Below are 60,948 nucleotides of genomic sequence, written 5' to 3'. Positions count from 1 at the left end.
TCTAGCCTGCTCTGTTTGGCGTTACTCTTCCTGAAAAGATCACATTCAGAACTTGACCAGTTTCCCTTTTGACAGTTCTAACTTCCCAGGAAGGGGCATGAGCAAAGAATGCTGAGATGGGGCAATATTTAACTTCCTGTGACTCATGGAGATCATCTGGTCCCAGAAAAGCAGCTCCCCCACAGCTCTGTGACTGACTGACTTCTTGTGTGGAGAAAGGAAAGAGGCTGGTTGGAGGCTAGAGCTTTTAAGAGAGAAAAAGGGGCAAGCCTGCCTGTGCCATTTCCCCTAAAGAGCTCCTGAGGCTCAGTGGTCTGTCACCTGGACCGCCTATCCACGCAGAAGAGTTGGATGCTGCAGAGACTGAATGTGTCAAAACTTAGAATGGGCATGAGAGAAATGTGCACCAATGTACCCCACTCCCCAATAAAGCCATGCCATTTGAGGATATTCCAGGAGAGGGGAAAGCCACCTTTGTTCCCTTCTACATTCCAGGACCCCTTCCGCCCCCCTCCCTGCTAAATAGCAATGAAGCCCTCTAGTTTGGGGCTGGTATCCTTAAACAAGGTCGTCGGAACAGAGCTTCTGTTCCAGGTTGGCTTGGCTGGATCTCTGAACAGGTGCGCTCTTGCCGCCTTGCCTTCTACCTTTCCACGACTTGAGCGCTGAGCGAAGAGTTGGGGGAGGCCGGCCGAAAGATGGTTGATTCTGGGTCTTGACCCATGTGCGAGTCGGGGGTGGGGGTGGGGGGCTGGCTTTGAAGCATCGGTGCACTGGCAGCTGCTGCAGCAAACGTGCTGCTGGGGTCTTGCTCGCCCAGGGAGGAGGAGGAGGGGGCCGTCCCTGGAGCGGCCAGTTCTGGCAGGATGCGCGCGCCTGGCGGAGAAAGGAGCCCCCCACCCCCCGCTTCCTCCCCATTCCCCTTCCCAGCCCGAGGCTCCTATAAATCTGTTTTTCCACCCAGGAATACCAGCCGCTGTAACCCGATCCCCGCGCCGTATATCCCATAATACGCGGGCGCGCACTTGCAGCGCGCTCGGTCCCTTCGCGGCTGGCCAGAGAGCAGCGCGCGCGTGTGGCTCCATCGACGTGGAGGAGCCGCTGGCCGGTGCTGCCACATCACGGCGTCGGCCACGCGCGAAGGGCCCCCCCCCGGCATGTGGCTCCCTCTGCTCGTGGGCGCGCTCGTGGGCGCCCTGCACCCCGCCGCCCCCGCCTGCCAGCCCGGCCAGGGGGCTCAAGGTAAGGCGATCAGCCACAAAGCGGCGCTTCGGGAGAGGGGGAGCGGGGGGGGGGGCGCGTTTGCCATTGAAGCGCCGGCTCGAGGGCTTCCTCCTGCAGAGCATAGCAGGATCGCCCCGTCCCTGCAGCGGCTGAAGCCTCGGAGGATGCGGAGAGACGTGAGATTTCCTCTTTCCAGGAACAGAGTCTTGGCCAGACTCACTAATCAAAGGGGACGGTCCCTCGCCTGTGATTGCGCGCGCGCGCTTTTGGTCTCCTGTGCATTTAACTTTGAGCGCGGCCCCCTTCAAGTCTGAAAGAGATAAGGAGCAAAGGGCTCCTTAAAACCAGTAAGTTTCATTCCCCGGTGCCTCCGCCTGCTGCGCGCTCCATCGGGCCCTGGGAAGCCATAAGGGGACTTCAGCTCCTGGCTGGAGGAAGCAGAAACAGGGGGCTAAAGGGGGGGGGGGGCGGCGGCTCTGCTCATCTTCTCATCTCCTACTCGCTGCCTTCAAGAACCAGGTTTTCAGAACCAGGCTGGCAAACTCTGTAAGATCATTCTTTTTCCTCCTGTATGATACTCATCTCCATTCTTTCTGTTTATTATTATAAATATTCGGAAGCATTTGTGGCGGCTCAAAAAGTTGTGGGGGAGGGAACTGGTTCCCTTCATTGTACCCAGTTCCACAACCTGCCCCTAGAAGGCAGCCAGGGAACGGATCCCAGCCTTGACATTTAATGCTGGTAGGCTTGGGCCAGCAGCGCAGGCAGCAGGGTCCCTCGTGGCATATTTTCGTGGCATCCCATGGGTCTTTCAGAGCCAAGGAACCTGCTCCAACCCTGAACTGGCCTCCTTGGGCAATCTGAGCCAGTGGGGAGGGTTGGCTTCCTAGCAAGAGTCAGGAGAGGAGCTTGGTGCAAGGATGGGCGTCTTATGAAGCATCAAGCTCTGTAAACCAGCACCTTGACTTGGAGCCAAAAATTGACTGGGAGCTGGTGAAGATGGCAAAACAATATGATGTGCTCAGTTAACAGTCTTTTAGCCATCATATAAACTAAGTGGAGTTTCTTCACTGTTTTCAAAGGCAGCTCTATGCCTACCGTATCCGGGTAGGGCTGTAGTTGGCATGGCAGTCTAACCTGGAAAAAGGTGCTCCGGCTCACAGTGGCCACTTGTCTCTCTAAGGCCGGGCTGGTCCATCCATAAGGCAAGGTGAGGTGATTGCCTCAGGCGGCAGGACCCACAGGGGCAAAAGATCAGACGTCCAAGGAATGCATTGCCCACTGCTGCCGTCACAGTGGTAGCAATGGCTACAGCACATTCATTGGAGGTCAGATCTACCTCCCTCCTCGGCAGCCCCCCCCCCAATGCTGCTTCTACAGCGGCCTCTTGGGGAAATAGGAGGTGCTGCTGGTCTCCTACCCCTAGGGAGAAAATGATGGGGGGCTGCCTGCTGGGTTCTCCTGGGCTCTGCGTCCATCCACCAGGATTCAGAGCAGGCCTCTTCCCTGCCCAGCCCTACCCCCCATGGCCTTTGATTCCCACAACTGTTGGATAAGGTTGATTTGATCCCCCATCCTGTTCCCGATGTAGATCTTTACTCCTCCCCCATGTTCCTGATGTAAATCTTCACTCACCCCTTCTTCCCTTGTGGTTCACCTCAGGCGCCAAAATGTCTCAGGCCAGCCTTGTTTCTGCAGGGTCAGCCTGACATGAAACAGGGCCTATCCTGGTGACATAAGGATAAGGTTCCTAAGGTAGGAGATGGTCCTTCCAGTATCCTAGTCCTAAGTCACCAGCACTTTGAAGTGGGCCTACAAACTGACTAGCAGGTCATGAAGATCCAGCAAAGAAGTCACATGTTCCTAGTATCTGGAATCAGTCAAAAGTCTGACTGCAGCATTTTGCAACCAGCTGAAGTTTCTGGACACTCTTCAAAGGTAGCTCCAAATGAAGAACATTATAGTACTCTTTGATATGACTCAGTTATGTGTGACCATGGTCAAATCTGCCTTCTTTACAAATTGCTGAAGCTGGTGTACCAGTCTCAGCTGGGCAAAGGCAGTCCTTGCCACAGCAGCTCCCTGAGCATTCAGGAGTAGACCTGGGTCCAGGAACACTACCTAGCTGCACACCTGATTCTTCAAGAAGAGTGCAACTCCACAGCAGTGGAGCAAGCCAAAGCAAATTGCATCTGCACTGACAGATCTAGAGGTCCTACTAAGCAAGGGCATTTGTCTAGATCAGTGTTTCCCAAACGTTTTTGGGCAACGGCACACCTGTTTACCGGAAAAAAATCTCGCGGCACACCACCATTAAAGCCCCGCCCCCGTGACGTCATTCGGGGAGCCGGCGGCCCGGGCCTGAGCTGGAGAAGGAGAGGCGGTGCTTTTCGGCACAAGGCAATCGGCCTGGAATTGTTTCCCGCGCGCTGCGAAAGGGAACAGCTGCGGTCGCGCGAACCCTCCGGCGCTGGGAGGGGAAAGGGCGGAGTCGCAGAGCACCAGCTGGCCGAGTGGTTGCGTGCAGCGTTGCGCTTTTGGAGAGCATGCGGCTGCTGCTAGGGGATCCGGGGACGTGAGCAGGCCTGGCCCGACCCGGGTTGAAGGAGGACAAGCCGGCAGCGCGCCAAGTGAGTTCGGTTGCGCGCGACGGCCCCCGCTCCCCCCACCCCCGCCGGATCCTCGCTGCCGCCGCCTCTCGCCCGCCTCCCTCCCACGGCACACCAGCCGATGTCTCACGGCACAGTAGTGTGCCGCGGAACACCGGTTGGGAAACACTGGTCTAGATGGATTTTCTCTCTCTCATTCATCCAGCCAGCCAGCCAATGACCTAGAGTGGCCACTTATGCACTGCCGCAAGGAGGATAAAGGTAAAGGTAAAGGACCCCGACAGTTAAGTCCCGTCGCAAATGACTCTGGGGTTGCGGCACTCATCTCGCTTTACTGGCTGAGGGAGGTGACGTTTGTCCACAGACAGTTTTTCTGGGTCAGGTGGCCAGCATGACTAAGCCACTTCTGGCGAACCAGAGCAGCGCACGGAAACGCCGTTTACCTTCCCGCCGGAGCGGTACCTGTTTATCTACTTGCACTTCGACATACTTTTGAACTGCTGGGTTGGCAGGAGCTGGGACTGAGCGATGGGAGCTCACCCCGTCGGTGATTCGAACTGCCGACCTTCCGATCGGCAAGCCCTAGGCTCTGTGGTTTAGACCACAGCGCCACCCACGTCCCACAATGAGGATAAACATCACCAAAAAGAAGAAACAAATTTGCATAAAACATACATGCTAATGTGTATATGGGTGCAAATTTCAAAATTAAAAACTGGAATTTAAATTTTGGTGGTACCTCCATCGCTTAAGACAAAAGACCTACACACATATCCATAGCACCCCCAGTTTATTCGTAGCTGTCTCCATATATCTCTGTAAACTGAGTTGCTATTTTAAGGCCCAGGAGCAACCGACCCAGAGTTGGCCCACCCACCCATGAGGCAACGTGAGGTGGGCTCTTCAGACAGCAGATGTGGGTCTGAGGAGTGTGGTGTGCTGCCTCTTCTTCTGCTGTGAGTGCACCCCACCACTGCCTCCTCTGGCACAGGTATGATCTGCCACTGCTGGTGGTGGTGGTGGCATAGCACAGCTGTGGAGGAGACAGTGGTGCTGCTATGGCATGCTTGCAGTGGTGGAGGAAAAAGAGGAGGCAGGGCATCCCAAGCAAAATGTCAAGGGGCAAGATGGCCCTAGAGCCAGCCCTGCTTCTCCCCATTACATGTGGGTCATCTGGGGCTGCCAGAGAGAAGAGGAGGGTGGCAGCCATGGCCAGAGCTCTCCACAACTAACTTGTGGTAGCCAAGGCCCCAGTTGTAGCTTGCAGGAGCAGTTAGAATAGCCCCATCTCTACTTCTAAGCGCTGGGTCAGCTCAGTGGCAGACACGGGCTCCAGTCCTGTTGCCAGGCATGGTGAGGCCCCATCAGGGGAAAAGGAGAGGAAGTTGGAAAACCTGCCTCCTTTTCTTTGTTTATTTTTCCTTTCTATCCAGCTGTAGCACTTACCATTGTGCATTATGTCCACCCATCATTTCTACTTTATTTTATTTTTAAATATTTTTATTGGATTTTTGTATAAGCAAGCTTATAAAAAACAAAACAAAAGAGAACTCTGGATCACAAACACAGGATATTGGATTCAGGTCAATAGTGCATATGTAAAGGGTACATGAAAGTTACAAATAATAATAATAGTAGTAGTAGTAATAATAATAATAATAATAACAACAACAACAACAACAACAACAACAACAACAACAACAACAACAACAACAACAACAACAATGTCAGTGCTTTTTTAAGGACCACATGCTCCATAGGTCCAGGGAAGCAGCAGGTAACATTTGATGCAACTGATAGGTATTTGCATAAAAGATGAATTCCTCCCATGCAGAATGAAAAGAGACCAGTTTTGCAGTGCCATTAATAGCCCTAAATGCCAAGTTATATTTTCTAGCAAAGCAAAGTTCCAAACATTATTCAGTCATGAGGAAATACAGAGGCCTGATAACCTTTTCTATTTTTGGACAATAGAAAGGCTTGCAGAATTTAAAGTTTGTTGGATTTCATGTCATTATTACTACCTTCAAACAAAGGCAAAAGGGAAAGCTGTGGGGCAAACTGAATAAATTCAATTTCTTTGAAAACTGCCAACCTAAATGATTGAACCAGGGGGCACTCCCACCAAAGGTGGAGGTATGTACCCCATATCCTGCAATCTCTTTAGCAATCTGAGCCACGTGGGTGGTGATGTGGTCTAAACCACTGAACCTGGGGCTTGCCGATCAGAAGGTCAGTGGTTTGAATCCCCGTGAAGGGGCAAGCTCCAGTTGCTCAGTCCCTGCTCCTGCCAACCTAGCAGTTCGAAAGCACGTCAAGTGCAAGTAGATAAATAGGTACCGCTCTGGTGGGAAGGTAAACGGTGTTTCCATGCGCTGCTCTGGTTCGCCAGAAGCAGCTTAGTCATGCTGGCCACATGACTTGGAAGCTGTACGCCGGCTCCCTCGGCCAATAAAGTGCCGCAACCCCAGAGTCATCGGCGACTGGACCTAACAGTCAGGGGTCCCTTTACTTTTTACAAGTCATATTGGAAAGTTAGATTGGTTAAGTTTAACCTATGGTTAAGTTTTAGAGAAAGTTTCCTTCCATGTGCAGAGATAAATTCTGTTGGTCTACTTGTCACCCATCCATCATTCCTTACAGGGTAAATTCCAGAAATACAAAGCTGGAGAAACTATTTATTTAACTATGCCGCATTGGAATGTACATCCCGTTTTTTTTAATGTGTGCAGTGGCCACAATATCTGCCTTGTATCTGCTGTGCTTTGAAACAGCTCCACCCGTTTTGAATCTGTGCTGTATCATTTTGATTCAGTATTTGGGTCCAACTCTGATATGTTAAATTTGAAGCTGCTTCACGCCCATTGACTATAATAATGGGAGATATAAAACTTGCTATTAATTCCCCCATTTCACATAAGTGGATGAAATTTGCAGTCAAAGGAGTGGTTTAAACCTGTTTGATCAGGCAGATCCATTCAGGGGTTTTTTTGCTTAGGGAATCTTTAGGGCTGTATCCAAGTGAACAGTTATGCTTGTGCAATAACGTTTAGCTGTGCAATGTAACTTCCCCACTCCCTGCACTCACCCCACAAAAAAAATCTGCTCCAGAAGGTTGGGGGAACCCCTGGACAAAATTTGGCACAAGAAGAGGAAAATACATTGTGCAGCTAAATGTTGTTACACTAGCATAGCTGCTTAGTTGGGTACTGCCCAAAGTCTCAACTTTTTTCTGAATTAGATGCAAACCAAAGACAATTTAAAACTGAAGACAAGGCCCCCTCTTCTGAGGGGATGAAGACTGCCAGATTTCAGGAGAAAAAATAGACACAGCAGTTCTCCTACAAGCTCACACTTTTGTTTTCCCACCCTAAACTGGCAATCAAGTTCTCTCCCTCAGTTTGTTATGGGCAAAATCAGTTTGAAAACTGGGGATATGAAGGTGGCAGTCCTGGGTAAGAAACTCAACAAAGTTCATACAAAAGGTCCAGGGACTTTTTTGCTAGGTGATTTTCTCATCTCTCTCTCTCTCATCTATCTATCTATCTATCTATCTATCTATCTATCTATCTATCTATCTATCTATCTATCTATCTATCTAATCTATCTATCTATCTATCTATCTATCTATCTATCTATCATCTATCTATCTATCATCTATATCTATCTATCTATCTATCATCTATCTATCTATCTATCTATCTATCTATCTATCTATCTATCTATCATCTATCTATCTATCTATCTATCTATCTATCTATCTATCTATATCTATGGAAATCATGCTTTTCAGTCCTTTCTGACAGTGCCCTTTGTGAAGAAGAGAAAGAGAAAGAAATGATTTTTAATTGTTTGGTAGGAGGAAGAATGATTGGGAAGGAAGCAAGCTATCCCAGTAGTCAACTCTAGCTGCTTGCTTTTCATAGCCAAATGGATTGTGTACAAGAATGACAACCCAACTGAAGAACAACTGTTTATTTACTTCAACATCTTTCCCCGCAAACACTGTGATTGCAGTGCACTGGGGAAATAATTAAACGTCTGTCGATCCCTTCTACCTCTCCACCCCCTCTGGAGTTCTGGGCGTTTCCCCAATCAGTCTGGTTTCATTTCTAAGAAAAGAAAAAGCGAAGTGGGGGCAGGGGGAAGGCTGCACATCTAACTTCTTTGAGGGGAAACAAGGCCACAGAGGGGCCTTGAGAAGCCTTGTTAATTCCATTTGGGCACATGAAAACCTGCCAGAATCACTCCAATTTGCCATGTTATTTGGGGCACACTCAGAGCATATCTCTACTAAGGTAAGGCAAGGCAAAGGACTCCTGGACGGTTAAGTCCAGTCGAAGGCAACTATGGGGTGCAGCATTCATCTCACTTTTCAGGCGGAGGGAGCTGATGTTTGTCCACAGACAGCTTTCTTGGTCATGTGGTTAACATGATTAAACCACTTCTGGTGCAACAGAACACCGTGATGGAAACCAGAGCGCATGGAAACACTGCTTACCTTCCCACCGCAGTGGTACCTATTTATCTACTTGCACTGGTGTGCTTTCAAACTGCTAGGTTGGCAGAAGCTGGGACAGAGCAACAGGAGCTCACCCCATCGCAGGGATTCGAACCGCCGACCTTCTGATCGGCAAGCCCAAGAGGCTTAGACCACAGCGTCACCCGCATCCCTTATCCCTAGTATGCATCACTCACAGAGGCCTGCAACAAGTAAGGCCACAATTTTACACTAAAACCCCAATATCAAGATAACATACTCAGCAGGGCAAAAGCTGGTGGCCATGCAAAGTGCAACATGACTTGCAGAACAGTAGGCAGGGAGGCGAGCAAGCAGCCCAGGCGAGCTGCAGAGGAACGGCCAGGACTATCCTACTCTGCTGACACACTCTCACCTACCCTGCCACTAAGGCCACAGCAGTGCTGGAGGCAGCAGAGCCCTGGTCTGCCCCACCTGTTATGGGCAGGTCTGTAAGGGGAGGGGAAGGGGCAAACAGAAGCAGGTGGGGTGGAAAGGGGGAGGCCCTATCAGTGCAGAGTGGCCTTTGCAAGCCTTCCTGTGGCTCTGCTGGCTGCAGGAGAAAGGCTACTGCTGTAGCCGCCAACTCTTAATTGATTGAGTTTACTTTAATGCCACTTTTCCACAATGAAATGTGCCCAAAGCGACTTAACAGCTAACATTAAAAGCATCAAAATACAGAACATAGGAAATACAAATGTACAAAATGTAGACCATGTCAGTACAGTGGTACCTCGTGTTACAGACACTTCAGGTTACAGACTCCGCTAACCCAGAAATAGTACCTCGGGTTAAGAACTTTGCTTCAGGATGAGAACAGAAATCATGCTCCGGCAGCAGGAGGCCCCATTAGCTAAAGTGGTGCTTCAGGTTAAGAATAGTTTCAGGTTAAGAACGGACCTCCGGAACAAATTAAGTTCTTAACCCGAGGTACCACTGTAAATTAAAACATGACAAATATCAACAACTTGGCCAACAAGGAATAAATTCCATATATATTTATAAGGCCACAATCTGGGCTTAAGTACGTAAATACAAAGCAAAATGAGAGTTATATGCCAATAAATCCTCTGGTAATGTATTTCCTGTACTCCAAGGAGCCTGGCTTACAAACAATGGGGTGGGGGGAGCATTTCCAAAAGGTGGTGCTTTAACTTGGATCTTAGGCAAGTCAATAAAAAAATGTGTTTTTATCGTTTTTGTAAAGAAAAGCTCAACAACAGTTTCGGTGGTTTCCTAAAAAGAAGCTCAACAATGTTGAGGTCTTCCTAAAACCTCAACAACTTTCAGGGTGTACTGGTTTTTACTTGGCAACCCTACTGGAACGACCAGCTGCTGCTGCAGGTGTTATTGTGCTTTGAATTATCTGGTCATGGCTTTGGCATCTGTGAAGGGTGGGTCAGGGTTTGGGTGACCTGTAAGGAGAAGGAATTGGGGCATGGGTAGCCGGGGGAGGCAGTTGCCCCCCTAGATCAAGTAAAGCAATAGAAATACTTAACTAACTGACCAATCACGTTGGTTCTGACCAAAGTCCCCCCCCCAAAGTCCTGCCTGCTCCTAACAAAAATCCTGGCAACCTCCATAGATTGGGGGAGGTGTAGAGGAAGGGGGTTGGCCAGGGAGGGGTTTTTTGTGGTGTTGGTAAGCAATGTGAGCACGGCCTCTAGCAGTTTTGTAAATTGCAGGCTGCAAAGGCTCCTTTAAAGATCTATGTCTATTACAGTGGTACCTCGGGTTACATACGCTTCAGGTTACAGACTCCGCTAACCCAGAAATAGTACCTCGGGTTAAGAACTTTGCTTCAGGATGAGAACAGAAATTGTGCTCTGGCGGCGTAGCGGCAGCAGGAGGCCCCATTAGCTAAAGTGATGCTTCAGGTTAAGAACAGTTTCAGGTTAAGAACGGACCTCCGGAACAAATTAAGTACTTAACCCAAGGTACCACTGTATATGTTTTCTGGTTCATCAATCGACTTTCCCTCCCCTTCCCTGGACTTTCTATGCATCATGTACTAATGATGAGATCCGAGAATGAATTTTGGAAATGTTTTAACTCTCTCTGCTGCTGTCTGTATTGCCACCTAGTGACTAAAGTGCAGATTTAACCTACAGTATTGAATCTTTAATACGGTATGTAAAGTTAAACGAACTGATGATGAGGCTTCTGCCTGAGCTAGTTACAGACCATAAGTTGTTTCTGCATTTTCATGGACATTCAGATTTGGCATCCAGTCACTGAACTCACCCTCAAAGCAGAAGTTATACATTTAATATTTTCGGGTAGGCAGATGGTTCCGATGTGTAAAAATGGTTTCGATGTGTAAAAATTCTATCTAATATGCTGCAATTTGAAGCAGTCATGTTTTAATTTATTTCATGACAACCTGTCCCACCACCCTCCACCTTTGTTTTCCAGCTCAGTGTCAAACCCCATCAGAAAATAAAGGTAAGATATCTGTTTTTGTTCCTTTTTTGAATTTAAATCTAATGTGCAAATACTGAAAAATCTTCCCAGATTTTCTCACACAAAGAGAGACAAAAATGCCCATATTTCACTCAGAGTAATTAATGCTACTAATTCACCCCATGTAGGAACTTGGCCAACATACCGTATTTTTCGCCCTATAGGACGTACTTTTCCCCCTCCAAAAATGAAGGGGAAATCTGGGTGCGTCCTATGGGGCGAATGCAGGCTTTCGCTGAAGCCTGGAGAGCGAGAGGGGTTGGTGCACACTGACCCCTCTCGCTCTCCAGGCTTCAGGAAGCTCCTCGCAACCCTCGGGAGACCGGCTCCGAGGGTTGCGCAGAGCTGCCTGCAGTCCCGGGACCAGCGCAGCTCTGCGTGGCCATCAGGAGCGGGGCGCTAAGTCCTGCCCCGCTCCGGATGGCGGCGCAGAGCTGCCTGCCGTGCCGGGACTGCAGGCAGATCTGCACCGCCATCCCGAGCGCGGCGCTAAGTCCCGCCCTGCTCCGGATGGCGGCGCAGAGCTGCCTGCCGTGCCGGGACTGCAGGCAGATCTGCACCGCCATCCCGAGCGCGGCGCTAAGTCCCGCCCTGCTCCGGATGGCGGCGCAGAGCTGCCTGCCGTGCCGGGACTGCAGGCAGATCTGCGCCGCCATCCCGAGTGGGGCGCTAAGTCCCGCCCCGCTCCGGATGGCGGTGCAGAGCTGCCTGCAGTCCCGGGATCAGCGCACTTCTCCCCATCGCCAGCCCCACAAGCTCGGGGGACAGCGGGGAGGCAGAGCATCCCTTCCCACTGTTCCCTGACCTGGTTCTTCCAGCCCCGCACCTGGGGGGGAAATAATTCTCCCCCTTTATTTCCCCCCCAAAAAACTAGGTGCGTCCTATGGGCCGGAGCATCCTATGGGGCGCAAAATACGGTATCTATGAACCTCTTCATATTTAACATAGGGTGTGCTTTGCCATATCACTATTTGCCTTCCTGAATAATAATAATAATAATAATAATGCTCATGGAACCCTTGTTTTAAAACAGCTGTCCTGGATGCCAGTTTGCTTCTGGGCCCAATTCCATGTGCCAACATGTTTAAAGCCCTAAACAACTTAGATGCCTCAGTCCTGTGAAGAGTTTCCAGACAAGCCACTAATTAATAAATTCAAGGAAAGTGCTATGTTTAATACTAGATTGTTTTAGGTAGAATACTTAACAAGAAACATTTGTTTACTTCTCTCCTGATTTCTTACAGCGACATGCGTGGACATCAGCTTGGGATCCTGCAATGATGTGTCCTATTCAAAAACAATTTTCCCTAATTTGCTGGATCAGAAGTCCAGAGGAGTGATTGAATACAGCTCCGAATATATCTTGATGAGTGTGCTCCATAACTTGCTGCAGGGAGAATGCAATCCTGATCTAAGGATTCTAGGCTGCTCCATTATGGCCCCAAAATGTGAAGAGGGGAAAATTGTTAAGCCTTGTCGTAAAGTTTGTGAAGCTCTGAGGAAAAATTGCCTTCCTGCCTTTGATGCGATTGACATGGCATGGCCATATTTCTTAGACTGCGATCGCTTTTTCGTCGATGAAGTAGAAGGATGCTTTGATCCATTAGCAAAGCTGCGAGGTAAGAACCGAAGCCATGTCTGCATGTTGTATATTATTCTGCGACGATCAGATCCAGTCAGCAGGCCTAGAAATTTGGCGTGTCCTTGTAAATAAAAGGACTAAAGGCCCTGGCCACAATCCAAAGTATTTATGTCTGTAGGCTACAGAATAATTCCTACCGATATAATTCCAATGTATTAGGGACTTTGACTAGAGGTCAACTGAATTACTCATTTTGTTACAATTGAATATTGGTTGCTGAAATCAACTTGTTTCAACTTGAGTTGAATCAGATGATGCATTTGTCATCTGGATTGCCAATCAGCCAGTCTTTTAAGAAGGAAAGCGGAGATGTCAGTCACATAATTAGATATGTAGCTGATAATTTATGCACAAATAAACTAACCAGATTACTGGCATAGCCTGTACAAAACCACCTTGGGTTGACATCTGTTTAGGTCCATGTAAATCAGTCCTGAATGAAATAAAGTATTTGGTGTCCAGTTGGCACAAAGGTTTTTATTGTACATCACCTTGAGGCAATTGCGTAGAAAGTGATCAATAAACTGATGATTTAACATATCCTGCACACAGATTGGTTAAATCTCAATGTGATTTTAATGCCAAAAGGGTCAGATTAAGATTAGTTGATGTCTTGGAGTTGCAATCATTTGATCAGGAGGGAGCAGAAAAACATGTCTCTTTATAGTACAAAGAGGTATCACTCTAGCTAAAGGAACCAAGATTTTATGTCTTCAAGCATGAAGATCTCTTTTGCAACCATTTTATTCTTCCTTCATACTTCACAACAGCCATGTGGGGCAGGCTAGCCTGAGAGCTGGTGATTGATCCAAGGCAGGAAGTGAGCAAAAACAATGATGAATTAAGTGGAAGTGTAAAACTGTATATGCTCAGATTATTTTCATTTTGGTTTTTAGGCTTGACAAAATGTTTTTTGCTTTGGTGTTTTGTTAAGATTTGTGAAACTCTACAGGCTCAGATTACTTTTTTGTAGTCCACAAAATCTTATGCCACAACAAACTTGTTAGTCTTTAAGATGCTACAAGACTTGTTTTATGATATTCCAAATGCGTCTGAGACGTTCACAAACAGAGCATGATGGGGAATAAGGTCTGCTGGACATAGTTCTCAGAGACATATTTTCTGCCTGCAACCCAGGGAACAGGATGACTTAACATGGGGTAAGTGTGATCCCAAAATAGAATATTAACCACCTACTTACAATTGGCTATCATGTTTGATTTACACATATCTTTTTATTTCTTTGAATTACATTTGTCCCAGTTGTGTTATGTCCTCAGATGTTGGGATAATCTTCTACGTGGGCATAACAATTAGTGAGCAAACCACAGCTACATCAATTTTCTTGCATTGCAGGGGAAACTGAGTTTGTAGAAGATGCTCCCAGGGAGGTTCCTACTTTCATTCAGTTCACCCACCACTCGTACTCACAAATGGTGAGAGAATTGAAAAAGGTAGCATCCAGATGTTCCCACATTGCTAAGTTGTACAGTATCGGCCGCAGCTTTGAAGGGAAAGACCTCTTTGTGATTGAGTTTTCTACTAGTCCTGGACACCATGAATTGCGTGAGTAATGGGCACTAGAGGTATATGAAATTTGTTCAGAGTATTGGCATTGCTTGAACCATGGCAAACTGGAAAGAATACTCCTGTCCCTTACTGTTAGCTACACTAGGGATTGAGACCTGCATCAGCGAATAACGACTAAATTAAATGTATTTATTTTGCTGTTTGGTAATAGCAATGTTCAACTGCTGTAATATTTATAGAATGAGCATGTCAAATAACCATAAATGAACTATTGACTTATTGCATGTTTATACCAGATCCTGTTTCCACCCTCCAGCAGTGGCTTAGTGTGGGTTGCCAGAACCAGGGCTGCACCTGCTCTGTCTGAAACAGAGCCTACCCACCCCAGGAAAGAACTCTTTGGTGGTGGCACACCTGTGCCTCTCACCTTGAGGCATGAAAATGTGGGATGTGAAACACAAGAGCAGTCAAGTACAACATTCCTAGAATGAACATGTTTACACATGGGGAGGAATGTTTGTCCAGCCAGCAGGTAAACTTCTTGTTTCCTTCTGGGCTGGGACAGATTTCCTCAAGTGACTAGAGGTGGGTGTGGCCTCACCTGTGCAGGTAACGACAAACGCACAGGGCAGGGCAGCCATCTCTCTCTCTTTCTCCACATGCATCGAAGAAGCAACATCTGCTTAGCCAAAGATGCCCTCTTGGCTTCCAGCCAAGAGAGGACAAAAGGACTGTCTCCTTATGGAATAGTTTCCAAGTATATGTTACTTTTCTAAGCTAAGTTTGCCTTCTGGGATCCGATTGTGAACAGAATGTGTGAGTAAACCTTTTTATACTTTTATAGAAGACTGTCATGTCTTATCCTTTATGAGGGAATAAGGGGAAAATACCAGAACAGTTATTATAGAGGCTTTAGAGAGCCTGAGCAAACACATCCGCTGTAAGTTTAAAAAGGGGAATGTTACTCTGCTAAATTGTGAACTTGTTAACACAAGTTGGGAAAGGATATAATCAGACAATATATCCTCTCCTGCATCCCTGAAGATTCCCACAGAAAAGGCCAGTCTGGGGCAGGGAGAGATCAAATGTCTCCCAGTGGTTCTTACTTTGGCAGTTTGTGACAGACACCTTGATGAGGGCAACACAAAACACAGTGACCGCTGAGCCAAGTCTCACGGTCTGATTCTTGAAAGTCATCTTGAAAGCCAGATAAAACATATCCTGGTTCATCTCTTCACAGTTAAGCCAGAGTTTAAATACATCGGCAACATGCATGGAAATGAAGTTGTGGGCAAAGAATTACTGATCTACCTTGCCCAGTATTTGTGCTCTGAATACCTTACTGGGAATTCCAGGATCCAGACGCTGATCAACAACACTCGAATTCATCTCCTTCCTTCCATGAATCCAGATGGATATGAACTCGCAGCAGAAGAGGTCAATACCTAGCAGGGGGTTGGGCAGAACTTTTGTTTTGTTTTGAAAAAATATAGTGCTAAAAAAAAATAGTGCCCAAGGTGTCTTAACAATGAATTCACAAAACAATATTTAAAAAACTAAAAAACCTCTTTTGCTTTTCTTTGGCAATAGTGTGTGATTTGCATTTTTTATCTGAGTCATCCAGAACAATTTATTTCTGCTTCTTGGTCAGGAGTTTGTGGTCAGCAGTTCCTTCAGCTCTGTAAGGCTGTAGCACCCAAGCTACAGTTCTTCTCTTTCCCCCTCCCCCCCATAATCCCAGGTAGAAGGAAATCCTGCAACGTTAATATGTTGTGTCTTCTCCAGTTATCAAAGACATGTGCAGGAAGATGAATCAAAGGAGATACTTTTGGAGTTGCCATCTCCTCCCCTCTGCTTCCCCCTAAGGTAAAATTCCTCCCCTTAGTGACCAGGGCAAAGTAGTACAGGTAGGAGGCCCCCTCAGACACCCCAATATCTGAACTGACCACTTGAGTTTTCTACTTCATTTTCACGGCAAGCAGGCCCACTTCTAGCTGTGACTATTTTGTTTAGATTACATGTTAGTTGCTGTTGTGGCTCTTCTGGATTTCCTCTGGTGCTTCAGTGCACCATCTCAAAGTAGCAACAGAGTTGTGGAGCTTATCCTTTTGTTCACTGCTTGACCAGGGGGCTGGCTACAATGGATGGACGAATGGGAGACAAACAGCGCAGAATCTGGATCTTAACAGGAACTTCCCAGATTTGACGTCTGAAGCTTACAGGCTATCAAGGATCCGAGGGGCTCGTACTGACCACCTCCCAGTTCCACAGTCTTACTGGTGGGGTAAGGTATGGATTGCAAAAGTTTATGAAACATGTTCTATTTTATAGGCCATTAACATAGTATCTAAAAAGGTAAAGGTACCCCTGACTGTTAGGTCCAGTTGCGGACGACTCTGGGGTTGCAGCGCTCATCTCACTTTATTGGCCGAGGGAGCCGGCGTACAGCTTCCGGGTCATGTGGCCAGCATGACTGAGCCGCTTCTGGCGAACCAGAGCAGCGCATGGAAACGCCGTTTACCTTCCTACCGGAGCAGTACCTATTTATCTACTTGCACTTTGACGTGCTTTTGAACTGCTAGGTTGGCAGGAGCAGGGACCGAGCAATGGGAGCTCACCCCATTGCAGGGATTCAAACCCCCGACCTTCTGATCGGCAAGTCCTAGGCTCAGTGGTTTAGACCACAGCACCACCCGAGTCCCCTAACATAGTATCTAATTGCACATTTAAAAAATCCTTAGATCATCGGGGCTAAAATACCCTTTGGTGCATAGTCTGCCTTATTTAATAATAATAATAATAATAATAATAATAATAATAATAATAATAATAATAATAATAATTTATTATTTATACCCCGCCCATCTGGCTGAGTTTCCCCAGCCACTCTGGGCGGCTCCCAATCAGTGTTAAAAACAGTACAGCGTTACATATTAAAAACTTCCCTGAACAGGGCTGCCTTTCAGTAATGCGTGTCAAAATGACCTCCGTTCTTAATTTCATGAGCTACGGTGATATCCTTCTTTACACAGAGCACTTTCATTAAAATGTTACAGCGGTAATCTTCAGGCTGTGTTTTCCATTCATAAGATCTCAATGAGGCCATATTAAATGCATCTTAATGTGGTCACTTTAAAATGTTCTTCAGGTTGCCCCTGAGACGAAAGCTGTGATGAAGTGGATCAAATCTATCCCGTTTGTCCTGTCTGCCAGTCTCCATGGGGGCGATCTGGTTGTTTCCTACCCTTACGATTACTCTGTACACCCCCTGGAAGAGAAAATGTTTTCCCCCACCCCCGATGAAAAGGTAATATTGCATGACAGACCCATTCGGAGTAATGCGAACCTGTGTGAATTTGCAAAATGGCTGACCAAAGAATTTGCTAAGAATTGCCTGACAAGAAAAGTGTGATAGTTCTACAAACAGCAATTGCTTGCATTTAAATGGCTCACCACGCACATCCATTGCAGTTTAGAACAAGAGTCATTATATTTAAGAAGAAAATGTCTGAATCCATTGTCCCAGGAAACCCAAGTCTTAGTCCCCCAGGATCAGCAGGAAACATTGAAAGAGCAGCTCTGAGTAAAATTAAAAGGCAACAGAAGGGGGCAGTAATGTCATTTTTATTTAGTCTGTCAGAAGAAGCCCTTTTACTCACTTTCTTTGGGGTTGCAACTCCCAAAGCATCTTTATTTAGAAGCCTATGGGATCTCCTTCCAAGTAAATTTGTCTAAGATTAGAGTGAGCTATTACCCTCTGAAGAACTTTAAAATGCACATTTCTCATTTTCCTCTTGTGCATTTTATTGCCTTAAATCGCTGAATTACAAGAGAAATATTTCACTTTTATCTCATAAAATGCTCCCCACCCCTTTTAAGGCAATCGTACATGTAGTATTATATATCTGGATTCATCACACCAAGCAGGTAAGATGTCTATAAGATGGAGCCCAATATATTTTGTGTGGATTCTCAGGGCCCAGGCATCATTTTGGGAAGGCCAGTATAGACTTGGAATATGGGTCTCTTTCCCACACATATATCATAATCCTATCCTATACATTCAATCTCATGAGTCATGGAAGAAAAGTGTTTCTCCAAATTCTGGAATGACATTTCTAACATTTCTGAAATTGCACCATGGGCAATGCCAGTGTTTGTCTACTAATCCCCAAAACACACACATTTTTTCTTTGCTATTATTTTGCTTTTTTGGGTTATTTTTGTAACTTTGTGTTCGTCTCAGTAAAGGAATTATACCACCAATGTTTTGAATACCACCCCCTCCTTAATGGATTCACAAGGCTGCAAACATTTTATAAAGCATGCCATTCCCTTCAAAGTTTTATTTTTATGGTCTTTTTTCATTGCAAAATCATGAATTATCTCCCAAAGGTCAATTTCTTCTGGCAAATATATACTTGATAGACAAAATAGCTAAGTGACTCACAGAGCAATCCTATGCATTAGAGATTAGGCTGACTTTGTTCAGTGGTGCTTACTTCCCTCCAGTGGTGTAGCGTGGGTTGTCAGCACCCAGGGCAAGGCAAGTAATTTGCGCCCCCTAACCCGTGGATGTGCGCCCCCTAACCCGTGGATTTGCACCCCCTAACCCCCAGATGTTGCGCCTGGTGCGGCCGGGCCCCCCCTGCACCCCCCACGCTATGCCACTGCTTCCCTCTAAGTCAGCATGGCATTGCAGCCTTATCCACTCTGGGGTTCTGGTCGAGCACGTGCAGTTTTTAATGAGTGGCCCTTTACACCATTCGCAAGGCTGGATCTTTGCCAAAACAAACAAACAAACAAACAAACAAACAAACAAACAAACAAGAATCAGACAGTACAGTTCTATTCTCTCCTGTTTCTTGTGAGCCTTTTCAACGTGGTGATGCTAATGGTGCTATTACCTGTCTTTTGAAAGCATTAGACTGGAGTCACGTGATGCTTGCGGCCCATTGTCTTCATCATTTGCCAAAGACAGTCTCGACACTGAAATCATCTTATTCATCAACTTCCCTAGTTAGTGTATTACCCGAGTCAGACTGCAAAATGGCTTGTTTTTCTGGGAAAAGGCTAGAGGATTGTTGGTGTCGTTTAGCTCCCCTTATTTAACTTCCTTGCATTTCTGACTCCTTGACTGATATGTATAACCAGTCCCAGAAACAGTGGTATGCCGTGTGAACGACACATTTACTCACATAGATTTTAGGCCTGTGATTCCTACCAGCATCACGGGCTATCACTCTCCCTGGTTATTATGGGTGCTTTGTCCCTTCCAGCGGCTGCATCCCTCTCCTGCTGTGCACAAGGAACCCAGGGACTTGCAGTTCTTGAGAACACAAGCACAAATCTTTCTGTCTCTAAAGCTACAAATGCTAGCTTTTCTGCAGAAACACACTCTCCCTGTCCTAGACAAGGGTCCAGATGCACAACTCATTGTTTGGAAAGTTAGTTCTTCTTTCCTAACACAGAACCTGATTGATTGACTCCAGCAGATCTCACAATAGGTATGTAGATGTAGGTGTGGTACGCTGGTTTGACATCAGCAGATAGGAAGTGCCTACAGAGGGTGGTGAATACAGCACAAGATATTATGGGCTGTCCCGTGAATCCGCTGGATGAAATAGCGGAAGAACGTTGCCTCAGGAGAGTGAGGAAAATTCTCAGGGATGATTCACACCCTGGCCAGCACTTTCTTGATCTCCTGCCCTCGGGCAGAAGATATAGAAACATGATTAGTCGCACCAACAGGGTAAATAACAGCTTCTATCTGTGGGCTGTTAGGCTGCTGAATGAAAAGATAACAACAGGGCAACTGACTTTTGGGTTTGGTGGGTGTGCGTCAGTAAATGAGGGGAATTAAGACTAAGAGAGCTGAGTGGGGGGTGCTCGTGTAATCTCACTGTATACAAGTTGTACAAGTGACAATAAAGTATTTCAATATTTCAATTTCAATAGATACAGGAAAAATAATTTCCCAGAAATATTCTGAAGCATGATCTGCAATTTAGTCAGTTTGGACCAGGCTCTGCTGGTTCACCTGGTGGGAGAGTCAAGGGCTCCCACAGTTTGATCAAGTGCTGGAGCCAATGCAAGACTGGATTCACCTAACCTGAATGTTCTGCTGCCTAATCCCAGATGTGTTGGATTGTGCTGTAGCCATTCAGTCAGGAGGAAAATGCACGCTGTCTTTCTCAGAGGCAACTTTTCCAGTTCTAGTGAGTCCTGGCATAGATGAAGACCTGATAGCCTCATTTCAGTGCATGGAGCAGACTGGGAGGCATTCTCTGACACCCTGCAGTGTTGGGTATTCAACTGAAAGGGGAGCTAGTCAGGCAAGAAGAGGTATTGAGGGGAGAGCTAAGGACACAGTGTCCCTCAGCCCAACAGGGGATAAAGGTGGGGTGGGAGATACATTGGGTGGGGGCCCCAGTCACAAAGAAAGCAAAAACCCCAACCCAAAAAGGGTGAGAGTCTCACCAGATAGCTCTGAACGTTAGAGACGTACTGGAGCTCTGAAGGCATTTGTGACCCACAAAGAAGTAAGATGGGAACCCTCAGGATCTGTTTGCCCATTGTCAGCCTTGGCTTTTGGAGCCCAGAAAAATCTAGCCTTGTTCCTTATCCACAGCTGCTTCACATACTGCCCAGAAGCAAAAACAAAGAGAGTGTGAGCTACCTGCTTCAGGTTGTTGTGCAAAGGCAAAAACAGTTGACAAGGTTTTAGTTTGGCTAAACACCCAACACCATCTTTACAGAAGAACTGCTGCCACTTCTGGGTTCTATGTGACGTGGACCTCAAAATATAAACAAGGGGAATCATAGAATCATAGAGTTGGAAGAGACCACAAGGGCCATCGAGTCCAGAAGCTTAATGCGTTTTAGTCAACGGCCTGCAGCCTGCTTTGTCTGTGGTTCCTGCTATTAGTTAACCTAGAACTCGGAGTGAAATGTGCTTCACCAAAGGAGGCTTGCCTCTTCTTGCTGCTGCAGCCTGTCTGCCCTTCCTCCAGAAGCTGCTCCTCAGCTGCAGCCCCTCTGCCGGCTGCCCGGTCACAAGTCCTTGGGCTTTGCTGTCTCCCCCTCTTAATCTCCACGGCACATGTGCTTCTTTGTGCCTCCATAGCATTTGCTGGTTTCTCTCCTCCAGACACTTCACCACCAGAATATTTTAGCTAGGCAAATGCACAGCTGAGTGCCTTTCTCTTGAGGTTTTTCAAAGGCTGTTAGCAGAATATCTGCAGTCTAATGCAACTGACATCAAACCAGGGCTGAAATAAGCCCTTTTAATTTATGCCTAGAGAACAGAGGTGCCCTGGAATGGGCATTTGTGACTTCGCTTGCCAGATCTAGTCAAAGAAATGCTGAGCATTTAACACCTTTGGAAACCTATAAGAGAGGTTTTTAAACTTTGTTTTATACCATCACTGCTCGTTGCCTAGAGAATATATTTTTATTAGGCGACTAATGAAAATAAGCATAACAACCCGAAGCATTTGCAGTTAGAAATTGTGCTGCAGTTTAAAACACACAAATTCTAAGTGGTGGTTGGACACAGATGTGGAATCATTATTAATAACAATATGGTAATAAAAAAAAATTAATGACCAAGAATCCTCACTCTGCTGATGTAAAATTAAAATAGCAACAAAAACTTCACACAGAACAGACAAGGATCCAGGAGGGAGACTGACAATCAAGGTTCCTTTGTTGCACCTACAAACGAATCTCATCGGGTTCAAAACTAGACTGCTTCCTCTCTTTTTTTCATTCATTAAAAGAAGAAGAAATGAAGTGAGCAACAGAAAGTAACATGATAGGAAATTATACAGGATCAGAAACTGTAAAATTTTCTCTTTTTTCTCTTTTTCTCTTTTTGTAAATGGCTTTGAGGATTCCCCCACCAACAATCAAACTCCGTCTAAATTCAAATAAAGAAACAAGCCAGCCAGCCAGCCAGCAAGCCAGCCAAAACATTATGCCAAACATTTTCAGCCCATTTAACTAGAATAGGCTGGGGGTGTTTCCCATAATATCCCAGTACTGGTGGGCTGCTGTGCAGGTCACAACCTGTTTGAAATGTCCAAATGCAAGTGGTAACATCAGGGATTTAATGGACATGTGCTTGCAACATGTGTGTTTCAACAACTGGAAGGCAAACAGCATTTGGAGTAAATAAAAATAATTTAACTCTCTCTTGTTTTTTTAGATGTTCAAATTGCTGTCTAAAGCCTACGCAGATGCACACCCTGGCATCTCGGACAAGTCAGAAATGCGTTGTGGTGGAAATTTTGTGAAGCGAGGAGGCATCATAAATGGTGCTGAGTGGTACAGCTTTGCAGGAGGTACATCTCTTTAGCATTTGATAACTCTGCAAGAAGTCTGAAATTTCTAATCTTAAATTCTCAAAGGAAATTTCAGTAAGGCTTTTGACAAAGTCCTCCATAATCATCTCAGGAGGAAGCTGGTAAAATGTGGGTTGAATGAGGAAGCTGTTAGGTGGATTTGTAGCTGGTTGACTGACTGAACCCAAAGAGTGTTCATTAATGGTTCCTCGTAATCCTGGAAGAAAGTGACAAGTGGGGTGCCACAGGGTTCTGTCCTGGGCCTGTTGTTGTTCAACTCTTTATAAATGACTTGGAAGAAGGAATTGAGGGGATGCTTATCAAATTTGTAGATGACACCAAACTGGGAGGGGTAGCTAATGCCACAGAAGACAGAATCATAATTCAAAATGACTTTGATAAATTGGAGAATTGGGTACAAGCCAACAAAATGAATTTCAATATGGACAACTATAAGGTTCTGTGCTTAGGCAGGAAGAACCAGGTGCACAAATCTAAGATGGGGAACACCTGGCTTACTAGTTGTACATGTGAAAATGACCTAGGGGGTCTTAGTGGACCACAAGCTTAACAGTGTGATGCAGCAGCAAGAAAAGCTAATGCTATTGTAGGCTGCATCAACAGAAGCATAGTGTCCAGATCAAGGGAAGTCATGGTCCCACTCTATTCTGCTTTGGTCAGACCACACCTGGGAATACTGTGTCCAATTCTGGGCACCACAATTTAAGAAGGATGTTGACAAGCTGGAATGTGTACAGAGGAGGGCAACCAAGATGATCAAGGCTCTGGCAACTAAGCCTTACAAGGAGCTGGGTATGTTTAGCTTGGAGAAGGGGAGACTGAGAGGAGATACGATAGCCACCTTCAGATATCTAAAGGGCTGTCACATGGAAAAGGGAGCATGCTTGCTTTCTCCTGCTCCAGAGGGTAGGATCTGAATCAATGGTTACAAGAAAGGAGATTCCGTCTAAACATCAGGAAGAACTTTCTGACAGTAAGAACTGTTCAGCAGTGAAACAGACTCCCACAAGAGGTGCTGGACTCTCCATCCTGGAAGGTTTTTATAGGTTGGATGGCTTTAGCTGAGATTCCTGCACTGCAAGGGGTTGGACTAGATCACCCTTGGATCCCTTCCAATCCTAAGATTCTATGAAATAGACTCTTGAAATGGACAAACCACACAATATTTTCACATATTATAGCAATTCCTAGAATTTCATGGGTCAGTGTCATCGTAGTGTGTCAATGAAGCTATTGCGAGTTGAGAAAGAGAAACTTTGGCTAAGTGTGCTGATATGTTATTTATTTCATTTCTATCCCACTTTCCCCTCCAAGGAGCTCAAGGTGACTCTCCTGCTCCTCATTTAATCCCCACAACAAGAACCCTGTGAGGTATAATAAAAAAATTCCTTCCAGTAGCACCTTAAAGACCAACTAAGTTAGTTCTTGGTAGTTCTGAAGTGTGCATGCACACGAAAGCTCATACCAAGAACTAACTTAGTTGGTCTTTAAGGTGCTACTGGAAGGAATTTTTTTATTTTGACTATGGCAGACCAACACGGCTACCTATCTGTACCTGTGAGGCAGTGGCGTAGCGTGGGGGGTGCAGGGGGGGCCGGCCGCACCGGGCGCAACATCTGGGGGTTAGGGTTAGGGGGTGCAAATCCACGGGTTAGGGGGCGCAAATTACTTGCCTTGCCCCGGGTGCTGACAACCCACGCTACGCCACTGCTGTGAGGTAGGCTAGGCTGAGAGGAAGTGACTGGCCCAGGTTACCCAGCGAGCCTCATGTGGAGATTTGAATCTAAGGCTGGATCAACACTGATAAAAAAAACGCTAAGAAAAAAAGTTATATCTGTCAATGCAATTTCCCATTGGCTGCTGGTGTCGCATTTTTATACCGCATTTATAATGTTATAGCTCACCAGTATAGATTAGTCCTAAGGACTAGCCTCCCAAGTCCTAGTCTAATACTCTTAACGGCTACACCACACTGGCTGTAATGTAGGCTTGACTAATTTGTGATCCATCAAACCAAATGTATTAAAAGGGAGAGAATGATATATCTGCCAGCATTTCACAGATGGAAACGGTGATGTGTTTTTATCTTACCAAGAATTACGTACTTTACACTGTTGACAAGACACAACACTACCTGCTTTATTCGCTTGTTTTGCAGTAATCTGTCCTCTGCTGAATTTAGAGCCAAAAGTGTGATTCACTGGAAGCAGGGAAATGCTGTGGACACATAATTGCCCCACAATCTGTTATGGATAGTTCAAAATATCTTAGCAACTGTACAGAATGAAACAATAACAATGTTTATATCCTGCCTCTTTTCTATAAAGAGATCCAAGGTGGCTTATGGATAAAACAGAAACAGCTGAAAGCATAGAAAAAAATAAAATTAAAAGCAATGAAACACTGATTAGTATTTAAAACAGTGCTTTTTTCAGGGGGTACTCGAGGGTACACAGTACTGGCACCTCGTTGTTGTTGCTGTTGTTGTTAAAAAGTGTGACGCTTACTGTAACAGCTTCATGGTGAGTACTGGCACCTATTTTTCTAGGGGGGAAAAGCACTGATTAAACACACAGACATATAAACACACATATAAAAGATAGAGTAAAACATACAGATAATAACAACAAGAACATCACAACACCAGCCCTTTCCTTAAAAACAGTCAGGCAGAAATGGTAGGCTGTGCTGTATTTTTCACGCACAGATATTTATCTACATGTGCACTAGAGGCAAAGTGCATCCGTGCGCCTCCTAAGAGCTGTAATCTTGACGAGGGAGCCGAACACTGAAGACTGACTACTCCAGCAATTCACCCTAACAAAAACGTAGCATGGCATCCCTAAGGGACAGGAGCCAGACAATAGGCTCTTTCTCTGGCTGATACTGTGGGTGAATGGGAAGGTTTCTGAGGAATCGTTGTTCTTCAGGCATCTGTTTCTAGAACGGCTAATGAGACAAGAGAAAAGTGCGAGTGAACCAGGCGATTTCAAGCTACACTGGACCCACCTCCCATGTGGAGACATGACTATCTGAATAGGGAACTGGGCATTTGGAATGGACTGAAGAAGTCCTAGTGGAGCCTGGAAGTGGTCTCTTCCCCCTCCCTCAGTGAGACCTCCTGTGTACCAGGAAGCGGTGAGACTGCTACCCACTTGGCACAGAGATAACCACAGTGGGTTGTGGGATCTATTCCAGATGATACAAATCCATTCCAGAGTTTTGGCAGAACAGAATGAACTCACAGAGGTATAGAATGATAGAGTTGGAAGGGACCCCAAGGGTCATCTAGTCCAACCCCTGCAATGGAGGAATCTCAACTAAAGCGTCCATGGCAGATGGCCATAATTCCTCCCAAATTTTCCAGAGTTGAACTCCAAATCCCTACTTAAGTCATATTCACATTTCACATGACTATGTGAATCTACATTGATTAGAATGTGATTCTGTTCCAAAAATAATCCCCCTGTTTCTGTTCCACATTCACACAATGCAGCAGCTAGACTGGTGACTGGGAGTGGCCACCATGACCATATAACACTGGTCCTGAAAGATCTTCATTGGCTCCCAGTATGTTTCCGAGCACAATTCAAAGTGTTGGTGCTGACCTTTAAAGCCCTAAACGGCCTCGGTCCAGTATACCTGAAGGAGTGTCTCCACCCCCATCGTTCTGCCCAGACACTGAGGTCCAGCACTGCGAGAAGTGAGGTTACAGGGAACCAGGCAGAGGGCCTTCTCGGTGGTGGCGCCTGCCCTGTGGAATGCCCCCCCCCAGCAGATGTCAAGGCAATAAACAACTATTTTACTTTTAAAAGAGGCGGCCCTGTTTAGGGAAGTTTTTAATGTCTGATGCTGTATTGTTTTTAATATTTAGTTGGAAGCCGCCCAGAGTGGCTGGGGAAACCCAGCCAGATGGGCGGGCTATAAATAATAAATTATTATTATTATTATTATTATTATTATTATTATTATTATTATTATTATTATAGAACTAAACCCTGGGAGGCTCCAAGTTGCTTTAGTGTCGTATCAAAATGCCCCCATCAAATACTATCACTGATGAACCTTCCAATCTTCCTCTTTTCAAGGAATGGCAGATTTTAACTACCTTCACACAAACTGTTTCGAAGTTACGGTGGAGCTTGGTTGCGAGAAGTTTCCCCTGGAAGAAGAACTGTATTCACTCTGGCAGCAAAACAAAGAAGCTCTTCTGAAGTTCATAGAAATGGTAGAGTTTCTTCTGACTTCTTTCTTTCTCCTTCCTTTTACTGAGCTGCTCACCAAGGATGGTTTGTGACACGATTTGACTCAAGGGACCCAGCTGCCTTTTCCACAAATGGGCTGCAAGTAGCAGTCCACAGATAACTCTGATGTAACTTCCTCCCTTATTTGAGATTATAGCTGAAGACCTAGGGCAAGCAGTGTCCAAATTCCTGCTGTCAAGCCAGTTACGTGGGCTCATTTTCCATTCTGTTCATTCTGGGCAGGGCCGGCCTGTCCATGAAGCAGACTGAGGCAGCTGCCTCAGGTAGAAGAATCCGAGGGGCACCACCATGAGCCCCCATCGCCGCTGCCAGAGAAGTGAGGAGAAGCAGTTGCGCTCCACAGTTCTTTGATTCTAAAGTGTAGTGCAGACAGTGTTTTTTTCTGGGTGTGCTGAAAGGGTATGCAGTACAGCACCTTTTTTCTAGAAGAAAAGCACTGAATTCAAATATCATTTTTACAGCCATTTTTGTACAGGGCACTTCAGAACAGACCTTCTTGAAACCCTTATTGGGAAGGCTGCAGCTTATGTTTTTGAAGCAAATGCTATCTTAGATCAGTGGCCTCGCAAGTCTACCAGAACAATAAGTGGCTGCAAAATTAGGAGCAACAAGACATCCCTTACCAGGTCATTAGCAGGTATCTGTTGTGTATTGTTCTGAGGAGCCTGGTCATAATAGGGATTTAAAGTAGTTAGGAATATGCCCGTTTCCCTTCACGGGCATTAAGTTACTCCTCATTAAGCATCCCTGTTTTATTTGCAGTATCATCTTTCAATACAAAGTCCAGTCCAGACCCATAAATTTATTTTTATTTTATAGCTGATCTGCTTTAGAGAATCCAAATGGGACTCACTCGAGACAAAAGGGCCTGCGAATAAATGAGCCCCTAATAGAGATGACTGAGTCAAGTCACTTTGTGTTTAGCCATAGGCCATTGTAACAAAACACTGACCTCACCTAGTAAAGTCTGGGAAGCACTGGAGGAAGAACAGGAGTGCGGAGGGAGCGAACCACCCCCGGCGCCACTATTCCGGTAGGGTGCTGTCACAGCAGGCCCCCTGGACACGTGCCACGCACCCCCCATGCCCCAGGAGCCATGCCACCAGAACACGCACCACACCCTCACGGGTGGCGTGTCACACCTCTGCGGATGGCGTGCTATGCCCCTGGGATGCGCATCATGCCCCTGGGGCGCTAGCCATGTCCCTGCCTGCTCTCCACCCCTAGTAGCGGAGCATGCAGCTTCGCCACTGCTGGGAGGAGCCCTGAATATAGCACTTAGGGAAGCAATAAACCAAGGAAATTTCCTGAACAACCGAGGGTCCTCTCAGTCAAAACTTTTGCCTCATTCCACCCCCGCATCCCAATCATCGCAAAAAAGGGCCACTCTGTGCATGGTAGATAAATCTTCACATGATAATCAATTCTAAACATTCCTGGGCTCAACCACCTTTTTCAAGTTCAGTGGATGGTATTGTGCCCTCTCATAAAGTTTCACCCGAAACAGAAATGTAGATTGATGGATCTCGCAGCAATAGATGGAACTCCACTCTCTGCTCTGTGGCAACCCCTCAGGGGAAAGCCTTACTCACCAACATCTCTTCTTCGTTCAATAAGCAGCAATTAACTTCATAGCGAAGTAAAAATTAGAAACATGAGCTATTTACAGGATATTTACAAAAATCTTTCATACTCGAAATATTTTGAAGCCAACAACCAAACACAGTTACTATTTTTTTAAGTACACAATTTTTCATAAAACCATGGAAGATTGGGGGAGGATGAATAACTGATGAATTTGTAACATTGAAGAAGTTGCACCCATCATCAAAACCTGATGAAAAGTCAGTTAATTCTGCCCTTCACTTTTCTGTCTTCACATCTACTTTATGTCAAGAAGATGGAGAAACATGGACATGATTGGAATACGCTCTCTCTTGCAGACAACAGCCCAGGCCCAAGCAGCAACTTTATTTGTAGTTTCAAACAAGGTTGATGGGGCTGATCAGTTAGTTTTACTCAGTCCTGGGTTGAATATACATTCCCCTGCAGGCCTGACAAAGTCACTCTAGAGTGCCTGCTGTGGCTGCAGACACCAGTGTGGGAGAGACATGTTTTGTTGCAGCTGGAGCAGATGAAACATCCAGAAGTGTTGCTACAGGTGCATGATGGCATTTCTTCACTCTGCACTCCTCCCAGAGGTCATTCCTCCTCTGGTCACTGCTATGGATGCACAACATGAGTGTCTGTCTCTAGGCACTGTGGTTGTCTGCAAGGGATTCCCACATGGTGGGGGTGATGTTGCCAACCTTTATGTCACGTTTGCAGACATCTCTGCCTTCTTCTTTGGCGATCCCCCGTAGCCGAGTAAGATTGTCTTCCATAAACACGGTTTTAACAATGAGTCCGTAAGTGACTGTGGAGGCCAATTCTGGATCCACATATCCTTCCACAAGTGGGGACATAGGCTTCCGGGCAGGAGTAACACAGAGTTGGTCTGCCAATGGGCCTGGTGTCTGAAGCCAGCTCCCTACAGATCACATCCTATCATCTTCCATTCTGTGGATATGACCAAGCCAGTGTAGACGTCGCCGAGACAGAAGGGTGAACATACGGGGAATGTGGCCTCAAGAGAGCACATCTTTAAGACTCTGTCCTGCCATGTAATGCCCGAAATCTTCTAGACGCAGTGCATGAGATGTCACTCCTAACAGTTGTAAGTTGCCTACATAAAGCAGCATGTTCAACACACAAGCCTGGTTGACCTTCATCTTGTTATTGGATATAGGCATCACATTCTCCCATACCCTTTTGGAGAGGTGAGCCATTACCGTAGCTGCCTTGCCAATATGCTTGTCCAGCAGTTGGTTATGATGGAGCCTATGTAGACAAAATTGTCTACCGTATGTGGTCAACAGTGCTGATGTGTGGGGTCCTGGCGATGTCCTGACCCAGGATGTTGGTTTTTCCAGGCTGGTGGTAAGGCTGAACTCCCCAAAGACTTGGGGAAATGGTTGATGAGTCTCTGTAGAGCTTCCTCAGAGAGCGCTGTCAAGGCTGTGTCATTTGCAAACAAGACCTCTTGGATAAGGACTTTTGTCTTGGTGTGGGTCATGACTGTTTGAACAGACCCCCGTCGCTCCTCAAATAAAAGTCCACACTGTTTTCAGTTGAGCTTAAGGTGAAAGAGAGCAGCAGGGAGAAGAATATGCTAAAGACAGTTGGGATGAGAACACAACCCTGTTTCACACCATACAATTAAAATCATAAAATAAAAACCGCAAACAACCACAGAGGTAAAATGCCATTAAACTCTCACTACACATTCAGATTTTAATGGTGCTAGTGAGGAATAGATACAATACGTTACTTTATTACCACCTGTTAAAATTGCTGTCTCTTTCTTTGTAGGCTCATCGTGGAATAAAAGGAATTGTATCTGACAAATTTGGAAACCCGATAAAGAATGCCCGAATTTCGGTCAAAGGCATCCGTCATGATACACTTGCAGGTAATAGAGTTCGATGGAGAAGCAAATTAAAGCCTGAAACTGGGAGGTGGGATTCATCTGAATATCACAATATTCTTTTTTCATTTCAAATATAGTAATATTTTATTAATTGATTCACTTATGCAACAACTTATTTACCTTCAAGTCAATTTACAAAATCCAAAAGCAATAAAACGACTTGCACATTAATTGTAACTAATAAATTAAACTATCAAAATACAGTAGTTCCTCGGTTTATGAACTTAATCCATTCTGGAAGTCCGTTCTTAAACCAAAACTGTTCTTAAACTGAGGCGTGCTTTCCCTAATGGGGCCTCCCACCACCGGTGCCCTTCCACTGTTCAGCTTCCATTCTTAGACCGAGGTAAAGTTCGCAAACCGGGACACTACTTCTGGTTTTGTGGAGTTCATAAACCAAATAGTTCGTAAACAGGGCTGTTCTTAAAACGAGGTACCACTGTATCAAAGGAAAGATCAAAACAAGGGAAAAGCCAATGTGATGCTCTCCAGATGTTGGATTGCAGTTCCCATCAGCTCTGACCATTGGCCATGCTGGCTAGGGCCGATGGAAATTGTGGTCGCTTCAGGGGGGGGGGCTCCATCTGCCCCTGCCACCACAGCAGAACTCACAGAACTCTTGTGGAAGTCTTGACACCAGTAGGTGAAACTTTGGGGTGGCAAAGTAGGATGGGCTGCCCCTGATTGTAGGGCAACAACATTTTGGGGGCCACATGTTCCCCAGGCCTGTGTGAGAATAACATGGAAAGAAGCATCCCTGTCTGTGGTTCTCCAGTCTTGGTCTCAAACTGCTATAAAGGTTTAATAGTGACAGGAAAGTTAAATGAGCATGGTTTCAAACTAGAACTGAGATATGAATTTCAACAGGGACAAATATAAGATTCTGCACTTAGGCAGGAAGAACCAGAGTGGGGCTTAAAGCTGGGTCCCCTCCGTCCTAGTCTACGACTACATTATACCATCTCCAGAGCATCCCACTTTCAATAAATCCTATACTACTGAAATAGACCAATGAATATGCATATGTGGAAGTATCATTCTATAATGTTTGAAAATTTAAAACAATACATTTGTTTCCTTTAGCTGCCGGCGGAGACTACTGGAGACTGCTGCCTCCTGGTACATACGTTGTCAGTGCTCAAGCTCGCGGCTACAGTAAAGTCCTGAAGAAAGTGACTTTGCCTGCCAAGATGACCAAGGCTGGACGGGTGGACTTTGTCTTGCGACCCCTCCTTAGTAAGCCCCCTCGAATTGGCCATGGGGCCATGGGCACAGCATATGAGCGTTATGATCCACTGGAACATTTTGACCCTCATGCTCAACATGCCCAGCCAGAACCAAGAGATGATGGAGGGCAGTCTGTCCAGCCGAGAGAAAAACCCTGGTGGTGGTCTTACTTCAGCTCTCTTGATCAACACAAACCTTTGTGGCTGCTTAAACATCACTAAACTGTTCTATGTCGCACTCTTCATCTGAGCACACTAGCAGTAAATTGCATTTCCAGCTCTACTTTTGATGATAACAGAAGTATTTGAATCCGATTCCATTGTGAATATAACATTGCCTTGCTTTCCCCCTCCCTGCATTTTCTTTACTTCAAAATACAAAGAAAATATTAAAATTAGTATGCTCTTAAAGCTGGATGTAGCGGTTAATATTCCCCAGTACTTCGCTTCCCTTGTGCCATTGTTGTTAATCATCAGATTTATTATTTATTAGGACCCTAAAGTACCTGAAGAGAAATCTTTCTGATCCTTTAATGCATTTTCATACATGTCTTAACACATTCATTACTGCAAGTGAAAACACCCTTTAGGAAAAATTGGAAAAGCCTTTTCTTCTATACACATTACTTCTACTTAACTTGGTACATTAATTTCCCCATCTGAAATGGTTTCTTAAAAAATATCACTTAACGTCTACATTGGTTTCCATGTAGGCTTTTGAAAAGTATGAAAGAAGAGATCCTCATTTAAGCCGGCAATGACTTAAATGGGGTGGCCGGATTCTTTCAGACTGAAAAGGACATCATGCTCTTGCTGAAACGAAGATTCAGCATGCGTTTCTCAAAAACAAGTCATGCTAGATGAATCTCCTTTCTTTTTTTGATAGAGTTAGAAGCTTGGTGGATCAGGGGAATGCTGTGGATGTAGCGTATCTTGATTTCAGAGAAGTCCCCAGCGATATTCTTGTGAAGAAGCTGGTAAAATGTGGGATGGACGAGGCAACTGTTAGGTGAGTTTGTAGCTGGTTGACTGAGCGAGCCCAAAGAGTGCTTATGAATGGTTTCTCCATCCTGAGTTTTCTGAAGCTTTAATTTTGATGCTATTGTCTCCACCACTAGTTATTTAATTCAGATGGAACTACTGAGGAAAGTGCTTCTGGAAGTTTTTGAGACCCACCAGCCACCCGACAGTTTGTGTCAGAGCACATCCCACAAGGACAGGGAAGCAAATATTGGGAATAAGGATCCCAGATAGATACAGGAAGGAGCCAGGCCAGACCATGATTTCAGCTCAGTATCATTTAACTATTTGTCAAAATAAAAAAATTCCTTCCAGTAGCACCTTAAAGACCAACTAAGTTAGTTCTTGGTATGAGCTTTCGTGTGCATGCACACTTCTTCAGATACACATGCATGCACACGAAAGCTCATACCAAGAACTAACTTAGTTGGTCTTTAAGGTGCTACTGGAAGGAATTTTTTTATTTTGACTATGGCAGACCAACACGGCTACCTATCTGTAACTTTAACTATTTGTGTTCTGGATAGGACAAGGTGTATTTGTGTTCACTCCTGACCTTGTCATCATGCGTCCTGAGGGAAGCAATTAAGGTGCAAATATGGGGGGGTGTATATGGAGGGGGATTTCCCTCTCACTAAACATTGCTGTTTTGAATGCTCAGGAAATGCAAATCCCCTGATGAAAGAAGCCTGAGAAAGGACATCTGGATGACATACAAGCCAGCTTCCTGAAAATAAAACCATATAATAAAGAAATGCAATGCAAACTTGCGCACACCTCTCTCTGGCCAAGTGAGAAAATGCACAGAAACATTTGAGCCTCTTCAGGTTGCAACAAAGCTGATGCGAGCACATATGGACGGGGTTTTCTCAGGCATGGAAGCAGACAGGTCAGCTAGAAGGGAGGGAGCAGGTCCATGTGGCCCCAACATGTGGCCTGCAGGGCCCAGAAGGAGGCACTCCAGGAAAGCCAAAGGCCATGAGAAGCTGGGGGTTGCCCCCTCCTGCTCCCAACACTCCCAGGCAAAGCAAGCTGCCCATCTTGAATAGATTAAGTTGGGATTTTTCTGGGAGGCAAACAGGGAGAGCAGCAACAGGAACATCATAATAGGGTTTCACGTGCAAATAATGGTGAAGGGGTGAAGGTCAGGATGACCAATGGAGAGCCAGGCTAAGAACCTCTGAAGCCATATTATAGAGCCATCTAAGAAGCTAAAAGCTCTCATTTTCTGAGAGCAAAGCCTCTCTCCTGTTTGCAACTGTTTGCAAAGAGCAAGTGTGGTTAGGATATTTTGTAGAGGCAGCAAGCATGCAAGCTTGTGGGTGCAGCTAGCTTGCCCCTGCAGGAAGTTTGCCAGTTGAGGTTAAGCCATTTCTGAGAAACGACCCCTGACAAAGGCAAGTAGCAGGATGTTTGCTGACCGCCAGGGTCCAGATAGAACTCTTAGGTGTGAAGTTGCTAAACCACACGACTCACTTCGGCACATTTCTAGGAAGCATGTGGTCAGGGGTATTTCCTGGAACAAATAAATAGGTTAAGTAGATTATAAGCCAGTAGCGCCACCTAGTGGAATAGGCAACTTGGAACCGAAAAGGACACACCAATTTATTCATTGGTTGAGCTTTAATGAATATGCATCAATGACCATAGGAAATTGTCAATCATTGGCTAAAGGGATGCCAAGGGGCTGAACTATGCTTAGCAAGAAGGTATATGAGTTAGCTACCCCCAAGGAGGGGTGGGCATTCTTCATTTTCCTGAATGCACCCTATTTGCTTTTTGTCGGACAAAAATCCAAATAAAAAACTTTTTCTTTAAGAAACTTTGCTGCCTGATTTTTACATTCCTGGTCTGAATACCGATGTCCCTTTCATTTCTGGTGCCAAAGTGACTCGGATTAGAAGGACTTTAAGTGTCCTCAGAGACCAGGAGGCAGCTCCCTTGCCCTCTGGGCAGAGACGGCGGAGGGCCAACGGACCTCCTGGCTTCCACGTGCACACCGAACCTTTTCTTCGGAGGGGGACAGAAGGCAACTTGACCCTCTTGCTGTATCCTGGGACAGAGGACAACGGATTTGAAGAGCCGAGGTTGGGAGGACAGGGCAGAGAACAGCCGGCTGGGGTGAGTACATGGCAACAAGCCCTGAGGGGATAGGAAATCCTCCTTTTAATTAAGGAGAAGGGAGATCCTGATCAAATCTCCAGCGTGGATAGTGGCATTAAGGAGAAGGGTTGAGTCCTGACAACCACCCACGCTTTGGTATTAGGAAGGAGAAAAAGGGGGGGGGCACAGGGTGGTTAGTGTATGGTACAACGTCTGGCGAGAGAGGCATTTTGTGCATGTATGTGTGTTACCCCGGGGCATTCCCCTGGGGTCGTAGTAATAAGTATTCCTTGCGAAATGAATGTGTGAGTGTTTGGTGTGGGGACGCTGTACAGGGCCATACTGAAAATGGGAGGGGGAGGCTCGAAAGCCTTGAAAGGTCCAGTAATCCCCCTTCAATGCATGTTAAACAACTTCAAGAAAGGATTCAGCAGAGACTATGCCATAGACCAGGGGGGACATCCTGACCAGATTCCCTATATAGACAACTGGCTGAAGGTGGTAGATGACACCCCCCCCCCCGGTTGAAGAAATGCAGGACTGAACATTGCAAAGTCACTCCCTCATGTCAGGTTTTGGAGAGGGAAGATGTCCAGAAGAAGTGCAGTGTTTATGGAGAAGAGTGTACAGAACAGTACGCAGTTATTACTGCATTAACAGAGGAAAAAATAAATAAATACCCACTTTCGAGAAAAGACCATGAAACAGGATGTTATTATAGAATTAATGTAACAGGATCTTGAACAGACAAATGAAGGACTTAATAGATTAAACACAAGTCATTTAGAAGAGAGGCCTCAACTAATTCAAGACCTCCAGAGGCATGGAAGAGAATTTGACAACCTCAGAGAGGTTTTAGCTGAGAAAGACAAAGAAATTTCTGTTATTATTTCAAATACAAATGTGTATTCTGAGCAGATTAATATTCTGAAATGTCAGATCAAGTGCAAAGAGGATGAAATGCAAGACAGGGAAATAGTGTTGTCTAAGGCTGAAAGGGAAGTCCAGTTACTGAAAAATCTACAAACCAAAGGTGTGAACAGTGGAGGCAGAAAGCTTTCAGAACTTTCTGAACAGTTAAGTGCAATAAAATCAGAACTGGCTGAGGAAAGAAAAAAAATTGAAAACGCTAGTAAAACAAAAGAGAATGAAGAATTTGTTAGGCAAATCAAAGAGACTAGCCAAACAGTTAAAGATCTTCATTCTGCAATTAAGACTTGTGATGTTACTTACAACAACAAACTCATGGAGTGTGACTCACAAATTAAATTGCTTAAAGAACAAATAAGTAAATCAGCTAAAAATTGCAAGAAACAGAAATAGAATGTAAGGAGAAACAGACCATCTTAAATCCCAGGTCGATGAACATATTTCTGTAAAGGAGAAATTGAACAAGTTACTAAAATTAAAATAAAAACAAAGAACAAAGTTTTGTGAATGAGCTGAAATCAGTGAAAGATTCACACAACCAGCTCACTTTACAAAATACAAAAAAAAAAAAAAAGGGATGAAGATTTAGCTAATTTATCCAGACAACTTGCTGAACATACTGACCATCTAGAAATTGTCAAAAGGTCACTGCAAGAAAAGGCAGAGATTGTGATATCCCTAAAAGACAAGCTTAAAGTTGTGGAGCAGCAGGCTTTTGCAGAATCCTGATCCAAGGCTTCAGTATTTTAGCAAAACCTCTAAATGAGAGTACCAGAGGAAGGGAAAGAGACCCCTTTGAGTGGGGACCGGCCCAACAAGAAGCCTTTGAGACCATCAAGCAATTAGATTCCACAGTGAAAGGCTGGCCACCCTGTCTGTGGGCTGTCACTGCCACCGCCACACTAGTGGAAGAAACAGGCAAGTTCACATTTGGCCAGGAGATGCATGTGAATGTGCCCCATTCGGTTCTCACCCTTATGGAATATAAGGGGTATACAGGCTGAAACAGGCTTTGTCCAACCCATTGAGAAGTCTGCAGGCGCAGTGGAAGTTTGTGAAGCAGACGTGCCTGATGTTCTAGAGAGACCAAAGGGTCCTAGCCATTTTAAGGGCCAGCCTTGATTCTTGGCTGTTGGCAATGCTCCAAGGGAGGAAGCCCTGGGTAGCGTGGCAGTCACTGAAGACAGCATGTCAGGCCACAGTGGCAGCCAGACCAGAGGGGGCTGGAAGCCCAGAAGGGGCTGTAGGACGCCCAGAAAGCCCAGAGGGGGCTAGAGGATGCCCAGAAAAAGTACCAAGCCCAGAGGGGGCTGAGGCTGTTTTGGGAAGTTGTTTCTACGCTTCAATAAATCTGTATGATGGACTGTGGGCTGGAGAGAGGCTGAGAATTGGAAAGAGGAAGGCAGTTATAAGTTGTTCCTCAGGCAGCAGAGCACCCAGAAGTGGGGGTGCAAGCCAGGCAAGCCGTTCCAAGAGTTCTAAGAAAGCCAAAGTCTCCAAGAGTTGTTTGTGCTCTGAGGCGAAGTCCAACAGCAAAAGGCATTGCCCTGCAATTGGCAACTGGATGCAAGGCTAATGTCCAGAAGTTGAGACGTTACTGGAAGCAGTATGGGTCCCGAAGAGATTGCCGTGATGCACTGCAAAGGCCATGGGGGAGGCCGGGACATGGTCACTAGGGGCCACCGGAAGGCAGATAACGCAGTTCGTGAAGCAGCTTTGAAACCTCCACCAGTATGTACCGCAGCCCTCATCCCACAACTCACTCCAGACGATGTGGAACCACGCTACACACCGGAGGAGCAACAGTGGGCACGCCAGGAAGGAGCAACACTCCAGGAGGGATGGTTCCATCTACCAGACAACCGTGTTGTCTAGCATCTAGCCAGCGTGATTGTAAAGAACTACCACGAGTCTACTCACATAGGAAGCCCAGCTGCTAAAGCACACCTTGGGAGAATCACCAACCTATCCCAACTAATTGCTGCTATCTCCCAAAAGTGTGTCCTGTGCGCCAAGAGCAACCCTAGGCAAGGCCACCTCCCTCCACCGGGCGTACAACACGTGGGCTTTACCCCTATGGAAAGCCTGATTGTGGACTTCACTGAACTACCACCAACTAGGGGTATCAAATACCTGCTTGTGTTTGTCTGCACCCTGATAGAGGCATACCCCACTAGAACAGAGATACCTCGTGAAGTGTCCAAGAAACTGTTACATGAACTCATACCCCGATTTGGCCTCCCCAGAAGTATTGGCAGTGACAATAGCCCTGCCTTCATTGATAAAGTTGTGCAAGAAGTGTGCAAGGCGCTGCAGATAAACTGAAGGCTACACACAGCCTACAGACCCCAGAGTTTGGGAAAACCTAAGCGTATGAATCGCACCTTGAAGACCCACTTGGCAAAGCTGACCCAGGAGACGGGACTACACTGGATAGATGTCCTGCCCATTGCCTTGTTTCGGATTCGGAGCGCTCCAACCAAGAGACTGAGACTATCACCCTTTGAACTTTTGTATGGCAGACCAACCCCTTTCGTCCGAGACATCCCCGCCAGTTTGGGGCGGGTGGGAGATCACATCACTCAGGAACAAGTGCAATTCCTGTCCCCGTGTGTGTTTGCTTCCCTTTCCAGGTACTACCTTGAGGCTACACCGTGCAGTCTCGCTGAGTCGGTCCACCAGTTCCAGCCGGGTGACAGCGTGGAAGCGCAACCCCCTCATCCCCAAGTGGCGAGGCCCGTATACCGTCCTCCTCTCCATCCCAACTGCGGTGAGAGTAGCTGACGTGATTCCCTGGGTGCATCACACGCGTCTGATCATCACCTTGTGTCTGACGCTACCGGAAACGCGTTAGGCCACGGGCAACGAGATCCTGCGACTGATCATCACAAGGACTTTCACAAGGACTTTCCCCTTTTTTTTTATTATGTTCTGTATTGATTTGCTCTATGTCCTATTGTCCTGACCCCACCGAGCCATACCGACCCTATTGGCCTGCGGACCTCTGCTATGACTGGTTCGTCTTGCCAGTGGTAAGAAATGGCGTGCTCATTGGCTATTGGGAACAGGGATTGATGAGGTTGCCGTATTGAAACATCCCACTATCCCACTGTGGCTTCTCTTCCACACCACTGTCCAGCGCACATGGGTATTGCTCCTACGGGAAGTTGCAGAGACGGTCGAAATCTATCGAGTTCTGGACAACTCTTGCTGTTGTGGGGGGGCAACCAACTGTCACTCAGGGGGTAGAGCACTGTACCAACCCCATCTGGTAGACCAGGTCCTAATCTTAATCCAGGTGTTGCATGGGACGGAGCCTATCTTAATGCAAATATTGCAGGGGAGGGAGCCTGAACCAGGTGCGCATTGAAATTGCTGAACAAGTGCCAGTAAATCCTGCAGCCCCACCTGTGGTTGTCGTGGTGGCTCGAGCCTCCCATAATCCCAGAAGAATACCTGGCCTGGTAACTCCACATCTAATACCCTTGAATGTGGTAGGGTATTCTTGTGGCTGCATAAGGGTTACCACTCCAGGCTTCAGCCTCCATAGGCCCTGGTCAGAGACCACGTAGGTGACCTCCACCCAGTAGGACCAGTCTTTGAACTTTACAGAGTCTATTGCCATCCCTATAGCTCCCGAGGCCTAACAGTGTATCAGTGCCAGGCGGCCACTTTTCCCTGTGTAGAGTGGGAACGCTACGTGTGTGTGCATGCTGTTCACGCCGTAGCAGGGCCAGGAGTTAGAGGCCCCATGCCCTGGCCTTCGTGGGCCACCATCCCTTTGGCCTGCGGTATTACCCTTTTTGTGGTATTTCTGTGTTGGTGGTACAGTTCTTTGTTCTGGGCCACCGAACATTCCTCGGATCAGGATGTGGATCATACCCTGTCTCCTGATGGTTCTCACCTCTCAAACGGCCCCCGGGTAGAGGGAAAACACCTTCCTGAACATGACCACGGCTGTGGCCAAGAGCCTGAACCCAAGAGTGCTGGGTATGCGTGCGAGGTCAAGATTCTGAATACCACCTACGTGGTTCCCCAGCACCATATTTGAAGACTTGACAGGGTCATAGAGGAAGGCCAGTGTATCCACAGGAGTGTACATTTTCCTGGCTCTCTATGATATTGTACCTATAGGTCCATCAAGCGAAAATGGTGAACCGTGACCGGTCAGCATTTTCGTGATGGAAAGGGGGGAATGAAGGGGTGAAGGTCAGGATGACCAATGGAGAGCCAGGCTAAGAACCTCTGAAGCCATATTATAGAGCCATCTAAGAAGCTAAAAGCTCTCATTTTCTGAGAGCAAAGCCTCTCTCCTGTTTGCAACTGTTTGCAAAGAGCAAGTGTGGTTAGGATATTTTGTAGAGGCAGCAAGCATGCAAGCTTGTGGGTGCAGCTAGCTTGCCCCTGCAGGAAGTTTGCCAGTTGAGGTTAAGCCATTTCTGAGAAACGACCCCTGACAAAGGCAAGTAGCAGGATGTTTGCTGACCGCCAGGGTCCAGATAGAACTCTTAGGTGTGAAGTTGCTAAACCACACGACTCACTTCGGCACATTTCTAGGAAGCATGTGGTCAGGGGTATTTCCTGGAACAAATAAATAGGTTAAGTAGATTATAAGCCAGTAGCGCCACCTAGTGGAATAGGCAACTTGGAACCGAAAAGGACACACCAATTTATTCATTGGTTGAGCTTTAATGAATATGCATCAATGACCATAGGAAATTGTCAATCATTGGCTAAAGGGATGCCAAGGGGCTGAACTATGCTTTGCAAGAAGGTATATGAGTTAGCTACCCCCAAGGAGGGGTGGGCATTCTTCATTTTCCTGAATGCACCCTATTTGCTTTTTGTCGGACAAAAATCCAAATAAAAAACTTTTTCTTTAAGAAACTTTGCTGCCTGATTTTTACATTCCTGGTCTGAATACCGATGTCCCTTTCAATGGTATAATGGTGTTGCCAAATGTGGATGTTATTACCAAGGGAGGGTTTTTTTTACTATATAATGTTGGACGAAATTAGGATAAAGGCAGAGATTCTACATGCACTTACCTGGAAGGTTCTGGGAATGACTGACTTGCATGCTTCTAACTGGGCTCTAACTTAGAATCATAGAATCATAGAGTTGGAAGAGACCACAAGGGCCATCGAGTCCAACCCCCTGCCAAGCAGGAAACACCATCAGAGCACTCCTGACATATGGTTGTCAAGCCTCTGCTTAAAGACCTCCAAAGTAGGAGACTCCACCACACTCCTTGGCAGCAAATTCCACTGTCAAACAGCTCTTACTGTCAGGAAGTTCTTCCTAATGTTGAGGTGGAATCTTCTTTCTTGTAGTTTGGATCCATTGCTCCATGTCCGCTTCTCTGGAGCAGCAGAAAACAACCTTTCTCCCTCCTCTATATGACATCTTTGAAGCTCAAAAGCCTCTCTCCCCCACCCCCGCCCCCACCTCCCAAGAATAAAGGCATTTTCTTTGCATTTCTGTTCAGTTCTATTAACCCACTTCTATTAACCATTTCTAAAATAAAAATAAGTTTAGGTTCCTGAATTGCAGCATATAAACCTTTCAGAATGGAAGCAAGCTTGTTTTGTTTTAGAAATTGTTACTCTGCTTTTCGTTATTCTTCTTTTTCTTCTTCAAATCCTCAAAGCAGCCTTTATCATAGCAAATACAAATTGAGTAAAGCTAATGACCTGGGGAAAACTTTGCAATTCTTTGCCATCAATCATTGTTTTGTAGAAGCAGAGGGAAATCTTCTCATCTCATACTGAATGAACTTCAATGGAGCATTGATAATTTGTTTACTTTGCAATTATCTTCCATCAGTGGAGACAAATTGATTTGAACAATAAAATTGATGGCAAGTGCAGTACAAATGTCGTCCAAAACTGAAGAAAGACATAACTAGTTTCAATACCTGGGAGCACAAATTTACTCAAAAAATACATGTCTTATTTGATAATGCACTGCATTGTGTATTAGGACTAGGAGATTTGCATATAAGGTATATTTTGTACATTTAAGCAGCCTAAAGATTCAATTTTAGAACTTATTGTCAATGTAATTACTAATCCCTCATTGGTTTTTAGAGGTTCATTTTTTAAAAGAAGAAAATAATGTCAATAAATATTTAAAGGAAGCAAAGTAATTGAATGGGCTTCCTTTTTTATATACCGGTAATATAATACTTTTGCTGGATAAAAGAAAATGAAGTTAACACATTGGATAATAATTGATAAAATATTATGAATAAAAAGCATCTCAAAATACATACCAACTAAAATGAGGTTTGCATATTAGAAAAGAGCAGAACAATCTTTTACGCACATTGCACTAGGACGCCTTAGGCTGAATGTGGGTTTTACCCTGTTTTTGCATTTACTGGCTGTGTGTTTTTCCCTGCTCCTCATGGAATGAGGAAGTGCTGGACACAGCAGCTGTTCTGCTGAAACAGAAGAGATTGCAATGTATGCAACATTATATTTTGTTAATTACTACATTTCCCCATGTATAAGACAATGTTTTTTGCTTTAAAAAAAGTCAAAAATTGGGGGTTGTCTTATACATGGATGGGGAATGCATAGGGGTTTTAAAAAAACCCACACTACTTCCCTTCCCATGGCTGCTGTGAAGATGTTGCCAGAAACCCTGGAGCGCTGGAGATACTGCCCCTCCCGGGTGCCCAAATCTGGGTGATCTTGGGTGCTGGTGGGGCACACTCTGCTGCTGGCCACCCCCACCCCCACACCCCCACACACCCCAGTGCCCCAGACACCAGCAGGGGTTGCTACGCCAGTGCCAGTGCTTTGAATGGTTAATAAAATATAAAAGTTGTTCTGTTTGATGTTTAAAATATTGATTCCTTAATTTTGGTTTCAAAAAAATAGGGGTTTTCTTACACATGGGGGCATCTTATACACGGAAAAATACAGTATAAGCATTACTAACCCTACTTGCCACCATGACCTTAATAATTGTGCTAAATAATGCACATCTTTCCTTCCCAAAAAGGAGAGCCCTGCAGGAGCAAACCAATGGCCCGTCAAGTTCTCACAGTGGCCAACCAGGTGCCTCTTGGGAAGCCCAAAATCAGGACCTCAGCGAATCAGCACTCTCCCCGCCCCCTTGCGAGTCCTAATAACTAGAATCCAGAGACATATGTCTCAAAAGATGACACTAGGAAATTTACTATTTTATTTCTAATATTTGTATCCTATACAATTCGCCGTTATTAAAATACAGTTGCAAATATTGTACAATTTAATACGTTAGCCCTGCAATCCTATATCTTCTGAGGCAATAGGAGAGATCTCCCTCTCCGAGATCAGAAAGAGACAGCCAAACTTAAAGAACTTTGGGCTCACTTTTCCAAACCCAGGTGGCATCAAATATGGCAGAACCTGAACAAACCATAGATGACGCAGGAGTAGCTTAGTAGCCATGCAAGTCTAGACCATGGGGGAGGCATGAATGATAAATTCAAGTTAATTGCCTTTTTACTACTTTAAATGTCAAAGGAATTTGGGGAAGTGTATTTAGAAATAAAACCCAGGATAACTGCCTTTTAAGGAACTCTAGTAGAGTGTAGAATTAGAGAAGCTCAAGGGGGCACCATTGGTCTAAGTCAGAAAATAGGCTTTGTCACTGTACCTAATTAATTGATATTTTCTTACTCTTTTCTTTTTTCCTTAGGATCTACTTGCACCATTTGGTTTCCAAGGGTATCTTGGAATATTTTCAATTGGACCTGCTCCAAAAATCCTTTTTAAAAAAACAAAAAACCAGTAAATGCTTGTAAATTATTTTCTCAACTTCCTTTGTTGTGGAAATTTGCTGAGACAGGTTGAAACATCCAAGAGAGTGAGATATTGAAACTTCTGTGCATTAAACCATGGAACCGTGTTGCATGAGGCTGGTTCTAAAAATCGCAGCGTTGACATGAACACTGGAAACGGCAAAATCTCATCTATTCTCAGAATCTGCGCTTTAAAAGTTCATCGGGGTTGCATTACTAATGTTGTCAACTTGGCAGAAATGCAAGATCACTGTTAAATGATAACAGTATTTCTTTTTGCAAACTTTAAAGTCTGGAGGAAAACGATACTTCACAGTTCAAGCACATTTGACTGGGCTAATTTACAAGGTAAACAAATCATTCCGAGCCCTGATCAAAGTGCAGATCTAGGGCCCAGTGACCTGATCTTTAGGTGTGAGAAAGAAAATTGGAGGAAGAAAGTCCCATGCTTGAAGCCTTAGCCATTGGACTTTGACTTGACCTGCCCGCTTAGCTAGGAGTGGTTCCCCCAGCTACTAATATGGGATAAGGTGAAAGGTTACCAATTAGTTGGAGAAGCTAAGAAAGTTGTAAGCAGTTGCTCTCGGCTGTCGTTTCAAATTAGTATTGGGCCACTAGTAGGTAGGTTATAGCGGTCAATGCTTCACTGCACTGCATTGGTTGCTGATTCAGAGACAGTAACAAGGAGACATTTTTCTATCAGTTTATCGTGCCAGGCTGCTGTAATTTACAGTAGGATTTTACTAGGGAAACCCATCATAATGATTTCTGTTATTTCCACGTCATAGGTTTCTGCTTAGCCGTGAAAGTATTTTTCTTTCTTTCAGTGAGTCACATTCTTCTGCAGGGTTGTGTTTCTTTTGCCATTTCTGCAGTATAAAGGAGCTCTGCTCTTGCTTCATTTTAAAGAATCAAGTAAAGTCCACTCTTTTAAAAATGTAACTAATATTACAGATTCCAAATTTTAATACAGTGGTACCTCGGGTTAAGAACTTAATTCGTTCCGGAAGTCCGTTCTTAACCTGAAACTGTTCTTAACCTGAAGCACCACTTTAGCTAATGGGGCCTCCCGCTGCCGCCACGCAGCCGGAGCACGATTTCTGTTCTCATCCTGAAGCAAAGTTTTTAAGCCGAGGTACTATTTCTGGGTTAGCGGAGTCTGTAACCTGAAGCAGCTGTAACCTGAGGTACCACTGTATTGTAAACCAGATTCCAAACGTTATGGTATTATTTTGTGTATGTGCACGTTTCTAGCGGTGGGCAGTGGGGGGGGGGGAATTGACCTCCTGTGGGGATTGGCTACACTGGGCATTTCCACTGTGCCGACCCCTCTCACTCTACATCCAGGCAGGCAACAGCAGTGCAGCCAGCCAGAGGTCAGGTGAGCACTGCTACCCAATCCTGAGTGTGCACATTTCTGTATTGTTATGCACACCGCACTCTCCAGCCAAGGAGAATTTCTGGAACCCCAGTGCATGCCTTGTTTGTTCCCTTCTTCTTCTTTTTTTGAATTATATTTTTATTGGTTTACAAATACAAAAAAAGAAAACAAAGTTGTACATTCAAACTTCTTAATTACCTCTTAATTCCATTTTTTTGACTTCCCTCGATTTGTCTGAACTTCCTTCATTTTATAACTTTTAACACAATCCTACTTATTGTTATTTATTCTGTTAGCTTCAATTTCGTTGTTTATACTTATTATTAGATTTTCACATCACAGAGCTTCCTTAAAACTTACAAACGTAATCTGGTTATCACTTAGTTTTTGCAAATATTGAATAAACTTCTCCCAATCTTCTGTAAATCTTTGATCTTGTCGATTCCGAATCCTTCCTGTCATTCTGTCCAATTCCGTATAGTCCATCATTTTGGCTCTCCAATCTTCTAGCGTAGGCAGCTCCTCTTGTTTCCATTTCTGGGCCATCAATATTCTTGCTGCAGTCATTGCGTATAAAAATAACTTCTTCTCTTTCTTGTTTATCTCATTCCCTGTAATACCTAGTAAAAACGCTTCTGGTTTCTTAGTAAATGTATATTTCAACATTTTCTACAATTCATTATAAATCATTTCCCAGAAGCATTTTACCTTCTTACACTCCCACCACATATGAAAGAAAGTGCCTTCCTTTTCTTTACATTTCCAACATTTGTTACTTATCTTATACATTTTTGCTAACTTTATGGGGGTTATATACCATCGATACATCATCTTCACAACATTTTCTTTTATAGCAGTACATGCAGTGAATCTTAAACCATCTTTTGTTTGTTCCCTTCTAATGGCGGTCACTGGAGACTGGGGGCATTTCTTTGATAAAAGGCTTATTTACACGCATATACAGGCTGAATGTGCGATGGAAGGCTCACAGCATTGACTCCCCAACAGATCCTGCTTCCCTTTAGCTTCCCGCAGGGACAAGAAGTACAACACTCTTTTTCTGCAGGCATAAAAGGGCAGGGAAGCCAGAAACCTAGTTGCTGGGAGTGTGTCTGCATGAAGTTCCTGTCTCTTTTCCTGCTCCAGTCCCTTGAGTGCTAATTTCTTTTACGCTCTTATACAGTGGAGGCTGGCCTACTAAGGCTATTGGGGCCCAGCCCTCCCACAGAGAATGCCAAACAATTTTTTTTTTTTACCCCCTTCCCTCCCCCCAAAAATCTCAAAGCTATTTCCTGTGCTACACACATTTTATACTTTTATTTGAACTCTCAGAAGCTCTGCAGACATTCCTGCCTATCTCCCATTCTCTGGCCAATGGGGTCTCTGCAGTACTCGGCTAACCCTAATCCAAAAATGTAGCTATGGCCCCTGAGTCTCGAAGCAGGAAAAACATGTGACTGAATGGGCTGCCTGAAGGCTCCTGTCCATTATGAAGGCTATCCAGCATTCTCAGTGTTGGCCTAGTAGGGCCACCTTTGCATGCTCAGAACTGTATTTTGTGTGTGTGTGTGTGTGTGTGTGTGTGTAGCTAGATAGAAGAAGGATGTTGTTTAGGGTTGCATTTATTTTTGTGAATGGGGGAGGACACTTGAAAGTGCTATTGGAACAGGAGGGTTTCTAGGTGTGTCTCTAGGTTTGAGATCTATAGAGAAATTTTGCGTTCCAGTTTTTCTTAAGGTTTACTTCCCCCCCAATTTTTTTTTATTGGATTTCCAAAATGTTTTTTAAACAAACAAACAAACAAACAAACAAACATGAATCTCAACCATATTCAAACCAAACTTATTAACATTGTTAAGTGACTTCCTCATATCCCCCTGGTTGAATTTCAGTATATATCATTTTAATGGTTTCCCAAAACCAAAATTCTTATAAAATTGACTTAATCACTTAATTCCCCCCTTCAGTTTAGTATTAAACATATTAATACAACACATTACCTATTTAAATCCTAAGCCTAACAGTTATTTGAAAGCATTCCAATTAATTTAACTTAACGTATTTAACTAAATTTCTTCCATTCTTCCTGGTAGTCCTCCTCCTTCTGGTCATGGACTCTTCCAGTCAGGTCGGCTAGCTCCAAAAAGTCTATCATCTTCATCTGCCAATCTTCCACTGTTGGTACTTCTTGTGTTTTCCATTTCTTAGCTAATAAAATTCAAGCAGCAGTTGTGGCATACAAAAATAACTTAACATATTTCTTGCGCAATTCCAAACCTGTTATTCCAAGAAGAAAGGCCTCTGGTTTCTTGATAAATGTATATTTCAACATTTTTTTTCAGTTCATTATAGATCTTTTCCCAGAAGTCTTTCACCTTGGGGCAGGTCCGCCACATATGTTAAAAAGTACCCTCTTTATGTCCAACATGTCCAACATAAGTTATCACTGTTATGGTAAATCTTTGCTAATTTTACAGGAGTCAAATACCATCTATACATCATTTTCATTACTGTACATTTTCCTTTAACACTGTACATGCAGTGGACTTGACCGCTTTCTTCCACAGTCTTTCCCAGTCCTCAAACATTACATTATGTCCCACATCTCTTAATGTTTGAGGACTGGGAAAGACTAGGTTTGAGATCTATAGATAAATTTTGCGTTTTTCTTAAGGTTTAGTGCACAGGTTTACTGCACAGCACACCCAGGCAAACTTATGCTAAGTGAGACCCCTTTTCACTTTTCACTTTCTATTTGTAAAATTGTAGTGCTTCAGTGTCCAAAGTAGCTTTGCAAGGGAGAAAACCAGAACAACTTGGCCATGTTCCTGTGAACTTCTAGTAGTCTAGCGGGCACCAGCTGCCACAGCTCCTAGGTGCACACAGACCTTGACGGCATCCCCTCCAGCTGGGAGAGGAGGAGGGGGAGACATGTCCCTTTCTGCTAGCTAGTTTCTATAGTAAGCCTTTGGCCCAAGCTTTTATAATGAAGTAGATGCTTACTAGACCTGGCTAGGCTATTTACAAGAAACTGTTCTCATCATTTTGCAGTTGCCTATATTTACAGAACTTTCATCTAACAACTGTAAAATCCTACGGTTGGAGGAGACTCCCAAAGCCCAAACTTGTTATGTGGGTGGGTTTTTTGTTTTAAAAAAACAAATGTTCTTGAACTGAAATCATGCTCTCCTAGAATTCTGTTTTGTTTTTTAAGAAAACAACCTTCATTTGAAAAATAACAGTTCCAGAACCAATATGTTTTTTTCTCCCCTCCAAAGTTCCTCTCTGTGCATATCAGAAGTTGATTTCTGGTCTCTGCAACCCTTTTTGGATTAGAATTGATCCCCCCCCCCCCCGGCATTCAGCAGTTTGCAGACCAGGTTCCTATTGTTAGTGATCTTTGCTTTGTAGAAAGCATTAACATTTTGTCTCTACTTAATGTCATTCTTAAGGGACGCGAGTGGTGCTGTGGGTTAAACCACAAAGCCTAGGGCTTGCCGATCAGAAGGTCGGTGGTTCGAATCCCCGTGACGGGATGAGCTCCCGTTGCTTGGTCCCAGCTCTTGCCCAGCTAGCAGTTCAAAAGGACATCAAAGTGCAAGTAGATAAATAGGTACCGCTCCGGCGGGAAGGTAAACGGCGTTTCCGTGCGGTGACAACTCTGGAAAATGGGGGCGGTGCCGGTGCCGGAGGGAGCTTTGCACCACGGCGCCGGATATGCTTAAGGCAGCCCTGCTTAGGATGTCCCTATTTTCATCGGATAAATGTTGGAGGGTATGTTGCTTGAGGACCCCACTTCTGCCTTCGCTGCCACCAAGTCTTCTCCTTCTTCCTGCTTACCAAGTGCCCCCAGGAGAAAGGAAAAACGGTCTTCTGTGGAAACAGACCCATTAACTAACAGACACATGTTCCTCCCAGGCATGCTGGGACATGTCACCCCTAGGCTGTTCTTATTGGGAACATGACATTATTTTAAGAAGCTACTAAGGATCTGGAGCCCCACAATGCCATCTTCATTTCAACCACATCTCCCTTCTCTGCCCTAGCAAAGTTTGGGATCTCAGGGCATGGGGAGGAAAGGGGAAGCTGGCAGTGAGGGCTCAAGATGGGTGCTGAGTAGGCACTCACTCCCTTGCAGCTGATCCCAGGCATTTTTTGTCATGAGGACCTCGTTGCCATTATATACTTGCAAGCTGCAGGATCCTGAGCAAGGTCGGCGCATCAGTGAGGCGCTGTGAAGCAATTTGCCTCAGGCATCAGATCCACCCCACACCGTTGCTCCACTGCCAGCCCCACCATGGCTTTGTCCCCACCCCTGCCATCACAGCACCCTTGCACCACAAATGCTGCATTTTTGCTTTGGTGGCAGTGGGGAGGTGGGGGGGGGCATATACCATATGCCTACAGTGGCAAAACATTGCAGGCCACCCCTGATTCCAAGGGAGTGACTTTCCAACTCACTTGTTCCTGGGTTTTTTGTCATTGTTCTTTGACATTGCACTCAGCATCTCCACACCACAAATACTTACCATTACGACAGTAGAATATTCTGTTCTTGACTTTCAGCAGTGCACAATGTGCATTTGTAGTTGCAGTGGCTCCACCAACAGTTGCTAAACGAGAGCCTGGTTCTTCAGCTCGTTCAATCTGTCTTGCATGTTTTATGGATTGACCCAACAGGTTGTGAAGATGAAACTGCCCGTGGATTTCAGTAGTTGCACGTGGAAACTTTCTAGCGTTGTCAAGATTTCTACAGAGTGAAACACACACTAGTCCACACATAAAGGAAAAGAAAACTGAACACGAGAAAAATGTGTTGCACAGGCTTGCATCCAAAAATGCCCCAAAGAATGTTAGCATTTAGTCAGAGTTAATTGAGCAGTTCTCCAGTTTGAAAGACATGACTATTAAATCAAGCAGAGAACCATAAAACATTTCTGGCAGTTTATTACAAGGCTAACTTCAGACTGAGAAGAAAATGTCTGTCAGGCCTGTAGGAATATGGTTGGAATGGGGTGGGGTGGGGCGGGGTTTGAAAGGCAGAGGAGAGGCCATAGCTTTGAACATAGATTGCTGATTAATAAAATGTTTTTCTTGTTTCAGTTAGCTTGGTCTGTATCAAGCTATTACTATTACATTACTATTGGAATCTACATTTATGCTTAAAATGAAAGGCGGGGGGGGGGGAATGCCCCAAAATAAACTTCGTGGAGGTCAAACCACAAACCAGACAAGGATAATAAATGTGAATGACTGGCAGCTGACAGAGTGACAGTAAAAAGAATTCCCCTCCAGGTTATTATTTTTATTAAATTTGTCTATCTTGAAATTCAGCATTTTTTTCAGGTCCCCCCCCCTCTATATTTCTCTCTCACACACAAACACACACATTTTGGACATGTCAATTCCATGTGGAGATGCAATGGATGGCTAGGAGAAGGAAATTGTAAACAACTGGATATGAAACATCCTTTAAAAATGATGTGTGAGTCCATTTTGTTTTAAAGGGATTGCCACCTTACATGAAATGACAAAAGGCTGTGTCTGCAATCTCTGCTTTATGGGTAAAGGGTCATAAAAATAGTAATCACTATGACTAGTCTGGACTTTTCAAATCATAATCAGATAATCAGATATTATCCATCTCTGTTACCTGGCCTTGCACTGTTTACTTGAATGTGCATCTATTCCCTATTAGATGTCCAGAGAAAGTTAACTATTTTTTGGCAATGTATTATATGTACAGTACAGTTTAATCAACACAATTCTGGATTGGCCTCCACAGTCACTTATGGAATCACTGTTGAAACCGTATTCATGGAAGACAATCTTACTCGGCTACAAGGAGAAGAAGAAGAATCAACACAAACATTTAAGCAATTTACATAAAAGTTGGTTGCACTTAAGCCTACTGAGGTCAATGACATTTAAGTTAGAAGTGGAGTGAACCAAAACCGAGGGCATGTAGGTAAAGGACCCCTGGATGATTAAAGTCCAGTCAAAGGTGACTATGGGGTTGCGGCGCTCATCTCACTTTTCAGGCCGAGGGAGCCGGCGTTTGTCCACAGACAGCTTTCTGGGTCATGTGGCCAACAGGACTAAACCGCTTCTGGTGCACAGAGGACCGTGACGAGTGCCAGAGCGCACAGAAACACTGTTTATTTTCCTGCCGCAGCAGTACCTATTTATTTACTTGTGCTGGTGTGCTTTTGAATTGCTAGGTTGGCAGGAGCTGGGACAGAGCAAAGGGAGCTCACCCCATCATGTGGATTTGAACCGCCAACCTTCCAATCAGCAAGCCCAAGTGGCTCAGTGGTTTAGACCACAGCACCACCCACTGAGGGCATGCAAGACTTTCACTTCTTGCAAAAAGGACCTCCCCCTTGGCAATGATTTAGAGGTCACTGTGAAAGGAAGTGGAAGTGGCCCCCCTCCCCCTCCATGCAGAGGCAGGGGTTGGGTGTGGGTGGCATCCTGTCTCCACTGCTGAGTCCACTGGGCAAGATTTCCATGCTCTGCTACACTGCGGGCTATGCAGGTGCTGTAGCACAAGATAGGAAAGGAGCCTCAGCCTTGCATTGTCAAGGCAATGCAATCCATTCTCGTGATGCCTGTTCAGAATGAGGGCAATAGGTTTAACTTCGTTTGCCTTTTTTGATGGCTAATGGTGGTGCAGTACCACATGGTGAAGGAAATCCAAAGAATGTTGACAGAAGGATGCTGAAGCCGGAGAAGATTAGGGTGGTGAACAGTGGCAAAAGACCTGTCAACGTTTTTAGAGTTAGTGTTTATAACATGTCTGCCTTCTCAAAAGCCCACCTTTCACTCTCAAAATGTTCACAGGAGAGCATCTGGCACAGATCTAGTTCTGATGGACATTTTCAGAAGGACTTCAAAGGTGCTTCCCAAGCAATGTCAAGTTTTCTTTTTCAATGGGAGGTGGTTGAGACCATTTTGTGGAAGCCACACCCACCCTACGCCCGATGCCTTCAAGGTGTCAGGTACAGGGTGGGGAATGGTGGGGCTTTAGAGGAACTACCAGAAGTTTAACAAGGACTTCTCATTGTTCTTTTGCTGAAGCAGGGCATGCTCCCTATCAGCTGATGTGTGGTAGAGGCACACCTTGCTCAGGGAGGGAGAAGCAGTCTCCATTCAATTGAAACTGCTTCTCCCTCCCAGTGGAGCTTTCTGAAACCACCCTCTATGGCTCCTTTCCTCCTCCTCCATTGGAAGAAGAAGCAGTGGTGGAGGAAGCCTCTTTGGCACCTGGTGTGGAGTGCCAAGGGACAGGGTGAACCATCCATAGGAGCGGGGCGAACCGGCAGCCAGCGCGCGAGTGGTGCGCATACGGACAGCACATGAGCACCCTTGACCGCCCTACAGCTGGGGGGAGGCAGCAGGCAGACAGCTCAGAGTCTGTGGGTGCCCAAGACACGTGACGTGGTGAGCAGTGTGGGTGGCTTTCAATCCATAGAGCTGGCAATGCCCCTTGCACTGTGGCTCCCAAGCACGGGATCCCTACCCAGTGCATTTTGACAAGGGAGTGGAGCAACCGATTTGTCAATCATGTGGCATCATAATTATGTTGTGTGATTGACAGGTGGGCTGCCTGCCCTGCCTACCTGTGAAAGCTGGCCCATGGACTGGGGCCACAGAGAGATCTGGCTCCCTGCTCCAGAACTTCAGGTATATGTGACTGTCATCATATTTCAGCGACATCAGAAGAGGCTGATGGGCCAGGTCTAGTGAAGCACCTGTTCTCACAGCGGCCAATCAGATGCTTATGGGAAGCCTGAAAGCAGGGCCTGAATTCAGTGGCTGCTCCCCAGCAGATGACATTCAGAGGCATACAGCTTCCAACAGTGGAGGCAAAACACAGCAGTCATGTATGGTAGCCACTGATAGCCTTAACCTCCATGAACTTGTCTAATCTTAAGTAATCCAAGTTGGTAGCCATCACTGCCTCTTGCGAGGGATTAATTCCATAGTTGAACCATGTCCCACTGTGTGAACTTTCTTTTCTCTACCCCGAACCTTCCAAAATTCATCTTATGTCCATGAGGTCTAGTGTTATGAGAGGGGGAGAAATACCTTTCTCTATCCACTTTCTCTACACCAGGAATTATTATATATACCTCTATCTCTTTGTACTGGCCTAGATTATTTGATTCAAAAATCAGGCAACTGTTAATAAGCCCCAGAGCTGCAAACTGTTCTGTTGTTGGGCACTCAGTGCCCCAAATGCTATTTCCTCATTTAAGTTCCTTTTTACGTTCTTAATGATTCGGTTCATGTCTTTGAGTTTTCTTCTACCACTACTTGATGTAAAGAAAAAATGATTCTCATTCTGTCTCCTTAGCATCAAAGATAAATTAGGTACATTCTGTCAATCTGCGTCCACCTAGACTGAATACTTAGAGCGCCTCTGCTCTACATTATATTGTTTCTCTCTGTAATAATAGTCCTACTTACACCCTTGAGGGACAACATCTGCTATTTCCCAATCACCAGATTTATGTCATCTTTTCTCCCTCGGCAATATCCTTGACCACAGTGATGTGGTAATTTTTTTATGTATTTCAGATGTGTTTTTCTCAGGGTCCTAAACATCAGAATGTACTCAGCCTTTATACTTTTCATACTATCTCAGCAGCTTCAGGTTTGTGGAGGATAAACCTTTTAAGATAATTGTAGCCCTTGAGGTCCATCCAAGTAAAAAATTGAAGAAACTAAGCAATGGTTTCAGCTTAGTATCAGTTTCTTATCTGTGTAATAAGAAGGATAGGATGTCCAGGCAAAGTGTTTGCCCCTTGTGGTTCGGTAAGGAGCTCTGATTTCTCAGAGACTAAGAAACATCTTAAATGGAGTTGCGCAATAGAGTCTTACATTCTTGATTTCATTTACATGCAAAGAACAAAGCCTTGTTTACAGTTACATCTTTGTCTGAATGAAGATTATCAGGGGAGCCTTTGGAGTGTGTTGAATGTCAGAGGGAAGATGGCTTCCTCTCAAGAAGCACATATCCAAAGCAGAGGTGCATTTGAGTAATCAGAACCAGTCAGGGTGGAGGAGTCATAGCCGCAGCTTCTCAGAACCAGAAAAAAACAAATATAAGATGGGCCTCACTTTATCACACTAACACAGGGTTACCAGACGTCCCCAGATTTGCAAATCTGTCTCCGGACAAATTCCATCCCGGGAATGTTCCCAGATTTGCAAATCTGTCCCTGGGAAACATGGCAGCGGCAGACTCAGCAGCCCAGAGCCAGCCTGGTAGCGCAGTTGGCTCTGGCTGGCTTCAGGAGCTGCTCGCTGCCGTGGCGCCCGCCATTTTGCCTCGCAAGAAGTCCACATATAATGTGTTGAGTCCAGCCAGTCAACAGAAGAGAAAGAAGGGAAGGACCTAAATATTCAAATACTGCTTTTGACAGCTTACTGATTTATATTAATTGTATTGTCATATTTCATATTCCACCTCAAATTTCAGCATAGGGTCTGGATCTTGTTTTTTTCTACAGTTTATTTATTGTAGTGATTGTATATTGGTTTTCTCTTTTGTAATATGTAGACATCAGTGAAGAACTATATATATACAGCTGTTAAGGTTAGGTGCACGGCAATTTCTAGATGTCAGGAATCAATCCCAAATAAACATTAGGCTAATTGAGCAAGAGCTAGCAAATGCCCAGACCAGTCAGAGAGAACACGACATGTACAAAATGTACAAATAACACAGGAACCTGAAGAAAAACAAGGAAAAACCTTGTCTTTTCCCCAAAGAAAGCTAAGAGACATCAAGACAACCAGATCAATGGACGGATGAGCTCACAGTTCATGTTGTTTAAGCCCAATCAAAGTCTGACTTGTGGAAGCCTCCCAGTGGTTCTCAATTCAATTAGCTTTTTATAAGTGAAGAACAGACAGCATACATTTCTCCTATTATGACTTTATCTGATAGAAACTCTACAATAAAACAGGACAGTGCTCTAGGGGTGAGTCATATGGTGCTAAAGAGTCACATCATGCAAGGTTGAGAGCCAGTTGGAGATCCTGCTACAGGCTTTGTAGTGATGGCAGTAAGTAAGGGTGGAAATAAGAATAGACCCACGCAGAAAAAGGGTCCAAGATTCAGTTACTGTTGCCTTTTGGATAAGAGAAATATAAGCTTAAATACCGAATAGCCTATGCCAGATACAATATAAGCCCAACCACATTATTATTATTTTTGTTATTGTTATTCTTTTTTATAAATGGTTTCCATACTTGCAGGGTTGCTGAAAATTGAGGATAATGCACACCCTTCTAATTTGTATGTGAAATAAAGGCTTGCCATGCTAGGCAAAAATCCCTTGGTTTACCTATGTCTCTCAATATAGATAATCTAGCTGCTATTATGAGTAATATAAGCAACTCTGGGGGACTTAATATCAAGATTAGGATACCCTCAAACAAGTAGAAAAAAGTATGGGTTCTTTCAAAAACAAAGAGATTATCTGTTGCACTTTCTCCCAGAAAGTTACAGCCATCAGACAAGTCCAGTAGAGGTGATAATAGGAGCCTCAGTTTCCACAATTATGCTAGCAGGTTATGGAAACACCATTTACAAAATGTGCAAATTCTATTTTCTATACCAGCTTGCATGGATTTAAATAGCCCAATAGATTTACAGTCACAATCATCTATAGACAGTTCCCTAGCACTTTCCCAAGTTATCTTTAAACCAGTCATGGTAACAGTTTTGGTTTTAATTAGTTCCGCATATAGTTTTGATACTAGACCCTACTCTGAGAATTAGTTGCTTCTAACACATTTTTTTTTAAAAGCAGGCAGTTTGCATGCATTCGAATCCCATCCTCTTTAAGAATATATTGTAACTGATGTATTTGTACACAGTCTACTTCAAGTTCTCCAATATCTGTTCATAATCGCTCCGTGGTAATTGGATTGCCACTTTAATAGAAACCTCTAAGTTTGAAATAGCATTTTTCTTCCCATTTTGCTAGTTTATATTTAGGTGGCGCTTGGGACGCGGGTGGCGCTGTGGGTAAAACCTCAGCGCCTAGGACTTGCCAATCGTCAGGTCGGCGGTTCGAATCCCCGCGGCGGGTGCGCTCCCGTTGCTCGGTCCCAGCGCCTGCCAACCTAGCAGTTTGAAAGCACCCCCGGGTGCAAGTAGATAAATAGGGACCGCTTTCTAGCGGGAAGGTAAACGGCGTTTCCGTGTGCTGCGCTGGCTCGCCAGATGCAGCTTGTCACGCTGGCCACGTGACCCAGAAGTGTCTGCGGACAGCGCTGGCCTCTTAAGCGAGATGGGCGCGCAACCCTAGAGTCAGACACGACTGGCCCGTACGGGCAGGGGTACCTTTACCTTTACCTTTATTTAGGTATATCACATTTGAATCATCCTTTTTTAAAAAACTTGTACATATTTTCCATGTTTCAGGAGCATCCAGGAAAAAAAGAATTCCGAATCAGAAATATTTCCTGTGTCTAGAACCTTCCCATTTTTATTTTATGTTATTTTGTACTCTGACTGACAGCAGCTCTCCACCATCTCTTAGACACAGGTTTCTTCCCAGCCTTTTACTGACAATCCTTTAATTGGGGGTTGAACCTGCATGCAGATATGCACTTAACTTCTGCTAGACCCCATCCTAATTGCACTGCGAAGGGCAGCCAGGAGGGAGCAGTGGAACTAAGCTTCACACCACCAAATCTCTCGGCTCTGCACTCCACCAGATAGGTCAAGATGCAGATTAAGTTTCTTTGAGCCAGACTTTATAATTGCCATCTGCATGGAAGCACCAAGAGAGAGAACCTTAAAGAAGAAGTCTTCATGTTTTGCAAGGACTGCTAGAGGATTTTTTTTTTAAATTGTGATAAAAGCAGAGAGATCCAATCCCAAGCACCATGAACCTTTGCTAAATGTCAAGGTTTTGTTCTCATCATTAAGCAAAGAATCTCAAGAGGATATATTGTTAGTATATATGGCCAAAGTGATGTAGCCCTTGTGCTCCATTATCATTATGTACAAAATCAATATCAGAACAATCCAAGTCTAGACGCATAAATGTCAAACTATTTAACAAGAAGCAGTTAGAGTGGGAGCAGGAGAAAACCCACTTAAATCGCCACTGAGGTGGTCTGAGTAGCTTCCCAGGATTTTATGTAAGATTAAGAAACTGTTTAACTGAGCATGTAGAACAAAGCCTGGGGCCTTCTGGTCATGGAGAATGAAGTATATATGGGTCTCAACGAGGCGAGACACAGTGGTAACAGCAAGAGACTTTATTGAGCTAACAGAACAGAACAAGGGCAAAGCAACTGCTTATATACATTTCTGAAGGCCTGGGCCACTCCCACTCTCAACGTGATTGGCTGTCTAAACCACCAAGCTACAAATCATAACTCAGACCTTAAGAGCCTATTCCAGTAGCCCAAAGCCTGATAATGCTATGTGATTGGATATCATGTATCGAATCAGAACACAGGTGCTCAGATTCCTTAGTCCAGACTCAAACTTAGGCGAACACAGACCACTGAGTATATAACAGGGAATATCAGAGGGAACAATTACAGAGTTCTTTATTGTACCTGCTGATGGTAAAGATGGGCTGCTTTGTCAAAAGCACGGGTGTCAAACACAAGGCCCGCGGGCCGAATCCGGCCCGCCAGACCTCGTCATGTGGCCCGTGTAGCCACCGCCGGCCGGCCGCCTTCACCTTTTATTCTCGCTTTTCTTTTTTTTTGACACAAGAAAGCCGCCTCTTCAGCGCATGCGCGGCAGCCTACAAGCCAGAGAACGTCTGCCCTCTAGCGGCGCCGGGCGTTCTACACAGGAAACCTCCACTTTACATGCATTCAGGAAACCTCCACTTGTTTTTATATTGAGCGCATGCCATCCTGTGATGTGACAGATCCAACGGCTGCCTAAACCCTTCTCTCCTCTACTGTAAGTACATATGATGTATGGGGGGGGGTCTGCTTATAATCCTACAGATACAACATAGTCCTACAGATACAACATAGTCCTACAGATACAACTGGCCCTTTGAGGGTGACCAAACTGCTGATGCGGCCCCTGATGAATTTGAGTTTGACACCCCGGGTCAAAAGGAAAGAGATTCGTTAATCTAATTTTCTCTTTCTTTAAAAGTTTTAGGTTACCTCTCGACTTTGAGAGAGCTGAAGTTACTCACATCACTTTCCTTAACCTTGGCCTTGTGGGTTCTGTATAGATTTATGAGCCAAAATATTTCTTGTAGTAACACAGGAGAGAAAGCAATGAAAGCAGATTTCACCTGTCTGTAAAATCATTATTGGCCCAGCATTATTAGTCCTATTAGTGTTTGCAGTTTTCTGGTTTTGTGCAAATATGAGGAATCAAAAGAAAATTTGCCTATAAAAAATGCTGAGCTCTTGATGTGCCCTTGCTAGGATGCTGGAAAAGAAATGCAAGCAATTTTAAAATCTCAGCACACACTTTTCAGATTACTGCCCATTATATCAGGTGTAGAAACTTTTAATGTGGTTTGCTTGTGCAGCTTTCTGGTTTTGTGCAAACATTAAGAATGTGTGTGTGTGTCTACACTCCTCGGTTCAGGAGTGTGCTGGAAAGAGTTATATGTACTGGTGGGAATGTAAGAAAGTAAAAAAACTTCTGGGAAATGATATATAATGAGATGAAAAAGATGTTGAAATATAAATTTTTAAAAAAACCAGAAGCATTTCTACTAGGTATTATAGGTGAGGACATTAATAGACAAGATGTTAAATTGTTTCTATAGTAACAACAATGGCAAAAGTATTGTTAGCCCAGAAATAGAAGCAAGAAAAAATTCTGACGAAAGAAGAATGGCAGACAAAATTAATGGACCACGCAGAATTAGATAAAATGACAGGAAGGATTCACAGAAGATTGGAAGAAATACACGAACTATTTGAAGAGCAACTGTAATCAACAAATTACATTAGCAGGACTACAAGAAGTTTTGTAAGAATTATATGAAACATTGCAAAGTAGAAAAAGAATAGAGATATTAGTTATGAGACTTAAATGTAATAGTGAAAGTAAGAAATGTATATTAAGTGATTAGATTGGAAAATTTTCAGATGTGATTGATGGAAGTCAAAAAATTGTATAAGATGTAAAAGTATGTTTAATTACTGTTGAAAATGATACGTTAAAAAAACTAATAAAAATTATTTTTAAAAAGAGGAAAGAGTTATAAGTACAGCCAGAAATGAAAAGAAAACATTGAGGAAGCAGTGAACATGGTAAATGGAGTAGCAGACAGTAAGGACTGACCTACTCCCACTCCCATCCATCCTTGCTCCCCAAAACACTGAGACAAATAGTCTGCAATTCTGAGTGGAGTGATTTGGTGTCTGATTTCCCTCAATTTATCAGACAAGCCCAAGGTTGCCCACTGTAGACTATGAAGCGAGGATTCTGCCAAAGGGAGGATTCTCCCTTCACCACAGTCATACAACTCTGAAATCGAAAAGGATGTTGAGAGTCAAGTGATAGTTAGATAGAGAACTGGCCAGCCAAACTTCTATAAGATATTTATTAAAGGTTTAAACAATAAAACAAACTTCACATTCACAACCGAAAAAGAAAAACACCATCACAATCAATCAAAGAAGCCAAAAAGGGCAAAAAACAAACAAAAAACAAAACAAAAAAGGCATAGAAAGGACATACAAAATGATTCAATTTCTTAAATATTATTTCCATAACCCTCTTTCCAGACTCCCTCACATCTCCCTTTTCTGTGTTCCCTTTTACAAAATCTTGTTCAGCAATATTTCACCTTCTTTCAAATGTTATTTTATATTATACATTTTAACTATTATGTCTCCAGTTTTTCCCTTTGTTATCAGTTATTTAAGCTTGACATAATATTATTCAAATTTCACCTTTGTTCTTATAAACCAGTTTTTGCATACTCCTTTCAACTATGTCACTAATGCCATATTATCTTTATATCCTGCATCATTCTAACATTCATACAATTTACAACACTTTTGCAAATAATCCTTAAACTTCTTCCAGTCCTCTTCCACTATCTCTTCTCCCAGGTCTCGGATTCTGCCAGTCATTTCTGCCAATTCCATATAGTCTATCAGTTGCGTCTGCCATTCTTCCAGAGTGGGCAAATCTTGTGTCTTCCAATATTTTGCGATGAGTATTCTTGCTGCTGTTACTGCGTACATAAAGAAAGTTCTATCCTTCCAAACTTCTAAACTGTATTGGAAGAAACCTCAGGCAGAGAACAGGAGAAGGAGCAGGCAAAATGAACCATGCCCAAGTGCCTGAATAATCACCATTGTTTCAGGAAACACCCCTTTAAGAAGAATGCCATGCTCCTTTCTTAAGGGAGGGTGACCACCACTTGGGTTGCTGGGGTGACAATGCCAATTGAATTAGGGGGAGGCAGATTTATAATTCAAAGGGCTGGTCTTGGAATTATTCAAGATTAATCTGGTAAAATAGTAGCTTGCTTTGTGGATTTTTTGTGATTGTTTCTTTAGAAGATAACCCTAGTATGTTCTTGAATTAATCCCTCATATCCAAGAGAGCATCTACTACTTTTGTGGAAGGAAATCTGGAAGGGGTTGTGTTTGGAAAGAACATCATGACCTTCCTAGACCAGAACTGAAATAAGAACTGGAATAGCATCATGAATAACTTTCATAGCTCAGTTTTAAAGAAAATTAGAATACTCCCCTTTCATCTTGACCCATTGCCATTGAACTGAGGGTATTTTTAATACAGTTTTCACCATTGTGCTCTATAGTTGAATTAGAAAATATAATGTTATGTAATCCACTGTCAAGATCTGTGTTGCTTCAGTTGTTTATATTGTTCATAATGGCTGTTCTAGGGTCTGTATGAAGATTAACCTGTCTAGCTTGCATTGTGCACACAGATTCATGCATATTGATTACTGAGATCATTATGAACTTCAGTTTGGACATTTTTCTTAGATACATTATGGACTCAATGGCTCTTGTAATTATATGAAATCTGAAAGTACCCAACACTTAACTCATTACTCATTACTTTGATTTTTATATAGACCACAGTGTGTGCATATGCATATCTCTCTCTCCTCTCTCTCTCTCTCTCTCTCTCTCTCTCTCTCTCTCTCTGCATAATATAGCCCTAAGAACAATCTATACAGCTATCCTTTCCTTGCTCATCTGTTGAGTAGATCTGCAAGGTCTGTTACATCAAGAAAATGGTAGTTCCATGTTAATGAACCAGGGCGAGCTGCAATGTAAGTGAAGATGTGGGCTGGGGTACTGCCGACTTATTCATTCATTATGCTTTTACTTCC

At 44.5% G+C, this 60,948-nt stretch overlaps 1 protein-coding gene across 1 annotated transcript; it reads left to right on the top strand.

The window, feature by feature from the left end:
• Positions 1 to 1,011: 1,011 nt before the first annotated feature.
• Positions 1,012 to 31,784, top strand: CPZ (carboxypeptidase Z). Its single transcript, XM_083460726.1, has 11 exons — positions 1,012 to 1,242; positions 10,768 to 10,797; positions 12,060 to 12,434; positions 13,814 to 14,023; positions 15,228 to 15,424; positions 16,115 to 16,276; positions 17,136 to 17,294; positions 22,197 to 22,332; positions 26,442 to 26,581; positions 30,030 to 30,129; positions 31,231 to 31,784. The coding sequence occupies exons 1-11, from the start codon at positions 1,158 to 1,160 to the stop codon at positions 31,593 to 31,595; spliced, it is 1,959 nt and encodes a 652-aa protein (XP_083316852.1). The 5' UTR covers positions 1,012 to 1,157; the 3' UTR covers positions 31,596 to 31,784.
• The last annotated feature ends 29,164 nt before the right edge of the window (positions 31,785 to 60,948 follow it).

The sequence above is a fragment of the Podarcis liolepis genome, assembly GCF_965112155.1.
Source record: "Podarcis liolepis genome assembly, chromosome: 9".
In the NCBI taxonomy this organism is placed as follows: domain Eukaryota; kingdom Metazoa; phylum Chordata; class Lepidosauria; order Squamata; family Lacertidae; genus Podarcis; species Podarcis liolepis.
The sequence above is the reverse complement of the archived record's forward strand: the minus strand, read 5'-3'. Positions and strand labels throughout refer to the sequence as shown.

Bases quoted from the DNA above. Each gene is read 5' to 3' on its own strand.
- CPZ (XM_083460726.1), top strand. From the start codon at position 1,158: ATGTGGCTCCCTCTGCTCGTGGGCGCGCTCGTGGGCGCCCTGCACCCC. The intron at 14,024-15,227 runs GTGAGTAATGGG...ATCTCTTCACAG, and splicing joins TCCTGGACACCATGAATTGC to TTAAGCCAGAGTTTAAATAC. The intron at 16,277-17,135 runs GTATGGATTGCA...AATGTTCTTCAG, and splicing joins AGTCTTACTGGTGGGGTAAG to GTTGCCCCTGAGACGAAAGC.